A 72,089-nucleotide genomic window follows, 5' to 3' on the forward strand; every position below is an offset into this window, starting at 1 on the left:
ACAATATTTTTGCTTTAATATTTTCTTCTTCTTCTATCATCCAGATGGCTGTTGTTGTCTTGTTAAGCTGCTCCTACACCCCTGGATAAAGCTGACTCTTTCGCCTGCCAGGGCACACTGTTAACTCATCAGATCTCTTTCCCCAGGGCTGCTCTCCAGACTTGCATCCCCCCATTTGTACATATAACCAGGATTACCACATCCCAGGGGGAGAATCCAGCACCTGTGCTTGTTAAATGATGCTGATGGGACTTCCAACTCAGAAGCACGGCAAGGTGCTGTGATCCCATAGTGATACGATTGGTGCAAGATTGTATAATGATCTCGAAACAAGAATTTTCATTGCTCTTGTGTTTTTGTTTTCTGAATATGCAATCCCTTGGATTATTTGTTGCCCAGGTACACTAGTGTAAAGTCCCTAATCAATCCAACTGAATCCCATTCTGAAGAGAAAAAGAAGCCCAGAAACAAGCCTTCCCTTTTCCACAAGGTGGAAATTGCCTAGATGGCATATAGTCTGTGTCTCTGCATTCCTCCCCTCACATCGTAAGAGAGGAAAGCTTTTAGCCAACTCAGGTGTAACACCTCATGAGAAAGAAGATGAGTCACAGCAACTACATGCCCCATCTCAGAAAACCAGCGTAGCAGTCAGAAAGGGAGAAGAGGTTTGCAAGCTACTTTATAAACCTACGTTCATGACATCCATTTTTTGTTTGTCTTGGGCAACTCTTACAGTGAAATGTTACCACAGAAAAGTTGAAGCTACCTGTACCCAGGCAGCCACAATGCTGGTGGTGCTACTGTAGGGGCAAAATAGCGTAGCCTCTCCTCCACACTAAACTTCTGTAATACACAGAAAACAGGTAAGCAGCAGGGCTACAGTAACCCCAATAGCAACAGTTTTGCTGACCTCCATGAAACATACCAGAGATACAGGCTAGAAATTAATTAAAAATTTACACTACTGAAAGTGGTTATAGAGGAGAAAGCTGAAGTAGGTATAATGCAAATGAAGTATTTTCATGGTTGTGCCTGTGATAGTAGCACCACAGATTTCAGCAGGGGAAGCATAAGAAGCCTAAATAAATATGTTTACTATATACCCTGTAAATAACACTTCAGGAAATATCCACAGTGAGAATTAATCGATTTTTTATTGAGGCAATACAGTTTTTTCATAAGAACCATATAAAAGTATTTAAATAATATCCCACACTTAGGGTTGTTTTAAATATAACTTTCTAGTAAATAATGCACTATTAAATTATGCTGATATTGGTATTTTCTATATATGTGCAGAACTTTTGGCTGTGAAAGTATAGTACATAGGGCAAGTACCGAAGTTACTGACTCTGTGGTTCTAAAACTAGTGGTAAGAGGGGTGTGATCGCTTGTGCTTGTTTTTAAGTCATTTTGTATGACGTGTATGAAATTTATTAGGAAAAAAATGAAGAATATATTTTCCAGTGCATCTCTGCATAACTAACCTGTGGCTTTTACGTATGCTGGCAAGGAGCTGGCAAAGTTGGCTTTAAGAGGAGAACGAAATGAAGCAATGCCCAGTGCTACCCAGAAGATGCCAAGATGCAGGGAGAACACAGGAAGAACAGCTCATGAAAGCTTCTTTTTCTGGGTGGTGGAGTCACAGCTGAATTCAGATTGGATGAGGTCTCTGGTTCCAAACCCCGTGCACAGCCAGGCCCCTCTCCAAGTTACAGCCAAAATACTACAATTACATACTCTTCTGAGAGGAGCAGACAGATATGAATGGGAAAGTCATCCACCTTTTGATTCAAAGCACAAGGAACAAGACATCCTCCTACAGATACAGCTACTGCCACTTTGCAGAAGCACTGCTCCGAAAGACTTCAAATGCAATGTGTTTCTTATTGAGCCAGGCCACCTGCATGCATCAAACAAAGAAGCAGTGAAAAGTGCATCTTCACAAGCACTGAACTAGGCAAAAACTAAGCGTTGCCAGGTTAGTAGGTTTCCATTTTAGTGCTGGAAAGAGAAGTCGTGCCATGGTAATCCTACATATGCATTGATCATCCCAAATCAGCATTCAGACCTCTTAAATCCCTGAATTTGGCTCTAAAGGGAGCACTGCTGCTCCACAGTAGCATCCTCCTGTGGCACAGTCTGTCAGAAGGCAGCTCCCTCAGCACCAGCTGTCCATTTCAGAAGGGTGCACGGCACCTGGCCTTTGGATGGAAGTCGGGTACTACTGTGGTGTGATGGGGCTGAGAGGGAAGGAGGGGAACGAGGTGGAGGTGCTCAGTACTTCTGAACACACAGTCTTGCACAAGAGCTGGAATGCTAAGTTTGACCATGGACGCCCGCATCACTCACCCGCCGGCACCGTGGCACAGGTGCACACAGTACCCTGGTAGTGTGAATGGGGGAATGTGCTTAAAGAGGAAAGGGAAGAAAGACAATAACCATTATCAATGTGTGGTTAGAGCCAGAGTATTATAAGCGTATTACTGTTCATTGAACCAGTCACAGAAGTCAAACAAATATCTTCTGATTCAGCTCATTTCTCTGCCTTTCTTGCAGCCAGCATTTCTTCTTCAGCCATGCAATTAAGGCCACCCATTCCTTCTAGTAAAAGACACTTGATTAAATGCTTCGAGTAAAGCTCAGCTTTAGCAAAGGCAGGTGAGAACTGTAAGCCTTTTTTTAATACCAGGAAAATCTTACTGGTTATGATTGATTTTTCCAACTGCAATTCCATCATTTTGGCTCTCTCATTCACCCTTTTCTGTTGTTTTTGGGTTTTGGTGTGGAGTTGTCTTCTCTTCAGATTCTCGTCAGTGAAAAGTACCACACAGTTTGGCTATATGCTGTGAGCTCTTTGGCATCAAATGGAACTGAAAGTGATCCCCATGATACAGAAATAACTCATTATAGTGTCAAAAGTTAGAAGCTGTGCCCACTTGAGGCATTCCCACAGCTCCTGCTGAGTGTTAGGGGTGTGCGTGTGTGGTGAGGGTCTCTGAGAGCCTGGTTTTCATGGGCGAAAGTGCTCAGCGTTCTCGGGAACTTTAAATTCAGGTATGGGTGCTCAGCACTTCTGAAAACCCAGTCCTGCATGAGGTAGATTTTGAAACCCAGGATAATTTTCAGAACTCATCATCTATGAGTTTTGCTATTAGAGTCATCTGAAAAATCAAGACAAAACCATACAAATTTATAAGGAAATAGAGCATAAGCTTTATATATTTATGCTTTTTCTTTGCACAGAGCCCTTCCTACTCAACAATACTATGACATCACTCAGCTGAGGAAAAAAGTGATGTGTGTGTATGAACGATGAACTGTATGTTTAAATTGTCTGTTAACCAATTTGTGAATTTAGTGAATATATCAGCAAAGTGAATATTCATTACACTCTGGTGATATGAAGTGTAGATACAATACGAAGTCAAAGGGCCATGTTCTGTTAAAAGGATTAGCTAGTAAGAAAGGACAGCAAACACACTTGGAAAGGAAATTCAGAATACAGCATTGTGCCACTTCAGTTTATGTATCTCTTCAACAAGCGTTTCTGAGTTTGCTTCACAGGTTGCCTATATTTATTACTAGTATTTGGGTATTACTAGTAATATCCAAAAATATTAGCCTTTCTACTAGTTAGAATCCAGATCAAACTGAAGTAATATGACACCATGAGTATTTCAGTCCATTTTTCTCATATATATTTATATACATCTGTATTTTTGGAGAAGGCTTGCTTGTCTAGGGCTATTTTCCTCATTGCTGCTGTTCAAGAGGTACTAGGCTGAATTTGGATGAGCTGGAGTTTTGCAATCCAACATTTTGCCACTTGATGGCACCAGCAAAACACCTAAATTTGATCAAACTACTGAGATTTTAGATTAAGGTAGTTTAAAGTGTAGATGTAAATTCTTCAAAGGTAGAAAATTAATAACCTCACATATTAGCACTGATAAGTATATTAGAAACCTGAGAATAATTCTGTGATGATTTCACAATCACTTTTATACAGCTGTGAGGTGCATTCCTCGTGACAAGTTGCTCACCGGAATGGATCATCCAGGTACACAGGCTGGGGCAGAGATCACAACACCTTTCTGGGGATTTTCTTCCTTAAGAGGAAGAAACCAGGGACTGCTGTGACTCCATGTCCTATGGAGCTATATAAGGAGGAAGGAGGTTTTTCACAGGAGTAGATCGAACTCTGTCCCCATACATACTGAAAAGTACATAACCTTGGACTCTATTTGATCAACAGCACACTGAGTACTTTCTCCATTATTATGCACTCACATCTTGACTTGAAATATGCTGGGTCTCTAAAAATATTTTCTGCTTTGTCCTAGTTTTTGCATTTTCTTTTCCTATAATATTCTATATTCTTGGTCTTCACAAAACCTTTAAGTTGAAGGAAAGAATCTATCCTTCAAAACAAAAAGCAAAACACACAAAAAAAGAAGTCTTCCACATTCATAGTCCAAGATCTTTCAGAGCAAATATTCTTCCTGCCAAAAGGGGCTATTAAACAGTGACAGCCACATGGAAACTTTCCTGAAAAATATCCTCTGAGTGGTGCTCTGCAGACCTACCTGGGAGCTATTAACACTCAGTTTATTTACCTTATAGCCTGTGAGGACTCCTTTGAGCTATTACTATCTTTTGTGGGAAATTAATTACCAGGTATTTGCAATAACTCTGTACACTTTCATGGACCAACTATGCCTTTGCCTTAAGGATGAACACTATCTATCCTTGTGCAGTTTTGCACTAGATCCAATCACTGGATTTGTGCAGATGTGCTTTTCTAAGCTCATTAGCAGTGAGTCACATACATACGCCAGTTAAACGTACTGGAGAAAAGTAGTTGCCTCCTCTCTTCTAAATGTGTAATGAGTCCTCAAGTTCACATCAAACAAGACTGCAAAAATCAGGAAAGGCCTTGAAAAACACCCTTCAGCCACTGCCAAGAACCCTAGTTATACACACAGACATCAGGTTGAGCATTGGCAGCTGTCCATCCACTGACAAGCCACACCAATGAGGTTGTCAGTGGGTTCAGTGACAGCATAGAATTAATGAAAACTGTGGTGGCCTTTTTTTTTCTTCCCCTGTGGGTTTTAACATGTTTTCACTGTTTATCATGCCACACAGAACTTACATTGCTCTGTCTGTCCCCCAGCTACTTGACCTGTGGTGGTTCCCAGACCTGCACATCCCGGACCAAGCAGGTTTTAAGGTTAGGCAAGATTGCCTCCCTTTGCAAGAATAAAAGGCTGCAGAGAAAGTCACTTTACACACATGAAACAATTTATTCTCCAGTCATAATTCCCTTTCTGTTAAAATTGGTAAGAGTGATACGTCTTATTCTCTGAATATTTTACTGAGTGTGGGGGAAATTAACAGGGAAGAGCAGCAAAATGATCTCTGGCCTGATCCGTCAAAGAGGGTGAAGGTCATGAGGCTCCCCATGCTGCATCACTTTCAGGTCAAAACCACACCTGAGAGAAGAAACAGATCTTAAGAGGTTCCTAGCATGTGTCGCAGAGTAGAAAAATAATGCTAAGTGGGAGATCCTCATGAAGGTCACACAGGTTCCAATGTGTCTTTTATTGCTATTATTGAACAAGTGTGTCTCTCCACCTAATCCTCTGCCTACATCAGGAGAGGAGCTGCAGAGTTACTCCAGGGAAGTCAATGTCTCCATAAGGATACTCCCTCTCATGTGAAGCTTCATTTATGACTATTTTATCAAAAAATGTTTGAAGAGTGCCCACAGTGCACTCATTGCTAGGGAAATGGGATGCTGTCCATCTGGACCACTTCCTGGATTGGTTCTGGGCGTTTCCAAATGAGGAGCATAAATCCCTCCAGCATGAGTCTGACTTCTTTTCAAGTGAGAGATAGACTCCACATCCTGTGTGGACTAAAAATAAAGGGGCAGATAATATAATACCAGCAACTGTTTCTTGTGTGATACTGCAAGACCCCAGCAAAAGTCTGTTGAAAGCATCTCAGTGCCAAATTTTGAAACACTGCTGGATCCTTCTTTCCAGACAAATACACAAGATTTTGGAGCTCCAGGTGAACCACTTAGATTAGCCTAGTAATACTGTCCTTCAGGCATTTTTTTTTCTTTTTCATTATACCACAAAGAACCATTAAGCAAATTAGTTATTTTTTTAATCTTAGATATTTTTCTGGCTTAGTGCAATTGCCAAGAGACTCTTAGCTGGGCTCAGTGACGAAATTCTTGCCCTTTAAAATTAGTATTTCTTTTGCTGTTTAAACAAAAATATTTGAAGCATAAAATAAGTTTTCAAGGTAAAAATATAAATAATTTATCAGCATGGAAAGAATGAGTATTTTCTCTGCAAGTGTAAACAGGATATGATTTTTGTTTTGCATTAATGACAAAAGGATTCATTTTTACTAGTACCACATATCATTGTTAATTAATATAGAATTTATTACATAAAAGTGTAAAAGCTAGATTTTTTCCTCACTCCTTTTAAAAAGACAGTCTGCACATCACATATTCCTGATGTTTTTGCAGTCTTTGGCACCTGGCAACACAAAACATTCCTCATGTAATAAGTGGTATCAGTAAGAATTTTGTCTGCACTGCTTACACATTGATTAGTCCCTAATGTATATTGATTGCACTGATTCAGATAAAAGTGTGAGAGATGCAAATGAATGTGGGTCACTTCAGGTAAGTTATTACATTCCTTCCCTAATATAGGCTTTGCAAAACACCAGGCAATATGGCTAAGTATGTTTCCACTTTATCTTATCTTTCCTTAATGAAATAAAAGGGCAAGTTGTTCCTCTTACAGCCATAATTGCACAGTGCAGGTTCCTTGGCAATAAGCAACAGTAACACTATGAGGCAAAAATATCTCTCTTGAATGAAGCATGTAATGATTAGTTTTAGCAGATTAGCAGTGTTTGCCCAGCACACCCACTTTCCTAACAAATATCGATCTTGCTGACTTGCCTATGGGCTAATCTGTTTTCTTGGCTGTGTTGTTCATGACCTCTTTACCTAACGTGAATTAAAGCGTTTGGGAGCACCTACAAAGCACAGCTTCTCTCTCATAAAGCAGATTTATGAGAGAGAAGTCTCAGAAAAGCCCAGCTTGGTAAGATGTCTCATTATGTCATGATGCACAACTTCAGGAACAGAATTAATTTGGCTCCTGTATAAGGTTGGGACTTTGCTTTACACAGCAGTTGGGCGAAGGTCTTTGCTCCCAGTAAGCTTCTGTATGCAGTTGTGGTAAAGTTTAGAAGAATTCAGATAGGTTGGTAGTCTCTCTTACTGCAATAAACCACTGCTTCAGTTTTCCTCAGATTTCATTATTCCCCTGATTTTAAAAGTTTTTAGTTATTTTGTCCTTAACAACTGAAAGCTGAAAAGAATAGCCACAGGAACGTGGGCACTTCATGAAATCCTAGTTTTCAGTATCCCATAAAAATCTCTCGTTTAACTTTATCCTCCTTCCTTCCAGAAATAAATGAGGCAAATTTTGATTACACAAGCAAAAACTCAGTTACTATTAATTGGAGCTGTGCAAGAAGCAAGTCCACGTTCTCCTTCCCTTAAGTCCCATAAAAGTAAATGAGAATCAGTATGACTGATTATGTATAAAAGCTGCAAGGGCAGCATCACTGGGAATTCTTTTCAGGGTGCAAGCAAAAGAGGATTAAAGAATTAAGATATCACCCTTCTGATTCTCATATATCTCCCAGTTCTTGCAAAGTGTCATATTTAATCTAAAACTCAGTGAAATGTGAAATAAGGAAATTTTCTTTCTTTTTTTTCTTCTTCCTAACAACTCAAATCAATGCAAGACCACTGTGACTGCCATTTCCCCCCTCTCAGCCCTACCCTGCACACATTTCTAGGTACATCGTGTTCCCAAACTTCAGACCGAGACACTGAGGATCGAGACACTGGGATCAGTCATCAGCCTTCTCATACCAATATTTCTAGCAAGGCTTTTGACATGGTTGTTCTGAGGAAGACCAGAGGTAAGACAGTGCTCTGCTGGTTTACCATTTATTCTTGAAACTTACTTAGAAACACCACTGAAGCCGTGACTCTTTTCTTAGTGAAGTTTAACAGAGCCAGAATCTGAATACATCAGTGGTCAAGGTGAGCACCTTGGTTTAAATTAGATCTATATATGCTGATAGTTGCAGTCTCCATGGAGAGTATCTCAGCACTGAGAATGATGAATAAATGCAACTCATGTGACTACCTTGTAGCCTCAGAAGCCAAGAGAGCTATTAACATAGCTGCTATTCCCCACAAAAGCAACATGGATCATTTAGTGCATCTGATATCTTCTGTCAGACAAATAATTCTTCACAGTCCAAAGCAGGGAAACAAAAATGAAAATTAAAAAAAAAGCATCAGTGGGATCAAAAACTAGCACTTTTGGGGCCAAAGTTATGCCTGCTATACCTTTGCTGAGGACAACAGAAATAGCCCTGGAGTAAGAGTTGAATGTTTTTAAACATTTTGTCACTACATAGATGGTAGAACAAGATTCAGGGAGAAAAAACAACTCTTCTTATCCCTTACAAAGACTGAGATGAAGCCCTGGACTTCATTATTTACAGAACACTATGTAAGCCATCATGAGGTGTTTGTTTTTAACCTCAGCAGCATTTTACCCTGAGAATGTTTTACATAACATATTGGAAGGAAAGGGCATGAAATTTTTGTTCTTAATCTGCTTTTTCCTGTAGGCATTCTACTACAATTGACAGGTACTTTGTTTTGGAAGACTTTAAAGATCACCTGCATGAACTGATGAAGAGTCCTTGGCAGTTAATGACCACACATGGTTATGGGGAATTTAGGACAGAAGAAAGCCAGCACCCCTATGTGCCATGGTACTGCTTGTCAGGAAGGGTTTGGCAATAACTGGGTGAAACAGAAAAAGCATATGCTAGCATGCAGAAGAAGCTTTTCAGGAGAGTAGAAGCTGATAATGTTAAGTTGAAGGTCAATTTGCATGACATAGCTGCCATTCCCAGTCATCAGCACAGTGCTGTACAGCTACATATGTAACTGGGTGCATGAGCTGTTTTTAGTGGAGTATTTGTCCATCCAAAACCAAAATGTTTTCACAGAATATGTAATGCTAGGACTAGTAATTTTTAATCAGTTTTCATTGATCATTGGTCAATTTAAGAAACACTAATCGTGTGGAGGTGGACTTACAAAGCCTATTTTTGCACAACAGGAGCGTCATCAGAGACCAAGACCTATTTCCAGCAAAGCTTAGCAGGTTCAGAATTACTAGCTAAGGGGACAGCTACCACTGGCACTTGGAAAATACTTTAACTTCATTTGCTATTCCCTCCATATGTTTTTACTTCCTCTGAGATGTGGACACTCCAGTTCTCAGTGACTGAAGGAAAAATCTCTGGTTAAGTGCCAATAACCCAGATCACACTCAGGTGACTTTTACTACTAGAAGGTTGTGTTTAAAAGTTTTGTGCCTTGTCCACATCTCACCTTTACAAAACTCATTGTAGCTATTATGTAATTAATGCTGGCAGCATCGTTGTAAGTTAAATAAGGAAACAGAGGTAGACAGACTCTGTAGAGTCTTTCCAGAAAGACTCTGGAGAGAAAAAGTAGTGAGAGAAATAGGGTTGGAAACTAACTGTACTGCATTGGATTTTTACAAGACATCTACAAGCACTCAGTTATTCCTGATGGTGACATTATGAGTTCAGAGCCAGCTTCACAATTCATCAAGCTTTATTGTTTGCTGTTGCTGTTTGTAAAAATCACGCACAGAAAATGCAACAAGAATCTTCCCTGCTGGGGTGTGAACTAGTTCAGAGCTCCTGTAATTGGCCATGGAAAGATGGCCTTCTGCAAAGGCAGGGTTTTTTTCTGGTATAAGATCCAGCCCTCAGCTGCTTGTTACCACCTCTTAGCCTAAGACAACTAGTCTTGCAGATCTAGTGGTGCAGATGATCACACTGAGTGCTCCCAAAAAGACTTCATCACACATCATTTGGTTAACTTATGCTGATTACAAAGCTGATCCGATCTAATTCTGCTGATTTTGTACCAAAAGAGTGAAGAGGATTTCTGTTTGCACATCCATCAGGACAATTTCCAAAGGTAAAAGAGACATTAGCAGCAGCTCACAGAAGAACCTTTTCTATCAGCAGAGCTGTCTTTATAGTGAACATTCGTCTACAGCTTAAAATGCAGATTCATCTGTCATTCTGAGCAATGGTGTTTCATTAGAATATATTAAATATTTCCCCTGTACGTAATATGTTCAGGCATGAAGCTGCCAGTATTCTCTCTGACTCCCTGAAGAAGGCTGTGCACTGGCAAGGACACACACGTACTTCCAAGTATGTAGCTCACACAGAAAAGAGCAAAAGGCCTTTTTTTTTTTTTAAATTAACTTTCCCTGCATCTCTTTCATGGAAGACATTTTTACACAGAGAGCTCCTGTACTGTTCCAAACACTTGCAGGTCATGAATTAGGCATCCGTAGCTCTGGAGACAAGAAGAAGCAATAATAGCTTCTGACCACATATTTGGGAGAGTAGAGGGTGGGGATGGGGGGCTGTGCTTCATTCAGGAGCACAGATTGTGCTCTGCAGACCTCCAAAAAATGGATTTGGGCAACAGTAGGTATTTGCTCCTCCTTACATCTCCACAAGTCCTGCCAACATACTGACAGGCTGGTGTCTATTTCCCTGTCTTCAAGAAAATAGATGTCCTCTTTGTGGATGTTCTTTGACTCCAACTGTGCCTTGCCCAGTGTAACGATGGAGACTGGGCTGGTCCATAAAACAGAAGAGTGAATTTGTTTATGAATGATCACATTTTTACTATTCTTCAGCTTGGCTAAACACTAGATCTCTTCCCAAAGGGATATAGCCTGAAGTTTGATGACAGATAAAAGCTATGAATAATGTAGAACAGCAGTCAAAAAAGAAAGATACAGCTTTTGTAGACACCCTGTTTACAGATGTGGCAATGGAAGAAATAAGAGGCAGTCCATTTTAAGGCAGTCTATAATTGTGACTACAAAAGAAAGCTTACATAGCTTTCCCTGCCTACCACATGTGACTACCACGGAGAACTTGATTCAAAATTATTTTACTTGTGTTTAGCTGAATTATGTACCTGTTGAAACTTCCACTTGAGTACTAATATTTTAGCAAATACATTTTTCTACCAGATTTTACTTTTATTAGCACTTGCTAAACAGACAATTGAGGGAGAGGAGCATGATGCAACACAGGGTATTTCAAGTCTTTAAAATACTTTTTTCCATCCAGCACATATATTTGGTTTATACCTTACCTATTTCTTTTTATCCTTCAGCTTCCTAATTTTGTTGAAGAAAAGGGTCACATGTATTATTCAAATCCACCAAAGATAGTGGCCCTCAACTCCACTTTTAAACAGCTAGAATAAAATCTGTCTCCAAGAACAACCAACATGCTGTAAGGGCTCTGGAAATCACAATAGAGTCAGGACTTCACAGGTAAGCATTTGGGATAGCGGTGAGAGTCTACTAAGTGTTATCCCCTAAATTTCTCAAAGAAATTTATTTTTTGTCATTTAACAAAGGACACAAACTGTAAATTATCTGAGGTTTTTCAGGAGGGTTGTGCATTGATTCTGATTTTCCTAAGCAATAAAAATGCTTGACAATAAAATATGTCTCTGTTAAGGAAGAGGTCCTAGCCCTTATCCTGGATAGCTACCACATGAAAGCATTTTGCATATTAATTGGAGAACTAGGTGAAGACATGGAATGAGTAAATACTGCATTTACTAAGAATCTTGTGCTTCCACCACAAGTAATACTGGCAAGAGTATGTCGCTGATAATGTCGGAACGGCCAAAGCGAGACACAGATATCAGACGTAGTCCAGGTGTAAGGTGAACAGGAAGCTGTTTATTGCTCTCAAGTGTTTCTTTTATACTCTTTGTACACTATCATGCCACAACACAATTGGTCAAAAGTCTCAAGCATAAAAAACTGTAGACACTGCACACACTCTTATTGGTGACACTGCAGACACTGTCCATGCTGTGACATGCTATTGGTGACACTATACACATTGTGACTGGTGACCTTTGGTCTGGGCTGCATTACGTTTGTTCCGTCCGCCATTACAGTAAATATTTCCTAAAAGTTGTTAAAATTCCTCGTCACTAATTGCCAGGCTGCTGACAGGTTCTCTGTCAACCCCGACAAGAGTATTATCAGATTCAGCTGGCAGAATTAAACCTTCCCTTCGATAATACTTAAGCACAGGGTAAAGCTCACTCTAAAGCAGAGGTAAAAGTTCAGTATACTAAATCAGTCTTGACAGAGCTGATTGACAGAACTTCTGTAATGGATTAATGAGTTGTTCAGGGTTTGCAGACGGGGAAGTTGTGATTATCTGCTTACTTTTTACCTTATCATTTTAAGTTGGCACCAACACAAGACAGCAATTCAAAAGATCTTTTGCCTTGAGCAGTCTCCATAAACCAACTTGGCAGCTCTCACGTGAATGGCACAGCACTGCAGAGTATTGCCTAGATGTTCAGCTGGTATTAATATGGGCAACCTCACTGAACTCATCAACTTACTGTCCTTATTGCACTATGTGTATTCATAAGTGATGTATTAACACTGCAGACTATTGTTTCCTTACTCACCATACCAGTGTAAGTTCGGCAGAATTTCTATGATTTATCCTCCTCCACTTACAGGAGTGATTTGCCTTTCTTCCTTCAGGGTGCATCAGTAACATTAACAGATTCTATTTTAATGCAAATATTTACTCTAAAGAATAGAATAGTTTTATATTGAAAAACTCTGTGTTTGTTGTCTTCAACAGTTTTTATATTCTCTGTGGCCTGTAGAAAAGTGAAAAGATACTGTTTGCATTCAATGCTACTCACGCAAGTGGAGCACAACTTGGTATAGAAGCAGAGCAAATTAAGTTGAGCTGCGTTTTGCTAATTCATCATTACCTGGCTTTACATACACAGCTCTGATTGATTACAACTGACCAAGCAATTATGCAGGTAAAACAGAAGGAATAGTTTCCTGCTCTGCTGGCTTTACAGCACTTTCAGGTTCAAACAGCACAGACCTACAAGAAGCAGGGTAACTAAGTAAGGTGCCATCATTTCCTTAGTTATAGTTCAAAATGGGCCTGGATAAAAAGTCCCCAAATTGTCCTGCTTTTTTTGTGTTGCATTAAAAAAAAAAAAATCCAAGTAAGGAAATCCCTTTTGAAATAGCATTTACAAGTTTCTAATAATTGAGTCCCTGTATCTGTAATGGAAAAGCTGCCTAACTTTTTCTCTAGTGTGATGAAGAAACAAATGTTTTGCTCTATGATGCTGAACGCTTCAAAGAACACTTTCAGAAGTTTGTCTCTGGAAATTAAAATCCAAATTAGCAGCTTACATTAATTCAAAATTGAGCAGTTGTATTGCCCTCTGCCTTCCAAAAAGTGACTGGCAGAGGCCTACCCTGGGCCATGCTGATTTGTCTGGACAATATTCATCCGCTTAAAGCATACATACATTGAATATCAAATGCTAGGATTGTTCAGCACAGTTACTGCTAAAGTTCATTCAAGCAGTGGATCAAAATATGATTGAGAAAGCTAAAAAGTCACATGCTAGTCACATGCTCTCCATCCCCAGAGGTTTTTAAGATGAGACTGGATGTGGCACTTAGTGCCATGGTCTAGTACCCACGGTGGTAGTGGATCAAGGATTGGACTTGATGATCTCAGAGGGCCTTTCTGACCCATCTGATTCTATGATTCCATGATTCTGTGATCCAGTCTCATCTTGAAAAACTCCAGGGATGGCGAATCCACCACCTCCCTGGGCAGCCCATTCCAGTGTCTGACTACTCTCTCCATAAAAAATTTCTTCCTAATATCCAACCTAAAGTTCCCCTGCTAGAGCTTAACATCGTGCCCTCTTGTCCTAGCATTTCAGTCTCTAATGCTTCCTAACTTTTTTCGTCACCTGTTTGAGTGAATGGGTAAAAGACAAAATAAACATAAAGCCATGAGTATATTCCAAATGAAAGGACTTGCATTGTAACAGTTTTGAAAAGTCCTAGCATCAAGGATTTTTCAAACCCAGCCTAGAATCATTCTTTCATGTTGGCAAACAAGGATTTGAAAAAACTATGGAGATACACCTTTCTCCCAAACAATTGCAAAGGTTAATATATTAAAAAAAAAAAAAAGAAATAAAATTAAAAAAAAAGGCAAGCAGGTCTTCTGAACAATTCATAATGGTGCAAATTAGTCAGTAGTGTTTTGTGACGAGATAAGATTTATGACTCAGGTCATAACTCAAGCTCTTTCTTAAAACCGGCTCACATGACTGTGACTGCAGCACAAATCACAGACTCCCCAACGCTGGCACAATTCACTGATAACTGGCAGCAGCTCAGGCTTAGTCCACTTCCACGTGGTAAGAGGATGAAAAGAGCCCAAGGTACTCAAACACCTCATCCCTGAAGATTTCAACACAAGAAATGGGTTCTTAAGGTATTTGCCAAAGACCAAACAGCAAGTTTATCACAGAATTGAGAAAAAAAATCACACGTTCTCCTGAGTTCCAGTCTAGGTCCATAATGTAATGCCATCTTTCTTCTTTCATCTGCAGTGTACCTCCAAAGGAGAGCTAGATGGCTCTTTTGATATATTTTCTTTACTATTGGACTTCACACAGTTGGTTTATTTTTCCTTCCTTTAGGACAGGATTACATAGAATTACATTCAGAATTCTGATTGCAAATTAAGTATTGTTCCAGTGTGCCTTTTTATGAGCCTGAGCTAGTAAAAAGGCAAAGGTATTTCAGGTGTAACCACAGTGCATAACTGAAAGACTAAAATATGAGCCTTCTAGGCAAACAGTCTAATGGATGTTAATATATGTAGAAAAATATAGAGCATTGAAAATGCACCCTGAGTCATTGTAGTTTACTCCAGCAATTCAAACCACAAAGCCAGAAAAGCCCTGACTTTGTCTTCAGTGTTGCCTCTGGAAGTCCCACAACATATTCTGTCCTGCAGAGGAAGTCATACGACATGTGCGGGATTCACACACACACTACAGATGCCATATTTAGCAGAGAAGAGTAAAATTTCACTATTAGTCTGTCCTACCAGAGAACATTTCAAAAAGTAAACACTGGGCAGTTTGAACAACCCCTCTCCTGCACCTCCTGTTTTACTTACAGACCAGCTCTTACCACTGTGTCTCTCCAAATCCACACTTGGTAATGCCCAAATGGACCTAATCAGACAAGACAAATCCTTTCCACTCAAGATACTTCTTTTTACTGTGAAAACACATCTTCTAAACTATAGTCTTTTTACATCAGGTAGAACTTCTGCTTCCAGTAACAATACAGTATGCAAACCCACAAATACTCTTTGTTGTATCATGTTGGATCATGACTGCTGGCAGTCAGTCACATTGCAGACATCAGGTGTAAGGCTCAGAAAATAACAGCTCATTTTACAGACTGATTTCAGTACACTAATCTTTAGCACTGAAAACCTCACAGGTTCAATATTTTCCCCAAGAGCCTTATTTTCTTACTTCAAAAGTTTAACAAAAAACAATTTGGTTGTCTTGAATTAAGCTGCAGTTTTCAAAAACAACTTCCTGGAAAAAACCTAAAAAGACATTGCTACAATGCCCCTCCACGTGCATCAGAAGGGTTAACTATGAAGCACAACGTGCAATGCTCAGTACGAAAAAATTTAAAAGGTAAAATGCAACAGAAATTAAGAGAGCTACAGATGCTTGAAGTCTGCATTCTGTGAAGAAAGGGAGAACCTTTGAACAGATGTCAGCTGGGCATCAGTCCACATCAAGTGCTTAAAGAAGCTTAAGAATTTACACTGCTGTAATTTCTTAGAGCAGCTTAAAAGGTGCTTTCAGCTCCTTCCTCCTTTAAAAATATGAGAGACCAGGGGTTTTATCACGTGTCTTGTGATATTAAGTTACATACATCTGGCTCCTGGAATCATCTAAGACACAGAAGCCTTACTAAATCAAATTCAGTCCTTACAATCATGTAAAAAGTCTAAAAAAAGAGTGCTCTAGACACAACAAGCACTGGAAGGGAATACACTGTCTGAGCTAGGGAGTGATGATTTCTAAATGTTCTTACTTAGAATTATCTGCAAAATTCTGCCATCAGAAGAACCTTTGATGTATTTTTGATGTATTTTTACTGTCCTCACTTCTTTCTGTTTCATGTTGGCACTTCAGATGAGAACTGCTCCACAAGCAATTACGGGCGCACACTTACACCAGTTCCAGCACAGCATAAGAGCACACACAGAAAAAAAATTTTTCAAATGCCAGACAGTGGGAAATTCTCACAGTTTTAATGCCCATTGTTAAGGCAAACAGTCCACCTTTTCTGAACACTGGGCGTTATGACACTCGGCTTTTCTAAGAGCTCTTCCTCCACCTTGCCAAGCAGAGTGAGATGGCAGTCATGTCTGGAATTCATTATTTATATTCTGCTTGGAAGCCCACACTATGCGAATATCAACACGTTCTCTTTAAGCACCACCACGCTGCCCAGCCTGCTGGGCTGACGTCTGAGACACCTTCATACGTTCAGGTAGTGGTCCCTTCTGTAAGCCTCTCATCTTCCTCAGGACGGTACTATTTTGGCATCCCACAAAGCCGTGCACCTGCTTCCCCCCAGCCCCACGTGGCAGCACACTGCAGGCGCTATGGGTAGTGTCACCAAGGGGGATTTTGAGGCGAAGTACCCTCACTTTGGCTCCGTGACACGCGGGTTGGATCCCGCCCTTTGCCCGCTCCTTTCGCCCGCTCCTTTCGCAGCCGCCCGCCCCGCCTCGCGCTCCCTCAAGGAGCCCCCGCAGTGCGCGGGGACTGGGGGTAGATCCCGTGACGTCACTGACCAGGCCCCGCCCCCCGCTCCTCCGTGGCCACGTGCCCGTCCAGACCGCGCGACCCTTGCTTCGACTGGCGCTGTGCGCATGCGCTAGAGCCCGTTTCCCCCAGCCTTGCCCCCCATTCCCACGCGCGCCGTACGTCCCAGAGTGACGTGTGACGCCTTTCCGCCGGCAGTGGGGGCGGGGGCAGGAAGGAAGTCCTCAGGCCCGCCGGTCGCAACCTACCCCGCTAGCGCCCGCGGCCGTGACGTAAATTGACGGGACAGCCGTTACAACCAGTCAGAGCTCTAAGGGGCCGGCCATTGATTGGTTGTCGCGAGGGGGTCGCGGTGGGTCCCAGCGCGCACGGCATAGGTTGGCTGTGCGGCGGCGCCGGGTTACATAGGGCGGAAGTACGGCGTGTCCTGGGCGCAGACGGAGGCGGGAGGTGTCGAGCGCAGGGTCAGCTTGGGTCTGAAGGGCGCCAGCGAGGCAGCTGGGCAGGCAGGTAGCGGGCACTGGCCGGGGATAGCTGGGCTGTGTGTGGGGCGGGGAGCTTCGGCGGGAGCGCGGGGAGCGGGCGGAGGCGGGCGGCCGCCCTAGGTGGTCCTGAGCCCCATTCCACCTTCCGGGGCCGCGGCCTGAGGCGGTGGCCGAGGGCAGCGGGAAGGTCAGGGGCGGGAACCGGCGGCCTCACAGACTGGCCGGACCCTGGAGGAGAAGCCCAAGGTCAGCTCGGCGCTAGGGGGAGCCGGGGCCAAGGCGGCGGCGGGCGCCCTTGGGCGCTCCCGCCAACAGGGACTCTGGGGTCATCCGGGGTCGCGGGGACAGTCCGGTGCCCGCCGCCCTCCGGCCCTACTGGTGCGCTTTTCCCGCTAGAAAGGAAAACCTGCGAACAGTCCTGGGGTTTTACACGGGGCTGTTGGTCACCAGGAAACTTTCCTGTTCCAGGTGTACGAGCTGTATGTAGGCGTTGTGTTAAGTTTGCTCTTCACAAGCTGTCGTCGTGCCCTTCAAGCGCCGTGGGGCGATTTGTCTGAGGGAAGGCTTTTCCTGCTCTTCAAGCATGTTTAACACCTTGGTATCTTATACGTAGTTCTGTACTAATTTTCTAGCCCAGAAACTATAGCTTGTGGATACACCGTGTGCTGGAGAATTCCCAGCCCCACGGGCAACAGATGTTGGTTTTGTAAACCAGTGGGGCACTTTTAAAGTTTCTGTTCGGTCGCTGACCTTGAAATGGCAATACTGACCTCTGTGTGCTTGGTCTAGTGCTGAAAATGGGAGATATCGAGAAGGGCAAGAAGATCTTTGTCCAGAAATGTTCCCAGTGCCACACAGTTGAAAAGGGAGGGAAGCATAAGACTGGACCCAACCTGCATGGCCTGTTCGGACGCAAGACTGGACAAGCTGCAGGCTTCTCGTACACAGATGCTAATAAGAACAAAGGTAAACTTAAAGCTGCTCTTTTGAGCTAAGGAACAAAAATACTGAGTTCTCGATGATAGTTCTAGAAGTACTAAAATCTGCCAAAAATTAAAATAATAAACACAGTTATATTCTTGTTCTCGCTATTATTTCAAAGTCATTACCTATCTTCTTTTTCCTTCTCTCTAGGTATCACCTGGGGTGAGGATACTCTGATGGAGTATTTGGAAAATCCAAAAAAGTATATCCCAGGAACAAAGATGATTTTTGCGGGTATTAAGAAGAAGGCTGAGAGAGCAGACTTAATAGCATACCTCAAAGATGCCACTTCAAAGTAAAAGTTATCTGCTGCCTTATTTATTTCACAAAGGAGATGGCAATGGAAATGTCTGTGATGGTTTTTAAACTTTCTATTTTTACATGTACTGTGTCTAACCTGAAAATCTGTCTGACCCATCAGATAACCTTGCTCACGATGGGTCACTGGAGTACACATTTGTTTGGCAGCCATTAACTTAACAGAAACTATGTAATTGGTTTCATGATCATAAAAATTAAAAAAACACAAAAAAAACAAAAAGCATTTCCTGCCTCTTCATTGTTTAAAAAAATGTATATAAATAATCAAATGAGTAATTGTCAGCAGCACATAATAGCTTTGACAGCCCAGCTCCTTCAGATTAAAAAGCAGGGTGGTTTTTGGCATCTTCTGTTATATTACTTTAAAAACTTAAAAAAAACCCCACCAGCGAAACAAGAAAGACTTTAAAACGCTCAACCCCAACATAATATTTTTCTAAATTTAGTCAGTGCTAGGTGTTGCAGTATATATTAATCTGTCTAAAGCTTGCATTAAAAATGCATTTCATCTGATTTAAGTATTTGTGAAATGGCAGTTGTGCCCAGCCACTTGTCTTTTATCTGATGGAAGTATGTTACCTGATTCATCCAGACTTGACACTGCATGCACCACTCCCCTTCAGAAACATCTTCAGTTTTGAAGTGTTATTGAAGCCCTTTGTTCAGTAAATCTTCTAAAAACAGCCATTCTTAGTGTAATGAATAGAACAGAAAAACATCCTGATCTGGAAATACAAGTGCTAAAGACCAAGCTGAGAGTTATTTAATCTTCTTAATTCAGCAGGAGCGTTCACCTACAATCTTGTTACTATTTCAGATGAAGGGGTACAGGAATGAATGTGCTGGTAGACTTAAAAATGAGTGGTCTTCCTCTGTGCCTGGCTGTAGCCTGTCATTACTTCTGAAGGTTCTGTTTCACCCATTGTAAAGCATTTTTAACGTTTTAAGTGGGTTTTTTTTTTCATACTAAGCAAGTTGTTCAGAAGAATGTATTTACTGTGTACCAACAGTAAGGCATAACTTGGAGCAATCAATACTGTAAATTAAAAAAAAAAAATTAAAGTTCTTTTACTGTGTGTGTCTGGAATTAAGTGAAAAACTGTAGGTGACCAGGTTTACATCATTAGGAAACCAAATAAACAAAAACTCCATGTGAAAAAAAAGTAAATGCTACTTGAGTTGGTGGGAGAAGTACTTAAAAGCATGGCAGAGTTAGAAAGTATTTTGGACTAGAACCAGCAAAGCTTTTTTATCAATGTGCTCCTTAACAGCACTTTTGCTGTGATTCCCAAGTAAGAAGGAAGATAAATCAAGGTAGCTTGAAAGCTGTAGCTGTACTGTAGGGTGGACTGAGTTGAATTATATCAAATAAAATAGTGTGCTTAGTGCCTAAGCATCAAAGAGCTGTTATTCAAAATTAAGCATGAAAAGAACTAAGATTACTAACAATGGTCTCAGTGGTTGCTACCATATGTGTTGTGATTATTTTTTCTTTCCAAACTAACTTGCAAGCACCATTTCTTACAATTAGGGAGACAGACAATATTAACCAACAGCAACTTCTTTTACTAGAAGCTTGTTAAGAGAGAGCTTCAAATTGCAGTAGTTTATTACTGTTCCAGTTTTCAGAAGTGATGTTTATCAGCACCTTTATGGCTGTGCAGAACTTAGTTTTCTCTGTGCCAAAATCCTGATAGAGCAGTTGTAGATACAGAATGTAACCATACCCAACTCTGCAGTCTTCTAAAATGGTTATGGTGGATTGCATGGAGAGAGTTGTGACACTGTTCTGTCAGCACCTTTATGAGGTCAAAACAGACCATGATCTCTAAGTTCCTCTTCTCTACAACTTGTTTCTTCTCCAGATCAATTAGAGAAGAGTATTTTTTGGTAAGGTGCCATTTAATTCTGCACAGGCAACCATTTACAAAAAGTAAGCTACCTCTCCTCAGAAAAACTTCAGGAAGAAGCAGAGTGACCCTTTGCCCAGAGTAAGCAGGGGACACAGTTGAGCTTGGCTGTTCTATCTGTACCTCAGAGACCTTTGTACAAAGAAAAGTGCTGCTTATATGTACCACGGAAGAGGGAGAAAATGTAACTTTTAATTTTAGACTGAGCATGCATCCTTGTTTACATTTTAGGGAAAAGGCCCTTCAGACCTTTAGAATGTCATCTTTTTATGTATACAGCCCTAGGCAGCCCTATACATAAAAGATTTGTTGTAGGCAACTCGCAGCTGTTTGCCACTGGACAAACACAATACTATGGTGTTTCTAGTATCTGATAAAGAATACTGAAACAGAAGGAGGTTAGACTACCACTTCTTGAGGTAACTCTTAGTGCAAGGGCCTGGGTGGGTTCTTTGCAGGGTGGGAAGCAGATATCCAGGTCAGTTGTGTAATCAAGCTTCAGTTCTTTGATTTCTGGTTTATATTACAGAGTAGGAGGAGTGGGGTTTGCCTTTGTTTTATGAAGTACCACGTTTAGTGGTTTTCTTTCTGACAGTGGTATCAGTCTAGACACTTGGCATTTCAGTGGTTCCTTTACAGTTCCAAATTAGGGAATCAAGGCACCATTGCCAAACATTGCAACATCTCATAGAAATGATTCTTGGCTACTAGTTTATGGCTTTGGTGGGGCATGCCTTTAAAACTGATCTTGTAATATTTTCACATGTACTTATGCAAAGGAATGAAGATTGCCAATAATGAGAGGAAAAGGTAGAATCCAAAAGTACACCTTTTCACAGTATGACTTTAAGTAGGATACTTTTAAAATTATAACATCTATTAGTTATGCATTCCATTGAAATTTAGTGATACAGAAGCTATTTTGTTTATTTAGAGTCTTAATTCAAGTGTAACCACTCTACAAACAACTTAACTTGGGAAAGTTCCATTTGTTGATGCCTATCCAGTTGTAGATAATTGCTTCAGTTAAAGATGTGTTCATTTTGATAGATCTTCTCTTGTATAGGATTGTGTAATACTTTCCTTTTTTCAGTATAAAATACAGTATCAGTGATCCAAAAGAAGTGTGATACATTATGCTTCTTTTGTGGGGAAGAACAAAAATTAAACAACTAATAGATAAGAATTAGATATTCTAGTCTCTTACATATATCAAAGACCATTGAGTTGCACACATTTACCTCTGTATTAAGCCTTGTCATTTGCCTTTATCCAAAACACATCCTAAAAACTCTTCCAGGGTCAAAGCCAACAGAAGTCTCTGTTTTACTGCATACAGGATGAGTTGAACCATTTCAAATTGATGTCCTGAAAAGCAGGTTATTCTGGGAGGTGAGCAGCCCAGAGCTAGCAGTAGGAAATGTTATGCTGGGGAAGGATGTGAAATCCTGTCCCCTCCCGTGCTGCAGTGACTGAGTCAGGACTCCAGGTGATTGTCACTATCTGCTCATGATTCAGAGCTTGCATGTAAGTACTTGCATGTTTTTTTCCAGGATTGTTTTTTTGATCTGAAATACAGAAAATATGGTCGCCTTTTGAATATTAGTTTCTGGTTAGAGATCTCACAGGAGATAAGAGACATGGATGATGTTTGCTTCTGTGACATGATACAGATTCACATCCCCAAGTTTCCAGAAGGCTGAATTCACCAAACTGAACGTATGTGCTGGAAAGAAGATGCTCTATGCCTCTGTTGGAGCTGTCATTATGCAAAAGGAGAGCTAGAAAGACAATTAGCAAAGGAGGAACTAACTATAGCAAAGTGTTCAAAACACATACCTTGGAGCAGGGGAGGTATATTCTTTCCAGATTATTTATGCATGTAATTTTAAACAGTGTTGGATAAAAATAAACCTGGCGGTAGAAATCAGAAGTTATTACTCTGCTGGTTTTACATCTCATTAAAGCTGTTCAATGCAGCTTGCTTATGCAATGTGAGCCTCTGCCTTGTATCTTTCAGAATCACCCACTCTCCAGATGCATCTTCCCCTTCCTTCGTATGTTGAAGTGTACTTTTGTATATAAGGCTGTGCTTGCTGTCCCCATCTTACCACACTGCCAGATTTTGGTCATAAGCACTCAAATCAAAAGCCGTTATTGGAAACACTGAGTAGTGTTCTCACTCTTACAATAATCTGCAGAAATTCGCTGCTGATGGTCCCATTCATTCGTGAGAGTTTGATGACAATTTCTTTTTAAGATATCTGATGATTCTTAATCTATGGGACAATGCCTTTTATTGATCTTCTTTAATTCTAAATTTTTAATAGACCTAACTAAAGAAGGTAGCTTTTACCTGTACTATACCTCAGGATTGTTTGGGGGTTTTTTCGTATGAGATGCAATGTGGTGATGCGAGCATTCCCTGATGTATAATGCTTCTAGACAAGTAGGAAAGATGCATCACATACACTGAATTTTAAAAATATCATTAGTGTCACCTACGTGTCACTAGTACCCTCAAGAATCTGGTGCTCTTGCTTACCTAGGTTTCATTGCAAGAATGTGCCTATGCTGACTGTAACCAGCCTTTCCCTGAGGGCATGTCTCATATTTCTCTTTCCACTGCTGATTTGTTAATTGGCAAACAGAGAGGAAAGGAAATCAGATTTCTCCATACCTTGCCATGTTTCCTATAGGACTCCTGTCATTTTATTTCCAGTTATTCTGTCAGTTTATTTGCTATTAATCACGGAATCACAGAATCATTTAGGTTGGAAAAGACCTCCAATATCATTGATTCCAACCTTTGACCAAGCACCACCTTGTCAGCTAGACCATGGCACTAAGTGCAAACAACATCCAGTTGTTTCTTGAACACCTTCAGGGGTGGCGACTCCACCACCTCCCTAGACGTTCTGTTCCAATGCTGAACAACCCTATCCATGAAGAAGTTCTTCTTGATGTCCAACCTAAACGGCCCCTGGCACAGCTTGAGGCTATATCCTATCCTCCTGTCACTAGAGAGAAGAGACTGACCCCCACTTGGCCACAACCTCCTTTCGAGTAGTTGTAGAGAATTACAAGATCATCTCTGAGCGTCCTCCAGGCTAAACAACCCCAGTTCCCTCAGCTTTTCCTCATGGAACTTACTCTCTAGATCCTTCACCAGCTTCATTGCCCTTCTCTGGACTTGCTTCAGCGCCTCAATGTCTTTCTTGTAGTGAGGGGCCCAGAACTGGGCATGGTACCTGAGGTGTGGCCTCACCAGTGCTGGGTAAAGAGGAACAATCACTTCCTGGGCCAAATACTAGATATTAGATCTGGAGTCCTTCCAGTGGTATTTTTATAGGAAAGGTACCACATTTTCAATTCCACAGATCTTTGCCATGAAGAATTATCGTAATTATTGTGTACAAATTGTCACTGGTTGGCTACCCATCTGGTCTTTCTCTTCTTCATTTTATGTTACTATTAAAATTTATACTTCTTTTATACTGTCTGAACTGCAAACAGCTTCTTCTACTTTACTATTCAGATGTCTTTAATTTACACATCTCTTAACTCTGTAGTGGGCTTTAAAAAAGTTTCCAGTTAAAGACTTGAAAAATCCTTTTGTGTTGTTTCAATTTTTTTTATTTATTTTTTTCTTAATTCACTGAAAACGGTTCGGTTTCAACTGGGTACCCAAGAAAATGTCTTTTCTTGTGAGCCTCAGAAACATGCTTCCAAAAAGCAATGATGGACGCGTGGAGAAACGTCTTCAGCTGGCAGAATTTGATCGGTTTCTTGCTTACACCCAATGAACAGGAGAGGGAGCCAATGTACTAAAAAGCTGCAGAAGAATTGTAACCTGCACTTGAAGGTAATTTTAAACAAACCTCGGACAGTTTGAAAAACGAATTTCATTTGTACAAGAAGCGGTTTTAATGTAAGTGCTCAGCAAAAAGCACTGAAGGTGATTAGTACAGCTGAGCGGATTGGTTTTTCTGCAGTAAGTTTGGGTTATTCTGAAGTCCTAAGCCAATTCATGTTTTATATTTCATGAGGCTAGCTCGAGTTTGAAATAGCCTGTATTAAATTTCAGTCTATTCAAATGGTAAAAGATTCAGTTAGCAAAATGTTTCTTTCTGACTTCTCAAAAGAATCTTAAATCAAAGGTGACAATCTCTAATGCATATTCTGGCCTTGTTCCTACTGGGGAGCTTACTTTGATGTCATCAGTTGAAGTATTAAGCTTGAAATGGACATACAGGTTGTAATATAGTTTCTCCACTAGCAGTTAGGCAGGTACATGGTGACCTTTGTTAACAAAAATGCACTTTAAATCTGTTTCTAATACTATTTTATGGATGGTGCTTGATGACAGTCTCATTACTCTCACAACTGTGATGTTTTGTAATACTCGTGTAGCTAAATTAGCATTGTTACTATTATTTATTAATATTTGTAACCTTGAGTCAGAATTTTACTTAGCTGGAGTATTTCTCATGAGGATATCAATGGTAATTATTTAACCATCAGTATGGATTTTCTGGCACATGCCTGACCATGAAGCCTTTGCAATTCTTCAAAAGACCATGTTGCCTTTTTTTCCTATCAATTCATGGTCAATGTGTATGTTACAAGTTAAGCTTCTTTTGCAGTGCCTAACTCTACCAGGAACAGTCTGATCAGACATTAATAATTTAGCTCATATATGTGTTTGCTGTCACTCTGAATTCTCAGAAAGACAGCATCTCTCTCTGTACCAGCATTCAATGACATATCAGAAAAATCTCCCCACAGAGAGGTGCAATTGCTGTTGAAAGATTCTTCCACATCAGAAAATCTATCAAAAACATAGGGTAGTCTTCTACAAATGAACAGGGTCATAAGATATAAATCAAGATGACACAAGTGAAGCAAAGAAAGGGGAAACAAAGTGGAAATTAAACAAAGTTAGTGCAGGATGACGTATTATATGTTCAGCAGGGACAAAGACTCACCTGTGCTTTCACCTATTGAGCTAGATATTACAGTATGAAAGGAAAGGCACTGGAAACCCAGAAGTAACAAAAACCAGACTTGTCTATCTTCAGTGGAAGGTTTAGAGGGGGTGGATGGGTGGGGTGTGCATTCAGTGAGTATATCCTTTGGTTGGATACCTTTAATTTTGCTTCAGCTAATTGAAGTCATCCAGTTGAAGCTACCTGGCTCCAGCAGTCTGCACTTTGCTTCCACTGATTTTGCTGATATATTTTCCATGTTAGCAGATCAGCCAGCTGAGAAATGGTGTGATGTTTACTCAGTGCACATATCAAATGATGTTTTGCAGGGCTGTGAGCTCTGATTCTTCAGTAATGCCAGAGCCGATTGTCACCACTGACACAACATGCTTGAGTTACACTGAAGTTCATGGCATAGCTTTAAAGTTTACTCCAACTTCAGATCTTACCTGAAAAGTACAGGTCAGTAACCTTCAGTAGACATGGTGAATATACTATAGATAAAAGGGTAACAAAAGGGGCTCTAGCACAGGAGAGAGTAGTCACGCAGTTGAGTCAGGATGAAAAGGAGCCTTTGTTTTTTAGCCGGATTGTATAAAAAGTACTGATAAGGATCTTGGCCTAAATTACATTTACATTGCCAATATATTTTGTTTTAAATTTAAGGATGCTAGTTCTCTGAGCTGCTCTGTGCCAATCTAGAATGCAACTGAAAGTCAAGTCATCGTGAAAGCCTCCAGAAGTGAAAATAAAAGGACCCAAAGCCCAATGAATCTACATCTACTGCAGTGCAATCTGTCTGGCTCTTTGCCTCTCTGGCTCTTTAACACCAGTTTTCAGTTTCTAGATAGTGCAGCCTGATGTTCTGACTGATCAGTTTTAGCCAAATTTTTGTTTTTCTCTCAGAAAATGGTTTCCAATAATCTTAAGATTTCAAGAAAACTATTCCTTTGAGAAAGCAGTTTTATTTTTCTCATACAATCAAATCAATGCTATGTATCGCCCTGGTGCTATTGCCAGGAAAGCAGGAGAAGGAAAGGTCACAGTGAAGGCTTCTCCCACTGCCTGAGTGAGCTGGGATACTCCCCTCCAAGGGCTTCACACCATGACCCAAAGACAGCACTGTCACAAGTTTTGCACCCATGACAGTTTGGTGTCTGGCAGCTGGAGTGCTTTTACTAATAGCTCTGGGAAGCCTTTCAGAGTCCCATGCTCCCTCCTAAAAAAAACAGGGTAAAAAGGGATGGACAAAGAGACAGAAACTGTTATCAATTTGTGCACTGTGATGTAGAGGTTCAGTCTGGGGGAGTTTCCTGTTTGGGGTGGTATGCCAAGAGATGTTTTTCCACCCAGATTTATCTTAAATCTTAACCTTCCCACTGCCCGTTACCATTAATATCTGCCACCCCTCAACTCCCCTCAATGCAGCTCCTTTTCCTGCATGGCTGCAGCAGTAACCTCCAGTAACCAGGTCTTGAACACGCTTGACTTCTTCAAAAAGGGGGACAACCTCCACTGATCTTCCAGGTAGGTGTAATTTTCTTTCTACTATGTTAAAATTTCCAGACATCCTTTCTTTCTCACCTTAGGGTTACAGAGTTGGGTTTTTAAAGAACAGCACAGGATCTTAGAGTCACTAAGATCAGTGATTCCTTAGCTAGTCTTCAGATTTTTCCAGGTCTTTCTTGGGCAATCCAATCACTCATTTGCTTAACTGAAAGAGCTGGGATCCTCATTTTCTGTAAGCTCTTCTAAGTTTAGGGGGATGTTGTTTTTTTTTTTCTTCTAAGTTGTTTGTTTGTTATTTGTTTGTTCATTTGTTTTGCAAGAACTAAGAGGTTTTAATTCAGAGAGTCTCTGAATGGCCCAGCCAACCCCTTCCTCATGCGAGAATATAATAACATAATCATAAGGGCTTTCCTTTTTTTTTCCATTTGTCTAACTGCTTGAAGTTCATCCTGAGGGACTTCAAATACAAGGTAATTATTGGATAAGTATTTCTTATTACTTCATCTGTGGAAGTTCACTTCATTGGTGCGCATCATATGCTCAATTTCTCTTTATCGACCTAATGTAATAAGAGAGCTTGAAACTTCACTGAAAATAATAGTAAATATCAAGTGTATGTTTTATGACAGTACTCAACATCAAAAGGTTTCAGAGGCAGATTTCTTAACTTTCAGTAGCACAGTTGCATAAGTCTAAATAAAAGCTTTATAGTAGCATGATGAGAATCTTTAACTTGGAGTTTCATATTAGAGTAAGCAAATATTAATGAAATTCTGAAATGTTTGATCCTCTGGTGACCCATCCTGCTTTCCTTTGCTGTCTACAGCTATTACAGATACATGTCTCCAGAGAATCAAATAAATGGTTGTAGTCATTGCTAAAATATTCAGCCAGAAGATGTTTGGTTTAAACTATTTTTAACGGAGTACCTGCATAAACACAATCACTTGTTCATTTTTCTTTTATTTTTCTTTAACTGAGGTCCTTCTCTCTCACACACATGGAGGGTAGCATAGGAAAAAGAGGGGCTTGTGAACTCTGCTATGTAGAGCTGTTTCCCATAGCTCTGAGACTCTGTCCTGTGACTTGTTCATGCCTACAGTTTCTTTCCAACCACAGAGGAAACCTTCTCCCTTTTCATGAAGCCACCTTTTAAAGGAAGGCCTGTTATTTTGTTACCTAAACCTATGTTTTCCAGTAAATGTAGGTGGAATCAGTCTGAGTTTGTACAGTCTTGTGGCTGTCTCTGAAACTGTTTCTTTGCAAGTTTTAAGTGGTGCAGGTATTTTATTTTACAAGTAGAAGCAAAGTTTTAACTACTCTCAGGAATGGTATGCACTTAAAACTGTAAAATTGTATGCTTCAAACTTTTTAACTGTGGACAAATATGCATTTGTTTAAAATTTGCAAGTAGGTGGATTTTTTTCTGTCTTGCCAAGCTTTGTAGGAATTACATAGCCCTACAAGCAATTTGTAAGTATTTTATAGACTTTGGTGAGTTCAGAAATGCTACAGCTTTTCTCTTATGCTTTAATGCATATATGAGACCGTGAATCTGCCGGTATGTCTAATTGCAGAAAATGCAAGTACCAGGAAGTCTACACAAGGTGTACAAAGCATGCCAGAAGTGTGAACTTCACTGTTTCTTTCCTGTCAGTTTCAGGAAGACCAAGGTCTTAAAAAATTGTAGGTGTCAACTAGAAATTAATGTGGCCACGTGTCTCACACGTCTGCCTGAAGTTTGGCTCTTACACCCAAACTTTGTTAGAAAGGGTTTACTCTCCATATTTGCCTTGTTTTTGTTTCCCTGCCACCATGACCAAAATTAAAACCTCATCTGGGGGAATTTCATGTGTATACCACTGTATTAAAGCATCTCAATAGGGGCTTGCAAGGCTGGTGCATATATACATATATATTATATATATATATAGGTAGGTTTGGGCTTTTGTTTTTCATCTTTCATTGCTTCTATGGATTTCTTTCTGGATTATTCCTCTGTAGCTTCAAAGTTTGGCTCAGAAAAGCTCAGAGGCCAATATTTATATTCCTTGTTTGAATTCCATGTTATGGAAGACATAGCAGAGGCAGCCCAGCAATTAAAAAGTGAATGTTTACTGATGTTGCCTTGAATCTCATGCAACAAGAAAAGCTAATTTAATGACTGAAGCAACAACTTTGGTTTAAAAGACATCCTATATATGGAATCCAAGATTTATGTCCTGGAAGGATCAACTCTTCATCCTTCATTTGTCCAGCATTAAATAGTCCATTGAGAAGAGCTTGTCTACAATGAATGGATGATGAACCTCACCCCATCCCCAGCCCAGTTCCTTCTGATAAATTTGTGGTGTCTCTACTCTCTTTGAATGAAGTCTTGTTTTTGGTTTTGCTCTGCTGTTTGCTCATCAGTTTCTGTCTCCAATATACATATGTATATATATATGTGTGTGTGTGTGTGTTCTATACTCTCGCTGCTTCACAGTTTATGTACAGATAACAAGAAATTAAGTCTGCAACATATAAGTTACTTCAATAATAATTGCATCGGTGCATCAGACTCAATGTGATTATTTTTTTAAGTAGTGGTCCCTAGTAATTCAGAATTTATAAATAGGATGTGGGACAAAGATATCTAGCCCAGAACAATGTTTTCAGCAATCCTGTTTTTGCAGCTCCTTTCCTACTATTCAGATGCATTTTCTTGATTCATGTCTGAAGCTCAGGAGGAAAATAATCAGCTTTTGTGGGATTTAGACATTATAGTGCTTCTCTGTTTCTAAGCACTCAAGTAATAAAGGCTTTGTGAATTATCTCCAGCATACAGTATTACTATCTTTCCAAAACTGTCATTGCAGTTGAGTTTAATGGCTACTCTACAACTTAGGAGCAACTATGAAAATCAAAAAGGATGGCACCACAATTACAGACTAAAATCCAGAAAGCTGCAGTTCTTGCTCCAAGAAAAATATTGAATGCATTAGCAGAACATGACTTCATTAACAGCAGTAAAAGTTATCATTTATGGGAAGGCAAGCTCAACTTTGGCACACATTTCAGTGAATGACAGCAACTTTTTTAATATTTCAACTAATATGCATTGACAGATAGCTTAGGGCAGCAGGTCTAAAAGCATTTAAGATTACAGCAATGTTCCTTAAAATAATATGAAGAATTGTTGCTGCACTAATTTTTTCATTTTAAAAAGACATTTTGCAGATTGTTTTGTGTATACTAATGTTCATATAAAATTAAAACCACAGACATGTCTCCTAGGTAATTATGCTCAGTACCTTTCTAAAAATACAGTCTTTTAGACTTTTTTTTCTTCACAGTAGAAAAAGAAACATATTCTAAATTTTGCTACTTTGTGACTGTTATAATTTTGTTTAGAGTTGACTCAGTTTTGGGACTGGGGGAGTTGGATTTTTTCCTTCTGCTTCTCCTCCATCCTCACGTCTATATGTGAAACCTACATAATTCTCATCAGTCCTTTCTTCAGCCCTGGCAGGATTTGTTGATAATCTCTTATTTCTATCTAGCCTTCAGTGAGTCCTCTTGTAGGCTGCTGCCACTGCTACTGCCACACTGAGGTTTAGCTCTTGTGACGTTATCCTTCTGGAAACAGCAGGATAGATTTCTTGGATTTCTGTAAGCCACCTATCTGAGTAAGAATATACCACTCTGCAGTTCAAACGCTGGTATTGTTTCCTGAGCCAGCAAACCAATATTGATAATATTTCTTAGCTGTTTTGACATTTATTTTTTTTTCTGTTCAATCTCATGATTGTTAAAAGAATAGTTGCTACAATTTTGATTTAGGACAGCATCATTCAATATTTGAGAAAATCAAGATCAATTTCAATTAAGCTTTTCAAATTATCTTTTACTTACAGAAAAAGAAAATCAAAGTGGGTAGGAATGCTATTATGTCTCTGAGGATTTCTTGTTTACAACTGTAAGTCTTGATTCTCTTCTGTTTTACAGTGATACGAATGAGGCATAAATGTTAGGCACAATGTAAATGTAGACTGATATAAAAGCAGGGGAGAAGGATGAAAGAATTTGGGCCTACAATGGGCAAAATAGAGAGTATTTAGATACAGATAGAGTGCATGATCTTCAAAGCAGAGAGGGCAAAACCAGAAGATCCGTGAATCTGAAGTGGACAGGAATCTGAACTCAAATCCTGCAGGAAAGCACAAGAGGTAGCTGATTTGATGTCCCTTCCCAGTCTTGCAACAATTACGTGTTTCCAGATATGCCTCTTTGGACAGGAAGATATACAGGTAAGACGTTTGACAGACAGAAAGAGAACATAATCATGTGATGCAGGCCTTCTCTCCAGCTCCAGGGACTGAGAAAGGAAATGAAAGGCGGATACATTGTTCCCATGTCCTAACTGGTTCTGGCTGGCTGCGGAGGCCAAACCCACCTTGCCATCCTTGAGAATACCCAGGGAGTTTCTGGAAAACAGGAGAGCCTCTCAGCAGCTGCGTTGGCTGAGGTGTTGCAGGTCCAGCAGGCCCTGCCTTTGCTGTGCCTTGGAGCAGCTGACACAGAGCAGACTTCTCTCCGAGGCAGTTAGAGAAGTCATGCAAGCCTCATTTGTTTGTCACCACATGTCAACAGGGTAAATAGCCTCTTCTGTAATGGAGCTGGGCACTCTTGCTGTCATACTAAAGGGAATGAAAAATGAAGTTTAAAGAAATTTGTGAAGAAAGGAGGAAAGTAAAAAAAGTCAAGGTAAATTCAAGCCTGTTCTTCAGCTCATTACAGTGAGAAGAGTGTGGACAAGATATCAGCAAGTCCTGGAGAGAAGGAAAAGGGCACTATGACAGTTAACAGTGGGCAGTGGAAGTGCATGGAATATTCACTTTCTTGTTCACATCTAAATTTCTACTAATGTTTTCAACAATAATGGCCATTAAACAGCAACACATATATACACGAAAGCTTGTATTGTGGAAGTGATCGCTACAGACCACCCTGTGGCACTAAAGAACTGCCTGAGCACTGCAAGGTGCTGCTCCCTCTGAGCACCTGCTAGCACTGGATGCACATAAATGTCCTCGCTGCCACTTACTGAGAGGGGCTTTGGTATCCCTGACCGAGCTGCAATGTCACCAAAGAAAGCAAAGTTTCCTCGAGTCACTGGAAAATCGATTATGTAATTTGCATTTGGCAAGTGTGTGGAGAGGAAAGAACAAATCATGAAGGTGGTTGGTGTGCTCTATATCCGGCACCTAGATGGAGAAATGCCCAGGCACTGAAACAAAAGGATTAAAATTCAGTTGCGGAAAGGGGGTAAGAGAAATGTAGAAGGGGCTGAGGAGAAGGTAAAGAGGCTGCAGGGGAGAAAGAAAGTCCCTGAGACTCCCATTCCTTGGGAAGAAGAGAACAAAAGAACTGGAGATAGTGAAGGGAAAGGAAAACTGGTGAAGTGCTCACACAAAAATTATGGAGGCAGATCTGATGAGATTTACTGGGGAGACTACTGAAGGGAGACAGTCATAGGAAAAGCAGAAGGGTTTAGGAAGGAGCAAAGAAATGCAGTTTAGATGGATCAAAAACTTTCTATGAAAAGAGTGAGAAATGAAGAAGTCTACAGAAATTTCACCCAGACATAAAATGATAATGCTGGGGAAAAAGTAAGAATAAGAGCAGGAGTAGGATGTTATTGACTGTTTTATTGAGTGTTTGGCCCATCCAGCATTCTGCCCTGTAGGTGACTGGTAGCTTGCTTCCCTCCCTAGATTCTGCTTCTTTGAATACAGTCTACACCATCTTCTTTTTTTTTCCCTTCCAAAAAGCTGCCTGGTCTTGCATTTATACAGCTGAAAGTCCATAAGAATTCAAAAGAAGTAATCTTATAGCAAAAAGCAGTATTAAAATAGCAAAGCACTGTGCCTCCACAGGCAGCAGCTGGAGAAAAGGGGTCTAATTTTCACTCTGATCAGCTCTTTGGCTGAGCACTTTCATGTGCCTGTGGTTTCATTCTGTGCAATAACCAAGAGGTAACAACTGAAAACTATGGAGAAGCTTCATATTATTGATTATGTAGCTACTTCATTAGTAAGTAGAACGTACATAACAGGACCACATATACACACACTGAAACAATTGTAAATTATTCAGTTGAAACCACACTTACTGAAATGCCCAAGCAAATCATGTTCTTTTTCATATAGTTTTGAGCATTGTATCTTATTTGTCCAGAAAGATATGAATCCTTTAATTTCTGTAATTTGTTCTCATGTAGATGTAAAAGAACACCCATGATTGCACTTTCTTTGGAGGAATTTCAGGGTGAAGAATAGCACTGATAGCACTAAATAGCTCATTGAGCTAAGCCTTCCTTGCAAACTGATAAAATAATAGTGATTCGTGGAAGCATCTTTCATTGCTGAAATTGATAGTCCTGTAATGCCATCTTCTGATTAAAGTAGTTTTGGAAATATGGAGTAGGTAAAATTACTACCCACGTTCTGTTTATTTTCCTTTTAATAATATTGACCTACACTTCAAAATTTTGATTATAAGTAAATATACAGAAAGTTTCTATTAAGTTAAAGCCTGGGAACATCTGAAGCACAGATTTAATTTCAAATGGAAATGAAGTTTTAAAGAGGTTTTTGTGCCTCACAGGCTAGGTGCATCACTGGGTTTTTGACAATAGTATTTTCATTTCTGATCAGCTCTCTCTGTTCTTGAATTTGTGCTTAGAAAAAGGCCTGGTTAAAAGGATGTTAAGCAGCCAAGTAAAAACTCCTTTAGGAAGCAGTGTTTCTGTACTCCAAAGTGGCAGCAGAAATGGGAACTTCTGCTATTCTCTGCTGCTCTAGGCTTGCTCTGTTTTTTCCCTCTAAGAGATATGTACACCTGTGCTGCTCAATGCAGCACAATGTACAGATTTTGAGGCTAATTCTTACTGAGCTAGCATTGGTAGCAAAGAGGTAAGAGCTGCATAAGCACAACACTAGGTCAGAGCCAAGTTCTTCTCCTGCTGAGAAACTAGCCTGGATGCCTCTACTCATTTAGCACTAGCTCAGGTATCAGAGCCAGGTACCACGTCCTGGCATGGACACACGGGCAGTGTTTCTGAGGGGAAGAGCACTGACTTCTTCACCAAGTGATTCACCAGTCAGAGAGCCTACCTGTTAACATTCCATGTGTGGTGTCCCCTGGCCTTCCAAAGGACATGTTCAGTCATGGGTGACACACTGAGGCCCAGAGACCTTTGCATCTTTGGCTCCTGACCAAACTCCTCCAAGAGAGGAGAGGCAGCGGCTGTCTGGGAACATCGATCTGGGTATTGATTTGTTTCTGTCTCTAGCCTGAGCACAGCAGGATCCCTGCTTTTGAAGGGAACTGGCTGTGCAGGGTCCCAAAGCAGAGCAGCATGTGTCAAGTGCCAATGGGAATGCCTAGGGAGGCTCTGTAGTCATTACAGCCGGTGTTTCACCCAGCACCAGGAACAGTGCTATTGATTTTGCTCTGTTCTCTTATCATCAAGCTGAGTCAAGACTCCATTCTTCTAAAAGCTGCATTAGAAAAATGTCAGCAGAAGATCTGCTGCCCTCCACACGCTGTTCAGGGAGCTCATGGGATTAGCTAGGCCTAATGCAGTAGGACTGTATACAGTCTTTCTGTTTGATTTCTGGAAATCTATTGTTATGCCAGGCTCTGCTTGTCCTGAGAGAGAAGGAGTATTGTGCCAAATTTTATACTGAGTGCAGTTCTATAAATCAGCTTGAATGCTTGGCTTATTAGAACCAGAGGCAAATGAGAGGCTAAATGCCAATACTGGTATTTAACTATGTATGAGGTACAATTCGAACAGTGCAAGGCCTGCGTGTTGGATGTACTGTCAGTGGACTTGGTAATAAAGCTGTTTACTGGGAAACACTCGCTTTCCTTTTGCCAAATGACAAGAAATGCTTTTTGGCATCATATGACTGTGATACTGCAAGTTTTGCAGTGCAGAAGTAAACTTGAAAATCTAATTTAACACTGAGCAATAACTTGCTGATCACAGGCTGTAACATTTATCTTAAGCTAAATCACTTTCCTCTAGACAACAGTAATTGATGTTTAGACATAGGTATAAAGGACAGTCTGAAAAAAGCATAATGTCTTCATTTCTGTGTCTCATAAACCCGTTGTCAAGAATATATGTAACTCTGCTTAACATTCACCATGTCCTCTGCAGGACTTACTGTAAGTGTTCCAGATATTTGCTGCTTAAAGAATGATCAGAAAGATGAGACAAAAATGGTTGTGATTTATTCTTGAAGATGTTTGTTGCAAGATTATGACCCAGATCCAGCCCTCCTTAGGGCGCTTTTGTGCTGCACCCTGGGCAGAGTGCCCTTGAAAAGAGCAGAGCTGCAGTTGTGTTTGGGACTACACTCTAAGGTGTATTAAGCAGCAAAGCTCAAATTCTGCTTGCTCTGTGAACTGTTTTTTTTAAAAATCAGAAAAAACTAAAGGCAAAAAAAGAAAAAAGAAAAAAAAATAAAATAAAAGTACTTAGTCTGTAAAGAATACACTGTCTAAAACCTGTGTTGAAATCATGTTTGGTAAACAGTGCATTTAACAAGATATCAAAGCGATTACTCCAATAAATCTGAAATCAGACCTTATTGTTGAAAAAAAAATAAAGGAGGCAATTAGCCATTCTAGTTATGTTTGCACTTTGGTACTGATGCTAGAAGTGCCAAGTAGTCACTCAAAGTCCAGCTTTACAAACATGACCCTACTTTTTACCTTTTGCTGAAGTGTTCTGTTACATAACAGGGCTATCATTTCCTTTTTTCCTGAGAGACAGGTTTTTGTCATCCTAGTTCTACTAAGAAAAAGAAGGACTCAGGGGAAACACCATATTCTCCACTGGCTTTAGTTCATACCCAAAACTTATTGTTCTTCCACCAGTCTGTCCCTTCTGCATTCTACTTCCTCCCATCCCATTTTCATTTGTCTTCTTCACCCTTCTCCCTCTCCTTGAGCAGGTAAGACTTCACACCTCCATGACAGCTGGATTAGAAAGCTGTGTCTTAAAGAGGCTGAATGCTAATGCCAGCTGACCAGATTTCAGAGGCTGTGGATTTAACCTAGCTGCAAGGGTGCAAGGAGTGCTACAGCAACACAAGCCTCATCTGTATCTCCTGCATTTTCATTCTGCTGTGTCTGCTTTATTTTGTTTATGCAGAAATGCAGCTAATTTCTCAATGACTCCCAAGGGAAGGACCATGTTGTCAATTCCTCTTTTCTAGAGACTGTTTCCAGACATGCTTCAGCCTCTGGGATGATAAATGCAGCAATAAGGATTTCTGTCTCACTGGTACTAGACCAGAAAAATTCATCTTGATACAGAGAAAATAAAGTTTTCTTTGCTTTTGTGTGTCTTACACACAGAGACATATACATGTCTAGCTTCATGCCTAGTGTTTCTCATCCTTCTGGGCCTGGTTGTCACACCAGCAGGCTATAGCATGATGGAAGGAAGTTTCCATTACTGTATGATTACACTGATCCAGTGACATCCTACGTCATGGAAGAGAGCCAAGATCCAGAGCATCCCTTACAATCTGGTATTTGTGGCTCAGAAGCCCCACTGTGCATTGGGAATATCAGCAGATGTTGTATTCCCCTATCTGTAGTGAACCTGTTCTTCAGTATTCGGCCTGAATTGTCTCACTGTCTGTCTTAGGACTGAGCAGACAGTGGTGGTTGAACTCAGCACTCCAATCTGTGTTTAAATATTTACTGTCATTCAGAGACACAATTATGTTAGAACCACTCCTTTACCTGACCTGTTTCATGACCAATATTTGCCCAGCACTTCCCACCCAAGTATCTTTCACTTAGAAGCCATTATGTAGGAATAGTAGAGCACTGATAGGACTCTTTTGCACGTCTATTAGAGGAGGCCAGCACAGCTGATCTGCAGAGCCTGGAGCCTAATTCTTCAACAGGAGTCAAGATGAGATGGAAATGTCTTCCCACACTTCAGCTCATGCAGAAGTCAGAATGGAGAAAACCTTTGCTGTGACTGATAGCAGAAGTAGACTATAAATGATCCCAAACTGCAAGTAAGTGCATGTTACAAGGTTAGGTAAGCATGTCAAAAGATTCAAAGCCTGATGCAATCTGTATGGTTTCTATCAGTCTCAGAGTTTTGGCTTTCCTCATTAGAAAATAAATGCTTTTGTGTCTTCCTCAATGGAAGATTTTAAAACAAGAGTAAAACAGGTGTGCAAGTGTCAAGAATAATCCACATATTCTCCCTGCTGCCAGTGTCCTTGGGAGCTGAGACTGGATTGAGATTTTCCTCCTTTAATTATGTCAATTTTAATTTGTTGGCTGTTCATAAGAAGCCACTAGCCTGGAACAGCTGCTGGGGCTGTGTAAAATTAACCTGAGCCATGTCCAGGCTCTAGCAGACGGGTGCTGCTCTGCACAAGCTGACGCATTTGGTGCTGACATCCCATCTTGAAGCTGAGTGCAGAAGGCTGAAAGCTGGATATGCCCTGGAGATCAGTATGTCCTGCCTTCCTCTGGGTTTATCTTCTTAGGCCTTGCAGAGATGGATTTGTAGGGGGAAATCAGGAGGAGTGTAATTCTCCTCATCTGTAAGTACCACAGTGTGTTTCGCATCACGAGATGGGGAAGTGCCCATGGCAGGGACTGCTTTCTCCCCTGAGCTATGGACTAACCCTGAGCTATGAAATACCTTTGGAAAATCCTAACAACCTCCTACTCCCTCCTTTCCACCCTCAAGGATGTGACACAATCCTTTGAACTAAGGCAAATCTGCCCTGGATGGAAATTTTTACCACAGCTAAAACACAGGGTGATTCCTATGCAGTAAATGTGGTTTACCCTGGGATCAGTAGCTTGTGTGCTCTTGGTCTAGGGTGGCTACATCTAGGCTTTGGCCTAGAAATTTTTATCTCAGGACAAGTCAAGTTAGTGATTTTGCTCTGATTTTACCTGTTCTCTGAATGATATTATTCAGTCTCCAGTGTTCCCAATACAGTGCTTGGCTGCAATTTGCCCAAGACTAGTTCTGTCCTGTCAATCTGAGTGTTTGTATTTGAAAGTAATGCTGTGTTTCATGGGGAAAATCAGCAACATTATGGTGAGTCAAGGAGAAGTATGAAGTCAGTTGGCATAACTTACAAAGGGAGAAACTGGCATGTTAAAGATTTCATCCTACAAAATGCCTTTAAATCAATTCAGAACACTCTTTCATCAAGGACTAAATCCCCAAGGATCAAGGACCACTTTAGTCACATTAAGACCACTTTAATCCTACATGAGGACAACCATTTAGGGCTTTAATGCACAGTGATTTTCCATGGTCAGGTAAATTGGCTTAACTTACCGAGTATCTCTTTGCTTACAGACTCAAAATTTCTTTTGTTTTGCTTTTTTGCACTGTCCTGCAGGAAAGGACTGCTGCTTCACACCTGCCACCCCAATCCTCTTTTGTTCCCTAAGTCACTGACTCATCGCTTCTGTCAACTCTTGACTCTCATTGCAAAGTTTTGTATGCTGTAAGCTATATAAAGAAATTAATTTCATTCAAATGTATTAGCAAGCAGCCTGGAGGGGATTTTATTTGGTTGGGTTTTTTTCTGTACAGTGCCAGAAACCAATTTCCCCAAATCTTCAAGATTTCTGAAACACCTGACTCACACTCCTGAGTTGTCAGGACTACTTCATGGTTGTGTTTTACTCCTTCATTCACTGTTTTCTTTATTTAAAGCTTATAATTTTTCCAAAATCATTTTGATTATGCTACAATTCACATATTTCACATAGAAATAGTAAGTCCATCTACTCTCTCACTGTAATTAGACAGTAATGTAACACATTTGAAAATAAACAAACCAGGCGTGAGGTGGTTTTATGGAACAATACAGAACAAGTGGGTGGACAGGAATGTAGAAATAAAGCCAAGATTCTGAGTGGTAAAAATTGGCTCATCTCCATTAGCTTGCTAGAGCTACAATAGCTTGAACTCTTGCATTTGGCAATGAGCAATAAAATTATAAAAATACATAGTATTAGGAAAAACACGTCCTTTTAAGCTGTTCTTTCAGAGAATTTCTGCTGGCAGCAGCACAGCTTCAGAAACAAATGATCTAAAGTTAGATTTCTGTAGTTGCACTCTTGGCTATAACTTGCATGGAGTTACAGCAGAGGAACTGTGCAGAATAGGAAGTGTCTCTGTGATAGCTAAAGTGACTACTAATATACAGGAGTCAAATTCAGAGATTTCTCCATATTGTAGTGAACTGAATGTCCAAGAAATACAATGATTTTATGGTTTGTAATTTTATGCCACTGAGCAATGGAGAGTAACAAACATTGAAAAATTTCTGCAATTTTTTCCCCCTTCTTGCTAGCATAGCTTCTTCTTTTCTGGAGTACTGTTAAAAAAAAAAACAGACAAAATACCTTTAGAAAAAAATCAGGATACAGGTTCCAAATTCAAGATGGTGTTGGAAGTTGTATTCCCATCCTGCAGATCATCCCTAACTTCCCTAGCTTCTGTTTATAGTTTCTCACAGTCAAATTTCTGATCTGTTGGGATCCCCTTGGCATCTTGCAGGAGATCATAGTCAGTGCTCAAAAAAGAATGAGGCACCTAAAATCCGCTTCAGCCAACATTTTATGACCACTAAGAGGAGAAAATCAGATCTTTGTAGCCTGGCTTCTGGCGAAGAATCTATGGATAGAAATGTGTCTTGAAACAAGACCTTATCTACTTGTTTGTTGCTGTTTAAGGAAGTCAGGTCATTAAATCTGGTCATTCCTATCAATCTTTACTTGGGATTTTTGCTTGTCTTTTCTATTTTTCTTTAAGCCAAAAGATCTTATGACACCTTTGTAAGATCTCATCATAGCTGTGCTCTAGTTATTAGTTAGAAGTCTGATAAAATGTGGCCTTACGACTCTCCAAATGTAGTCTTCCGCTCTCATTATTTGCTGCTTCTGGCTGAGAGCATCTCTTCAAATGGCTTAACATAGCACATAAATATCATGAATTTGCAAAATATGGAGCATCAAAGAAGACAATTGCATCATACCCTGCCCTCCCTTATTCCTCAGGCTAATATAAAATATGCTTTTGTTATTGAACTGGAAAACAAGTTGTTGTTTTCCTTAAAATTTAGGTTATGGTAAAAGGCTAAAGTCCCACACACTTACACAGGGAATATTATATATATGAATCAAGTTCACTGCATTTTCCTCCTCCCTGATGCTAACTGTAGGGCTAGTGATCTCTACCGGCAATGAGGTATGTGCCATTTCATGCTGGGCTTGAGACCAACACAGGATTTTCACAGTTTTTGGCTGAGTTTCACATCTACTGTACTCTTATCCTGAAATTAGCAAAAGTATTTGTGTGGAGCTCAACCAAGCTGTTAGATTGTTTTGTGTAGCTGTCTCAGGTTCCCTACAATGAATGATCCAACACTCACCTGTATTGCCAGCAATCACACCAAGGTAGACCTCAGGAGTACTGGAAGACCAGAATTTGCTCAGAATTGTTAATGCTGATACAGTTGTGTGTGGCCTTTTAGACAACGTCTGGAGCTCTGGGGAGGCTGAGTAGAGAGAAGTCAGATGTAAGAGTCTGAGAACTTGCACAGAGCCTCCCCCCTCAGACATCATGGGCCTTCTGGGCTGCAGCCAGGGAGAGCTGCCAGGGCCTGCCATCATCACTTATCTGCAGATAGAAGGACATGAGTAATGCTTTGGATGTCACCCCATACCTCCCCCGCTGCAGAGTGGTGGTGCTGCTGCAGCAGAGCCACAATCAACCCCTGGAATCCAGGGTGGCAGCAGGAAAGCTGTCTCACTCACATTTTATATCACAGACAAACCTCTGGGCATAAGTGACACTTTGGTCTTGACTAAAAAGGAATACAGAGCTCAATCTGAGTTTTCTTCCCTAGATTTTTGGTAGTTTTTCTGTTACTTGGAGTGCCATGCACCTCAGTCCTTCACCAGGTTCTCACTTCTGTAAGTTCTCACTGTCCGGTGAATAAGGATGCTAAGTGTGCACACTCTTCTTAGTGGGTTGCTTTTCTTAGAAACAGGAAGAAAGAGGAGGTTGGTTTGTATTTTTCGATGTCACATCTTAAGGAAATAAAGTCTTTGTCAAAGAGTTTTGAACATGCTGGCCAGTTTCAGCAAAAGGGATGGCTGAACAGAGATCTGGAAGACATGAAGGTCTGACAGGTGACTGGATGGGAGCAGGAAAGAGGGAGTAGCAAGGGGAACTCAGCTGAGGTTTCTTTCTGACAGCAGCTGGTTAACCAGTGACCGTGCCTGTAGCTCTTCATACCCTGTGCTCACTTGTGCTCAGCAGAAAGCCCAAAGGCTATAAACAAGACACTTAAGTAGCTCTTCGGATGTTACATGAACAGATCAAGAGACTGTAAGTGGAGCTGGAGTTGAGGAGAATTTAGGAGAGACAAAGACTGGTGATGGCAATGCTGCAAGAAACATAGGTGAAGTTGGATTACATATATTGGTTAGGGCTCAGGACACATAATATGGATTTGTAACTTGTCAGGCTTATTTTGCTTTACTGCTAATGGAATAAGTAATTTCCCTCTTTAGTCCCAATTGCCATAGCTTTGGTTTTGTATCAGCTCCCTCATCAACCATGACTAGAAATGCAGACACCAGCTCCCACAGCAGCTTGAAATTTTAGCATGACAAAAATAGTGTTTCCTAGCTAGGGAACAGTTCCCCAGTAACTGCAGTAAGCAAACAGAAGAGCCACAGTTCTGAACCGTGTGTGCACTTGTGTCAACAGTGGTTCTCTCTCTTTCAGTGCAGCGATCTGTACAAATTAGAGGCAGAATTCACTACAGAGCCAGCTCATGTAAGCAGAGCTTACCCAAAGTGTAGTGTTTAGCACCTTCACCTACTCTCGGCGTTCTGATGTGTTTAGTGTGGGTGTTCTGCAAACATGAATAGGACTTATCAAGCTGTGACCTTGACAGAGCTGGTGTTTTGCAAGAAACCAGATTCTGCTGTACAGTGCTTGTGTAAAAGTCACTAGCAGTCCACAACAGAGTACTTTGCCACTTCCTCAGTGACTGGAGGTTTTTTCACTAGGCAGCATGCCTAGCTCAGAGTCAGTCCCAAACAAAGACTAAGTCTAGATCTGTTACATACTTCCAGCAATAGCATTTGCAGTAGATCTGATCGCTATTCCCTCTGTCAAGGTAACTGTCACCCTTTTGCAGTTGAGTGTTAAGTTCTTATATGACTTGAGTTTTACTGAAGTCCTAAAGCAAAAGGCAACAGCAAAAAGATTTCTGTGAGCCTCCAAGAAAGTGGGGGGATACAACAAAGTGAAAAGACTTGGGATAATTACCCCCAGATTTCCAGGATCCATGTTATTCATCATGTATGCGATCTGATGAAAAGCCTTGTGGAACTTCACAGGACCTGTAAAAGGAAGTGTTGTGCCTTGTCAGGGAACAAATGGCCGCTGGAAAGCCTGGTTGCAGAGAGCAAACCAGAAGTTTTGCATGATATTTGTTTTACCAGGATGAAAGATGCTGCAACTATATTCTTTGTAGATAGACAGTTGGCACAGGTCTGCAAAAATGGTGCAAAACATAAAAAGCCCACAAGTTTACTCTGCAGAAAATAAGAAGGCCATCATTTTTTATTGTCCTAGTCTAGCATTGTGAAGATCTAGCAGTAAAAAGTGTAATGGAAATGACATGCCAAAGTAGTGACACCCTTTTTTTTCTTCCAAGAGTTCTATCACAGTCATTGTCCTCGCTAGTTTGTCTTACTGCCCTCACTAGTAAGTTTCAGAAACACTCTGAGAAGATAATTGTTTGCAGCTTTTATGATTACATCACTGGAATGCTGTCAGAAGAAAATGCCTGCCCTGAGCTACCACAAGATATTGAGCTGCCAAAGCAAGTGGTTCTGTCTAATCAAGGAACTAGAGGCCTCTGACTTTTCTCAGCTCTGCTTACAAGACAGTTGAAAAGAGTGAAAAAATGTTACATCCACATGGACAGCTTAACATGCTCATCTGACCTTCAAAAAGAGTTGTCAAGAGTTTATTGTGGAGACAGAGGAGAAAGGAGAAGCAGATTGCTAATACAAAACTAGTGCTTATAATCTAGATGAGCTTAAAACACAGTGAGATGTCATTGCAAATCTCCAGTGGTTCACTTCACACCACGAAAAGGACTTGGGCTTAGTCACTCAAAAACATGTCACTGTTAGTTGTGGGCAATTTCTTTGAAAAGTTAGTATTACTATGACTCAGCCAGGCACCAGTCAGTTCTATTGCATTGTAAATATGTTGTATTCCTGATAAATTGATTTTAATTACACACATTTACAGACTTCTTAGTATTGATGAGTTTCCATATTAAGGTTTTTTTATTACATCTGGAAAAGGCCTTTTCCATGCACACATTTTTAGAACACCAGCAATTTTTTAATCGGGCCAGTGTTTACCTTTTATATCCCATTACTCTGTTTTGGGTGTCTACTTTCAAGGCTAAAAGTGTCAGTGTTCCTTTCCACTGGGCGGTGTGCTTTAGAGTGCTTTTGTATCAGCTGAGAAATCTTTGGAGGAAAATGGTAATTATATGACAATGTTCTTTTTATCTCTTATATTACAACACCAAAGAAATGTATAAAATTCACATGATCCAACATCATCTCTAGCCCAGGAAATTCAGACTGCTTTAAATAAGTAGCAGTGGCATGGATGAGACAGAACAAATGACAGTGCACCATGGATCTGGGAACTGGGGTTTACTTAACAACTAACAAGATTAGAACTGTTACCCTTCTTAATTGTTTCATGCACTCTCTCATTCTTGCCACCACCCGGTGTTATGTCTCAACTTCTCTTCACAGCAGGAACATCACTGTTCATCCAGGAAGGCCATCCCCTAGCATTCAGCAACATACAGCCCTCAGGACTCTAGGATCTTCCTCCACTTTCAGGACCTTTCCTCTAGCCAAGATCTCCACCTTTCTTTTTCCAGGCCACCTTCTTTTTACTGAGACCACTTCTTTTTGGGAACCCTTCATTTTGTCACCAGCTCTTCTTTCCAAAATTCAAGGACCCCATTTTCCCTAGTTTCAACAGTCTGAAGCGCATGCATATGATCAGCCTTGTAATTGGTGGCTCTGGGTCATGTCTCTTCATTAATTGAAGGATTCAGGACGTGCTGCTTTTGTTTAGTCCAGGTGTTACCAAAATTCACTACCAGCCTGTACAAGTTGCAGTTAGTAAGCAGGAGGCTTCTAGGCTGAGCTTGACAGTTCAGGAGTTCAGCTTCAGACATTCTCCCCCCATACACATGCACACAACTATCTGTCCCCTGTAACTTTCACAATTCAAGCCATTTTTTACCTGGGGCAGGCAGGTGTTAGGATAAGCTAGACAAGACAATAACAAAGTTAATAAAAACAGTGGTAAAACTTGACATCAGCACCTGCAAATAGTAGATAACTCTGCAGTACAGGGCTGTCCAAACTAGCATAAGCTCAACCCAGTGAGTCCTAGAGAGCATCCACCCACGAGCACGGGTATACTGCTTCCAGATTCAACCTGGCTCAAAGAAGCCCATGTGGAAATCTCCACACTGAGAGCAGAGTTACTATGCCACCTAGTTAATTCTCCACCAGCTAGCTAGGAGGAGACTGTCATTATTTTGGTTTTGGATGGATTAATATAAACTAAAGCTCACTTGCCTGTTTCATACAAACTAAAAAAAGACAAGAATGACTGAATCTGGTGGCCAGGATGAAATTATTTTACCAGAAGCCTGCTCAATACTTGCAGTGCTTCAACCCAGATTTTATTAGAGATTCTTTTGCCTTTTTCATCTTTTGTATTTCTAGGAGCTGATTTCCATTTACAAAGTTATTTCAGCTGGATCGCATATCTCGGCTTCATTTAAAATGGCTGAGATTATTTAATTCTATTCACTGTGAAAAGAGGCTCCAGAGTGTTGGGCATTCACAACGGAAAACTATTTTTAGTCTGTTTTCATATGGAAGCAATGACTGCTCACTCAGGTTGTTTGTTCACCCATCTATCAATTTAGTTCTACTAACTATGAACTTCAGACTGATTTCAGGCATATTTGGCAAATTCGCAAAGTTCCTGCAAATTATGTAAAAAACCTGTGGTTTGGTAGAAAAAAATCATATTATTTCCTTTGTGATGCAGGAAAAGGAGGAAATACTCAGCCATTGGTCTTTTGGGAGAGAACGGGCTGACCTGTTAGCCTGTGCTACTAATGGACCAGCTGCAGAGCTTGAATTCAGCTAGAACACATCTGGCCTCTTCCCTGCCTGGTAATTAGAGGATCTGCAGTGAGGTGAGAATATTGTAGGAGAGCTGAGGGACATGTAGGTAAACTGGGAAAGATGAGGGGAAACCCATGGTTATTGAGTGGAGCTTTGTAGGAAAAATACGTAGGGAAACAAATATGTAGGAGATCAAACTTCATTAGTTCTGCTACCGATGTAATACTGTCTTCTCTTTCCCTTTGAAGTTTCTTACTCTGAGTTGTTTTTTGCCATTTATATTCAGAAATCTCACCCGAATGACTCAGATCTTTTCAGCTGGCAGTTTGAAGATGTCTGTCACTGCCATTCAGCCTACATTTGCTGAATAGAAAGAGTCACCTTTCCAGGCATCTCCTCCCTGACTTGCTTGGGCTCACAGAAGCCCGAGCAGCACACTGCATTCTTCCCCCAATACATTCTGTTACTTTCCTTCCTTTTATTCTTTTTCAGAGTGGATACTGAATATACAACTCACATTGCCACTGGAGACCTTTTATGATGACAGTGATGATTTGTGAAAGTGTCATCTGGTTATGTCTGGATCATTTTCTTTTAAGTGGGAGATTTCAAGAATTGAAAGCATAGAGATTTTTAGAAAAAAAAAAGATGCTTTTCAAATTCAAGCTATTCTCAATCTCAAATATATACCGAAGTGATAGGATGGCTGCCTGAGGAGGTGAGAGGAGGAAATAAAGGAAAAATAGTAGACAGAGTGTTTGGGTCTGAACTTAAGGTACATGGGAGTCTGGTGAAGGAACAAAAGAAAAAAAGAGGTAGATGAAATGAGGGAGTAGAAATGAAAAAAGCCACACAAGAAAGCAACGTGGGATGTCTTTGAAAAACGCTTTCGAGGGCTCAGATGCAACCTGTTGTTAACTGACAAAGTGAAGACAAGAAGAACACTGTATGGTATCACATTGTTTTGTTTATTACCTTTCATTTTCTTCTTACAAATGCTAATACTTTACTCACTTCTTGACAACTACTGAACACTCAGCAGATGTCCTGGTTAAGCTGACAACATGCACTTGCATCTTGAGCACCACAAATTGATTTGACAGCTAAACTGGACAATTTAAACAAAAATTGGTTACAATCAAGACTACAGTCTATATTCTCCTTGTCAAAATAAACCATGAAAAACACTGGTTTATTTGACACAAATATTCCATTCAGCCTCAGAGAAATACTTTGTTTAGAATAAAAGCAGAGCAAAATATAGTCTAACCCTCCAACTTTACTGTTCCTGCTTCTTCAGTGAGTAAGCATGAAGTGGGACCCCTAACGTCCTGTCTAAAGCATTTTCTGGGATAGCTGGAAGGAATCAAATTTTTTGGGGGGATGCAACTAATCAAATGCACTAGATAGGTAAAGTCATTAAAGCATTGCATCTTCCTGGGAATAGTTTAATCACGGCCAAAGTCAAGGATTCGTTCTTTTCCTTTTTTTTCTCCAAGCAAATGAAAGCCCTCAATCCACACCCTCTGGCATAGCTTCTGCTGTGGTAGCCCTGTGGCATTCCCCCATGAGATACAGACTTCCCTCATGGGAAGGAAGGCGAACTGGTTCTCACACATCTTCTCCAAGTGCTCCAGTTACTACTTCACTTTTTTGAATCTGGCCCTAATCATATTTGCAAACAGCCTCGAGATGACAGCAACCACAGTGGTAGTTTTACTGGCGTTTTTCTAATGGTCTTCTTGCCAGTTGTGCTTAGACCTGTCCTTGGATGTTGCAGTTCAGTCAGAGCCCACTGCACACAAGTGTGCCACAGCCTACATTTCTTTCAACAAGCCTTATCTTGAATTTTGTCTATTGGTGTCCTGATTTCAGCTGGGGTAGTATTAATTTTTCTCCTAGTAGCTATAGGTGCAGTGCTATATTTTGTATTAAGTATGAGAATAACGTTGATAACACCCTGATGTTTAGTTGTTGCTAAGTAGTACTCTAAACCAAGGACTTTAGATTTTCCATGCTCTGCCAGTGAGGAGGTGCACAACAAGCTGGGAGGAAGCAGCACAGCCAGGAAAGCTGATTCGAACTGGCCAAAGAGATATTCCACACCACAGAACATCATGCTGAGTATATGAACTGGGGGGGAATTGGCTGGGAAGAGTGACCACCACTCAGGGATGGGATGGGCATCATTTATGCTTGGTGAGCAACTGTATTGTGAGTCACTAGGGGTTTTTTTGTCCTTGAGTTTTATTTCTCTCTCTCTTTTTGTTACCTTCCTTTTCATTACTATTATTAGTAGTAGTATCAGTATCATACTTGACTTTATTCCAATTATGAAACTGTTATTAGCTCAAACCATTGCATTTACCCTTTTCCAGTTCTGCTCCATGCCCCCCTGGGGAGGGGGAGTGTGTGAGTGGCAGCATGGTACTTAGTTGCTGCTGGGGTTAAACCATGGCAGTTGATACTTCATTTACAATTATATTGCTTCCAGACATTTACAGTAGCTTTATTAGATCCATCTGGTATTCTTCATAATCCTCCCAAACTGTGCCAAACCCAAATAATCTGTATCACAAGCAAATATTACTACCAGACCATTCATCCTTCCAGACTCTGAATAATATACAGAACAGTGGCTCCAATCAGGGTCCTTGGGGCATCGTGCTATTAACCTTTTTCCATTTTAAGAGGCAGTAATTTATTCTAGCTCTTCATAGTCTCTCTCTCAGCTAGTTTTTAACTCATGATATGACTTTACCTTTCACTTCTGATTCTGAAGTTCCTTTACAGCCTCTTTGAAAAAGACTTCATTGACAGCATTTCAAGGCTCTAAATCAACATCATCTCTCATCCTTCCTTAGCCAATATTTTAATATTGAAAGAACATTTACATCTTGGAAAATAAATGGTTTTCCCACCATTATTAACTGACTTCATTTTGGCTTATCAAAGCCAGTGCATGGGAGGCATATTTGCTTGTTTTTCTCCCCCTATGGTTATGACCATCTGCTTCCAGCCTACAATAGTCCTTCAGCTGCCTCAGAAATACACCATTAATTCTTTACCTTATACTAAGCTAAAAATCTATAACCTGGATGATTCCTAAAATCAACATGAGTTCCACTTTAAAGAGTGAATATTGCGTTTTTTCATTTTTTCCTTGCAAAGAAATGTTTGCCATAACACATTGCCTTAGCTCTCTAAGGTCAAATAAACAACCCATTTAATTCAAGAGCCATTTTTCATTTTGTGGGATGGATTTTTCAAATTCAGCTGCTTCTTATTTTAGTTCTCACTAGACATTCTTATATCACTTGCTTCCAGCTATGTTTAATTTCACCTTTTCAAAGATGTCTCTGGGACATGTCTGTCGCCCTTATTACTTGAAAAAACAAGGATAACCCTGAATTCCCCACAGGTAGTTATTTCCTGTCATTCCATTATACTAATAACTGTGACAATCATAGAATTTGTAGGTTGGAGAAGACCTTTAAGATCAACCATTAATCCAGCTCTGCCAGGTCTACCTACAAACTGTGTCCCGAAGTGCAACGTCTACATGTTTTTTAAATACCTCCAACGATGGCGATTCCACCACTTCCCTGGGCAGCCTGTTTCAATGCCTCACCACCCTTTTGGTAGACAAATTTTTCCCAGTATCCAATCTAAATCTTCCCTGGGAGAACTTGAGGTTGTTTCTTCTCATTATATACTATGTTACTTGGGAGAAGAGACTGACACTCACCTGGCTACAGCCTCCTTTCAGGCACTTGTAGAGAGTGATAAGGTCACACCTGAGCCTCCTGCAAGCTAAACACCCTCGGCTTCCTCAGTGTAGTGGGTTGACCCTGGCCAGATGCCAGGTACCCACTAAAGCCTCTCCCTCTGCAGCTGGACAGAGGAGAGGAAAAAAACCAGCTTCATGAGTTGAGATAACAGCTGGGAGAGGTCAGTGACTGATTACCTTCACAGGCAAAACAGACTCAAAGTGGGGATAGTACTTAAATTTATTACTAACAGGATAAGAGCCAAAGAACAAGAACTAAAACAGTCTTAAAACCACCTTCCCTCCACCCCTCCTTCCTTCCATGTTCTCCCTCCTCCCCCCCAGTGGTGCAGGGAGATGGGGAATGGGGGGTTGCAGTCAGCTCTTGTTTCTGCCTCTGCTCAGGGAGAGGAGTCCTTCCCCCTGCTCCCATGGGGCTCCTCCCACAAGAGACAGTCCTTGGTGGACCTCTCCAGCGTGAGTCCATCCCTCAGGCAGCAGTTCTTCCCAAACTGCTGTCCTGTGGGTCACTCCTCCATGGGGTGCAGTCCTTCACGAATGAGCTGTACTGACCTGGGTCCCCCACAGGGGCCACAAGTCCTACCTGGGATAAACCTGCTCCAGTGTGGGCTTCCCTCTCCACAGGCCGCAGGTCTCCAGCAGGACCCCGCTCCATTCTGGGCCTCCCACAGGGTCACAGCCTCCTTCATGCATCCACCTGCTCCAGCATGGGCTCCTCCATGGGCTGCAGGTGGGTCTCTGCACCCCGATGGTCCCCCATGGGCTGCAGGGGCACAGCTGCCCCACCATGGTCTGCACCACGGGCTGCAGGGCCTCAGCTCTGGCACCTGGAGCACCTCCTGTCCCTCCTTCTGCACTGACCTTGGTGTGTGCATTGTTGTTCCCATGTTCTCACTCTGCTCTTCCCTGGCTGGAATTCTTTCTATGCAACAACCTTCTGTTCTCAAATGTGTTATCACAGAGGTGTTACTATCACTCCAAATTGGCTCGGCCTTGGCCAGTGGCAGGAAGTCTGTCCTGGAGCCGGCTGGCATTGGCTCCACCGGACAGGGGAAGCTTCTAGCAGCTTCTAACAAAAGCCACCCCGGGTAGCTGCCCCCCCACCCCCACCCCACTACCAAAACCCAGCCACAGAAACCCACTACACGCAGCCACTCCTAATCTGACTTATGCTCCAGACCCTTCACTAGTTTCATTGCCCTTCTCTCCAGCGCCTCAATGCCTTTGTTATCATGAGGGGCCCAAAACTGAACACAGGATTCAAATTGCAGCCTCCTCAGTGCCAAGTACAGAGGAACAATCACTGCCCTCATCCTGCTGGCCACGCTATTTCTGATACAAGCCAGGATGCTGTTGGCCTTTATGGTCACCTGGGCACACTCCTGGCTCATGTTCAGCTGCTGTCAACCAGCACTTCCAAGTCTTTTTCCACTCTTTCCCAAGCCTGTGGCGCTGTTGCGACCCAGGTGGAAGATTTGGCATTCAACCTGTTGCATCTCATACAAGTGGCCTTGGCCCATCAATGCAGCCTGTCCAGATTCCTCTACAGAGCCTTCCTACCCTCCAGCAGATCAACACTCCCACCCAACTTGGTATCGTCTGCAAACTGACTGAGAGTGCACTTGATCTCCCTGTCCAGTCATTGATAAAGATATTAAACAGAACTGGCCCCAGTACTGAGCCCTGAGGGATAATGAATGTATATAAGCAGCTCCGTGTCTCTGCCAAATATTTTCCTTCTTCAGTTGTGAATGGAGTACTTTCTGTTTTTAAAGATTATAAAATGCATTTGTTCAATCTTGGTTTCTTCAAGTGTGTATAGACCAATGATCTCAACATTTTTGGTATAATATTTGCTGAACTATTCAACAGGTTTGTTTTTATTTGTTTGATTTTTTTTTTATTTCATTTAAAAATAGCAGCTTATTAAAATAAAAATCTTAACAGCTGGGAAATCCCTGTCTATTTGTATTCAAAAGGAGATTTTAGAAGTGGCTGGCTTTAAAACCTTGTGTGGATATCCCTTTCCTACACCTCTTCCAGATGCAGAAAAGTGGAAAGGCAGCTGCACATTTCTGTCATGGTTGAGGGCACTGTTAATTGAATTTCTGCTAAGTGACTACTTGCCTAATCAGCAACTGACTGGATTTGAGGTGATCATGATGAACTGGCTATACCTGGCTTGCAGGTGAGTAAACTTCCTTTCATGTCTTTTGCTATTGACCTCTATATTTGTGCTTTACCCAACATGGGCTGTATGGGAAGTTCGCTTTTCCTCTACTTTACTTTATCAGCCAGTCATGTCAAACTGTAGCACTAATGCCATAAATACTATTGTTTTTCTCTTTCTCAGCAATCACCTTTGACTTCAATTAAAAGCTCTCATTGTTTTATCATTTTCAAAACTTCCTTAACCACAGAGATCCATTCCTGAGGAGTAAACCCTTAGAAAAACAGCATGGATGAAAGGATACATTGAGTAATAGACTGGGTGGCCAATCTTGCCTCAATTATCATGAAGAAATAGTGGGGGATGGAGAAGGTTGTCTTCCCACAGCTGCCTGGATTCTCATTAATATCTTGAAAGGCAAAGGCAAATCACAGCCACTCAACATTTTGATCCATTAGGTGAGGCATCTGACACACAACTCATTGAACTTAAAGAATGAGTTTTCCATTGATTTCAACAGCTCTAGATGTGGTCTGATGCTGCTGCCTGGAACAGTAATGCTTCTTCAAATAAAGCAGAAGATTTCATTTCTTGGCTGTCCCTTCTGCCTGGAACCACTGCTGGCCTCTGGCAAAAAAAAAAAAAAAAAAAAAAAAATCTGTCTGGACTTACTGACTGGTTTGTGTGGAGCCAGGGTTCTGATGTCTGGGAAGACGTATTATTCTGTCAAATAAGGTCTGCTGGCAGCCCTGAAAATGTGAAGTAAGCTTACTAGTATGCATCTGAACCATTTTAAAATTCAGGCCATGACAGTAATGGCTGCAATACAGAAAGAAGAGAGGCTACTACTGTACATCAGCAGAACTAACCTATCTTAGTTTTTTCCCCAGGTAACGGCAACTCAGCAGTTGGAAACCTCCTGTTGCAAAATTAGTAGTTAATTCACCACAGCAACAGGCGTGCTTTATACTGTCCTCTGGTGAAACTCTTAGCTCAGTACAGGCACCTAATGGCTATGGCAGTGGATGGATCTGCTACATTAACCTGTTACTGAAGTGCAGGTCTGGGGGTGTGTGCTGGTTTTGGCTAGAGTAGAGTTAATTTTCTTCACAGTAGCTAGACTGAGGCTGTCTTTTGGATTTGAACAGTGTCAGTTATATAGAAATGTTTTTGTTATTGCTGAGCAGTGCTTACACAGAGCCAAGGTTTTCTCTGCCTTTCATACTGTAACACAAGCAAGAAGGCTGGGAATGCTTGGCAAGTTGGAAGAAAGCACAGATGGAACAGGTGACTCCAACTGACCAAAAGGGATATTCCATACAATATGACATCATGCTCAGTATAAAAAGGAGGTGGAAGGAGAAAGAAGGGGACATTTGGAGTTTATGTTCCCAAGTAACCGTTACATGTGATGGGGCCCTGCTCTCCTGAGTTGGATGAACACCTGCCTGCCCATGGGAAGCAGTGATTTAATTCCTTGTTTTGCTTTGCTTGCATGCACAGCTTTTGTTTTTCCTGTTAAGCTGTCTTTATCTCAACCTCCAAGTTTTCTTTTCCCCCTGCAATTCTCTCCCCTGTCCCACTGGTGAGGGAGTGAGCGAGAGGCTGTGAGGTACTTGGTTTCCGGATGTAGTTAAACCACAACAGGTTGTGTAGAATCAATAGGCACAAACTGGATGTAACTGTGCTCAGTCTGAGAACTAGGAGACTGTCTGATCACTGGAGCAGGGAGGCTCTGGAACAGCTCTTTGGTTGGAGGCCAGAAGTGTAACTTTCAAGTGAGTATGAGGAGAGTTGACTCTCTGCTCTTTCATTCTGACACCAGTCAGGAAAAACTGTTCACTAGCAAGTTTAATGTTTGCAGCTGTACATGCACACATTGTCAGGGTCATGCTCATTACTGCTATTATTGACACTTGCTGAGTATCACATGCACTCAAATGAAGTACTAACAACCTTAAGGTTCACACAATGGAAAACTTTGTTCATGCTGGCAGGAAATATACTTTGTAGGTCTAATTTACGAGGTTTGAACAATATAATTTATTTTTACTTTGAAGTTAAGTGCAAAGGCATCTATCTCATGGCCTTCCAGATATAAATTCAGTGTCTTATTCTTACTTTTTGTTCATGGTCCCAAAAGAATGAAGTAATTTGACATCAGCAGTTTTTTTGCATTACTGTTTCCATGTTTTTACCTGTTGTGTGTATTCAAAGGAAAAGAATAGGAAAGCTAGTCCTAATAAGAGAAACTGGGATCCTATTCTTACTGCAGAAAACATGACAGTAATCAAAGATTAAAGAGTCTGTGTTCAGATCCTCTGAGAAAAGGACAGCAGAGCCCAACCTCTGGATTTGAAGTGCTCCAGGCTGTGTGCAATAGTTAAGGAAAAAGAATAACACAGGAGGTATGCCTGGGCCTCACCCAGAGCCCAATGAAGTAAGCAGAAACTTTGGTTGCTTTAAGTCTTGATAGATAAGTCTTCCATCTGCATCTAGCTCAGACTCCAGAAAGCCAAAGGACCCTTGGGTGTGGAGTATCTCCACTAATTCTTTGTGCTCCACAGGAGGTTTCTGTCTCTCCTACTCCAGATAGAACCCCTCGCTAGCAATTGCAAGAACCAGGCCTGCATCAGTAGGGAGGGGTAATCTGGCCCACAGTGCACTGAATTACACTGTTGCCTAATAGCTGTATTGCTCTCTGCCAGCTGAATGGCATCTGGATGCCAGATTCTGCAGAGACCTGTATCACATATCTGTAAACATGCTTTCTGAATACAGTAAACCTCCATGTACTCTGATACTTTCTGCCTTAAGTAACATGGAAAAAATAGGACTAATTTTTTTTTTCCATCTGACTGCATTTTAGACAAATACTAAAATCCCAAAACACTTGGACAAATGAGTAATAGTCACCAATGAGGGGGAGGAGGATAAATGTTATAAAACAGCATCTGGTATGTATGAAACCAGCACAAGACTGAGAAATCCAGAATATTCAATTGCCAGTTTGCTAGCTTTTCTTCTTAAAGGAAGGTGCTACTATTAAAAAAAAAATTAAAAATCAGAATTACTTCCTCTTGGAAACCTTGGGGTTGCCTCTCATTTCCAAGGCAGTATTAAAGTTACTGCTTGGAAAAATATCCTCATCTGTGTGAAGAATAAGAAACTCAGTGATTCTTAATTCTCTGTTTTTCTAGAGGTCTGGATGTTAGGTTGGGTCATTCCCCACACAGTGACCACTTAACATTCAGAAGTTGGCCCTCAAATGCAGTAAGCCTGGGAGCCAGACGGAATACAACTGGGACCTCCCAGTTTCCCTGGAGCTAAGTAAAATAGACAAATAAAACTCAAATCAAAAGCAAGGAAAGTACTTCTAGCAGCAGTGAGTAATATTACTGTTTGTAATTTAGTGATTTCCAAGTCCACATATCCTACTGTGGCAAATAATGCACAAGCGCAGGCACACACAAAAGACAGGGTTCTGCAGAGACTGCATTTTTGGCTTTTGGGTCTTTTTTAAGCCATATATGTTGCATGCCTTCTGTATTTCTCTGGTGTGCACTGGCACCTTCTGGGATGCATCAGCAGTGCTGTGGAAAGAGGCTGTAAAGCTGTGTTATGTTATCATGTCGTTACATGTCATGTCATGTTGCGTGTATCATGTTACGCAGCAGGTATACACTATGTATGGTCATGGCAGACACAATAAATCTGTGCATCTTTTTAATGTTTGCTGTCCAGTTCCTTGTATTCCAGCTTTGTAAATTTTGGGCTAGAGCAAACTTCTTTTGACTATTTGGTACATGGACCCTCTCGCTGAGTGCCAGGCTGGTGGATATTCATTCCTTTTCAGTTTTTCACCTTTCCATTTTCTGATCACACATCTGCTTTGCCAGCATGGAAAGACAAAGACGTGAGCATTGCAGCTCTCTACTCTCACCTGAATAAGTAAATGACAATCAGTTTAGCAGCTTGTAAGGGGAAGAAAAGTAAACAGTGCTGTGACAGCAGGTCTGCTTTCGCCCACAGCTACAGAGCTCTGACCACCACACAAATTGAAGGGCACAGTCAAGACTGCTTGAAGTATTGAACAATTAATGAATTTTGCAACAGATATAATATGTTTTTACCTCAGAGGTATCCAGAAGGGCTCCAAAGGGAATTTAACATGGATAATTCTAGTTGGGAAGCCAGACAGGCCACGGAAGAAAACCCAGTAACTATGGTAATGTGAAAAGAGCCTGGGGAGATAGGCAACATTTAGAAGTACCAGCAAGAAAGATACAGGAAAAGTAGTGCCAGTAGCTTCCATAAGACCAGCCAGTAAGTGCAACAGGACAACAGCAATGTTTGTCAAGGCACTGTCAGAGGGATAGAGGCTTCTCAGCACTGACTGAGAATAAAATCAAAGGTACTGGCATAAGGACAGAAATTACATGATGGGGATGCCTGATAGCAAGAGAAAATGTACCAAAGACAGATTTATTTTTTTGTACAAAGATGTTTCTGAATTTCAAGACAGATAACTCCTGCACCAGACTGAAGATATATATGCATAGTCATCAGAAGAGAAAGACAGATGAATCCAATAACTTTGCAATGTGCAGAAGTCTCCTGCAGCTCACACCTTCTCAGCCACAAGGATACTGATAAATATATCCATCTGCTGTAAATGTAGAAGCTCTTCACAAGTCTTATTTGTCAGTTGTTCAGCTCAGACCACAGGACATTACCTGTGTCTCATAACAAGCCTTTCTCTTTGTGGTCCATATACAAGGTAGGGAAGCTTGCTTACTCACGAGACTAAGATTGCTTAAACATGAAACATCATTGCATGTCTTTGAGTTCAATAGAGTTGCAGTAATTATTTTCACCTAATAATTAAAGGACAAAAAAATCAAGCTGGAAATCAAAAGACAATCCCTTTCATTGCACCACTGGAAACATTATTTTGAACTATCTTTACAGAACCACAGGAAAGAGCAAGCTAAAAGGACACATGTATTAGTAGAGTTTTAATTCAGACCATATAATTTAATTCTGAATTATAATAGATCAAAGGGAAACTGAAATAAAAAAAATACCTGTTGGATTATGTAGAATGGAGTTCCTCTTCTTAATAGCTCTGAAAAGATTACAGTGTCATGAGGCTCCATCAATCAGAAGAGAAAACCCAAAGAACAAGGACAAATCAAAGGTTAAGTGCATGGTGCTGAGGAACACTCTAGCCACCTTCCTTTTACAATTATAAACCGGATGAGTTTGTGTTGGTGGATCTATTTAGAAGGAAAAACAGCAGTCTATATTCACACAGAGACTTTCTGCCCATGCATTTCCCCTGATGTTTACAACCACCTTGCATTTTGCCATCTCAGTTAATGAACTGTCACTATTTCTCTGTGTGTATTCTTAAAAGGCTTGTTATTAATTTATTTTTAAACTTCTCTTTAGCCCAGGAAAAGAGAGCACTACAATATTCATTGTTTCTATTCAACAGCAGGGAAGAAAAAAGGAAAGGAAACAAAGCCCTAGATCCATAGAAAGATCAAACTCCTTTCTGCTGTAACTCCAGTGAAATAATTTAATATAGCCCAGAGATGTGCTTAGTCCATGTTTTTTACACAAGAACAGTAAAGGTCCTAAATATTTCAGGAACCTCAAACAGGGATTGCCTAGGGATTGTCTCTTTGGCAGGACTCAAGATGGAGATTTTGGTCTCAAAGAGAATTTTATTTTTACATTGTTTTTTTCCTTTCTGTTGCAGAGCTTTGAGACTGTACATCCTCAGGGAGACATCCAGTTACTTTTAAATCAAGAGGTGGTCTAAGTTTGGTTTCAGTGGAAGCTGGAACAGGCCGCACATGCATAGGAAACATGCTGTTATCTAACAGCATGCTGTTATATCATGTGATCACTAGAAAGGTGTATCATCAACATATTCCAGATGTCTAATTTTTCCTTAACCGATTTGCTGCTGCAGGCTATTTGGGGCCCTTAGTTCAACAATTGTGCTCTTTAAAATGACAGTGAGTGCTAATTTTGTCCTAAAACCTGGATTTATAAAAGCAAACTTTTATAAAACCTGAAACCTAAGGAATTGCCATATACTATTGTTAAATTGCAGTTGTTTGCATGCTGATATATACCCTCCAGGAATGCCTGAATTCCCATACAGCAGCAACTTGGAGCTACGTTAAACAATATAATGAAAACTAAAACTGCTTCTGTAGCTTTTCATTGACTTCCATGCTTGATGCTGACCAAGAAGTCATTGCTTGAGTTTTCATTGTGTAGGCAGCACCTCCTTAAGCTATCATCAGGCTGTATGGCGTCAGTCAGCAGCAGAGACAACAGATGCCCTCACCACTGCAGTATCATTGTAGGCCAGCTCTGAAAGCAGCTTTCACGGTGTTGGGTCACTCTGGTGCCTATGGTTTGGGAAGCCTCCACCGAACAGTGTTCTTAATAAAAGTGATACTCTGTGGTGTCTCTCACGCCCTTACAAGGTTTCACTCAAAGTGCAAGGTACTACTCTACTCCTGGGTTATGCTACTACAAGTTCTCATCTGTTAATACCCTCTCTACCTTTTTGGAATGTCACTCGAGCTTGCTTTTCCAAATGCTTTTGCTGGTTTTTAATGCTGTATGAATAGTATACATGAAGAAAAGGGTTTCTCTTTCTCTCCAGCTGAGAAAAGCATTGAGTTCTGAATGGAATCAAAAAGCAGCTGATCAGTTTTGGGCACATGAGGCTGAGTAAGGAAACCGGGGGTTCTTCCCGCCCCCCTCCCTTTCTCCTAAGTGTGGATTAAATCGCACTTTGTAAATAAAAACGGCGTGAATGGTGCGCTAGGTCACATCCCGTCTACATCCTCGCAAGCAGTAACAATTTCTGAAAGATTTAGCACAGATATTCAGAGTTCGTGGAAGCCGTCCAGCGCACTTCTAACGGCCTGTATCTAATTTGTCATTCAAGTTGTTTCTTTTTAAATAAGGCGCAGAGGAACACGCTAATTTTAGGATGCCGGTGCTGGGCGGGGGGAGTGGGGGAAGGCGGGGAGGGGTGGTTCTCTCCCGCAGGAGGAGCTCTATCCGAGGCGGGGGCAAGGACAGGCGCGGGAAGCGCTACCAGTGAGCGGAAGTGATGGCCCTGGCTGCCGCGGGGTGACGCGAGCCCCGACAGCCTCTCTGCCGGCACCGCTCGACTTCGCCTCTAACGCGGTGGTAAGCGCTCCCTCGGACGAGGCGGCTCAGGGAGCCATCGCCCTCGTTCGAGTCTCCGCAGGCAGCTGCGGGAATTAGTTCCGCGCCCGCCCTGGCTGCCGTGCCGCGCGCCTGCCCGGCTGCTTAGGCGGACTCGCGGGCTCAGCTCCGGCTTAGCCGGGACTCCTGTCCGGTCCTCGGGGACGCTCCCCACCTGTCCGCAGGGCGCTGCCCTGACGTCATGGAAACACCCTTGTCACTTCGCCGCGCCCCGGCCGGGAAGGCGGCGGGAGCGCGGCTCTGCGGGCGGCGGGGGCGGGGGCAGCGCCGGCGGTCCTCCCGTTGGCCGGCGGGGCCGTCAGTCGAGCGCGGCGGTACCCGGCGCCGGTCTAGCTCGTGGCAGCTTCCCGGCAGTCGGAGCGAGCACTCCCGCCCGACCGGCGCAGGTGGGGGCCCTTATCGGTGCGCTGTCGCTGCCTTTCAGGCTCCGTGCTCCCTCCTCGCTCCTGCCTGGGGGCGGCGCTGCCCGGGGGCCATGGGGGGGCGCTCGCGGCGGGCGTAGGTAGGACTAGGTGGTGTCGCGAGGACGGGCGGTGGTGGGATGGGGTCGCACCCCCGGGCGGCTGGGGGGGGGCGGTGGCGGCTGGCACTCTGCTGAAGGGCCGGGGCGAGCCGGGGCTGGGCGGGCGGCGGCGGCGAACTGGGCACGCGAGAGAGTGGACGTTTTCGCGCAGGAAAGCCACCTTTCTCGCCCGGCTGGCAGCGAGGGCGCCAGGGCTGACGTGCCGGGGCTGCGCCGGTGCAAGCGCCTTCTCACGCCTGCCCCGCTGAGCCCCTCTCCAGCCACCTCCTGTGGCCCTCGTGGTCCCCGGCCGCGCTGTCACAGCCCCACGCGGCTGTTCTGGAGCGGCAGCCAACTTAGACACCTTTCCCTGCTCCGGGAGGGTGCCGCTGACGGGGTTATTTGGCTCCTGGTGCGCTCCGTGTGGCACCGAGGTGGAGCGCATTCCGGGCGGGCTGTGACACACCGGGCTGGCGCTGCCCGGGGAGCGGTGGCCTGTTCCGGCGTGGGCTGGGACAGGTTCTCCTCGCCGCTGCGGGCTCTGGGGAATCGCCCGGCAGCCGGCTGGCTGTGAAATGGAACTTCAGAATTCTTGGAGGTGTTTGCAAAGCCGTCGCTCTCCTCTAATTCTATGTTTCTCTGTGCGCTCGTAAAATAAAATAATAATAAAAAAAGAAAAAGCCACCATTATTATTATTTTTATTTCTCCCCTGCATCTTAAAGAAAATAGGTTAATTAAATCCGTCTTCGGTTTCCAGGTTGATTTAATTTCCATTTGAGGACCAATTAAGCAATATGAGCTTTTAAATACGCCATTACTTGAAAACTGTTTGGTGTACACCTCAGTGACAGTGAAGTACTCTTCACTGAGACTTTTATTTTTACTAGGAGGATATCTGGAATGGCTAGTCTGGAACGGCATTTAATAAATGTAAGGTAATTTGTCTGCTTTACAGTTTTGTCCTAGGTCTCTAATGATGGCAACAGTGTTCTTCTTTCTGTTTTCTTGAGAAAGGACACAGGGAGTAGTTGCTTCATCCCTTGACTTTCATCGATTAATTATAGAGTTCACAATGTTTCACTCATAGAGTTCAGAGCATTTTACTCTACTTAATTTCAACAGAGCTTTGTAAGCCTAGTTTGGTTATTTAAAGCATGTGTTTTCATTAACAGTTTCTGTAAAGCCATGGGTAACAAGAGTTTTCATTTTCATGAGCTTTTATTTTATTGTTGAAAATATTTTAAAAAAGGTATCTTTAAATAATACTCCCTCACCTGTATTCGCAATAGATTAAGCTAACATACTTTTCCACTGTGGCTCTTAGACCATTTTCAAAACAGTGGCATTCACAAGTCTTTACTATCTTTACTCTTATATTGCCTTCCCCATACATTGCTTTAGGCTGATTTATGCCCTCTCTTTTATCATTTTGTGTAGTATCTTGGTTTGCATGCAGGAAAGGTGGGAGAGGACTTTTAGGTATTGGAGATGTTCTCTGTGTGTGCACTGGACAATTGTGGTTGTGCTGAAATTCCTAGGGTGTTCACTCAGGACAGGAAATGATGGTGGGACTCAGCTGGAGTCTGCTTGTTGCAACACTGTCTGGCTAGCTCATTCACTGTTGCAAATGTAAGTATTCTGTATTTTATACAGAACCTTATTTGTTTTTTTTTAAGTAGACATGGGCACACAGTCATAAAGAATTGGGTCTTGTTCAAACCACATCTGTTATAAACAGATGCGTGTCAGCCTAATGGCTATTCCTTCATTTGTTGCATTCTCTAGGTCTTGTTACACACTGTGGAGGAAGTAGAGTCAAACAGGGAATTTCCTGTATCTTATGGTTTCTAACTCTAAAACTGAGTTTTCAGTTGCTACAAATGGTTCTCTTAGCTACAAAATGAGAAAAGCCTTTCTATTGAAAAGTTAATTCATACACTAAGTGCTAATATGTTTTAGATTTAAACTGGATATGCTGTAAGGTGCATTTCAAAACCATGCAGTGATGAAGGAGGCAGCAGAATGAGTATGTGACTGTGCAGTCATAGGGTACTTTTATAGGTCAGAAGCAGTGTAGTATCTGTATCAGCATATTTGGATCTTATTGAATTCAATCTTACTTTACTTCAGTTAAGATTTGACTTGCCAAAGTTGCAAAGTTTTGCTGCTAAAGGGCTGAGGGGTAGATACTGTGATACACTGCAACTAATGTAGCCAAAGAGACTTCCAGGAGAATCTAATTGCTTTTTCCAGTATCAAATATCAGATAATAGGATGCAGATATTGTGACATCTGACAAACAACTATACAGATAGGGACTAATGTGTTACCAAATTTACTTTGCTCTGCTTTTTGAGTTGCTGGATTTATGTGTCTGTCTTCTGCATTAATGGTTATGGTAAAGTGTTATACTTTATGGGACGCTGTTTTTAGGCTCCTGCAGCTATCACTTTTAAGTCATTGAATATTGTGGTTTGAAATACATGTTTCATTGCTTCAGTTTTTCATTTATCTGAAGGACAAGGAGGTTTTGTGTATGTAACATTGTCCTTTTGTGGGTATTTGTCCTTATTCTGCTAACATAAAATATATCTCTGTGTTATCTAATTACCTTAGAGCCAAGTTTTCTGTCTGCCTTCAAGGTTGAGTGATGTGGGTGTTGATGCTAATGAATATGACAGTGTGCATAAAGTCGAAGACATAATAGCTAAGAAAAGCACAGCTGTGGGTCTGACCCTGGGAGGCACGATATCTGTAACTCCTTCTCCTTTCTGTTCTAGCTCGTTGTTCATGCAAAGTTCTTGAAGATGCTTGTGACTTTCACATGGTGCATATGTTCAGAAATAGATTCTATTATATATAAAGTTATGGCATGAGTGAATACAGCGTTGGAGTTGTAGTTTTGGAGCTCTGTCATCATGAAACTCATGGCCTGTTGTTGCAAGTTACCTGGGTTAAGGACTGCCCCAGCCAGGGCAGAAAACAAAAAACACGAACAAATTCTTTCTGGTTTTCTGTATTCAGCTGTCCCAACTGAGATAATTGTTAAATGATCAGAGCTGTTGGTACTGTTGGATTTTTTTGTTTGGTTTGCGGCATTGTTTTGTTTTGTTTTTCTAAAATACAAATTCAATGGCAATTCTGGTACCTGCCTTCTTAGTAAAAGCAGTGAGGACTCTAAGAATGCTGGCTGAAACCGAGAAATGTATTTGGCCATTGCAGCTCAGCCCATGCTGTCCTGCCTGTCTGCTGTGCCAGAAGAGCACTGACTCAGTGCAAGCTCCTTAGGGTAGAAGTCACGTGTCAGTGTGTAGCACTGAGCACAGCAGGGCTTAATCCTATTTCGGTGTCTGGGTGCTCCGTGATGCTAACCACAAAAGTAAAGAAATATAGTTGAGCTGCTTTCAATGAGGCAAGTGCTGAGCAGTTTTTGCAATGCTTGTTTGCTATTTGCTAATGATTCCCAGCGTTTGGATGAAGGCTATTCTAGACATGCCTCTTGAATTGTTTTCTGTGGAAAATACGTACTGATAAGCAAAACTTGACAGGAATCCCTGTTATGTGCAACAGGAGGGAGGAATAAGAGAGAGAACTGACTTTCATTTACCTCTAAGCCCCAAGCTGAAGTAGTGCATTGAGAATTGCTATGTGCATTTAGGTCTTAGACATATCTCTAAACTAAATAATTGTATATCTGGCTGTAAGACAGCCTAACATAAAGATAGGGGCTGCCTAATAGCGTTTGGTAAGTCACAGAAGGAAGGCTGCAATTATGATGCTTTATGTGCTTCTGTGCATTGCTTTTCAATTTCATAAGTTCAGTCTGAATTTGAAAATTCTTCCTTTGAAGTCATTGAACAACATATTAGGCAAGCTCTGCATTCCTTGTCCAACCATGAGGAGTGTATATATCTATGTTTCTAGATTTCTCACTTTCAAGTCCAGTTGTTAAATTACAAGTACTTGAACTGAACATTTCCTCTTTAGCCTTTAAGTTGTGGGGTTTTGATGCCTGAGTCATATTTCAGTTGGCAAACACAGCTGCTGCCATGTCAACATATAATTATTCCCTTCTGAACATTTTCTTTGGCACTTATGTTAACACGAGTGTGCAAACAAATCTTTCTTTCCTCTGCCTTCCACTGTAATGTAGGGATTGACAATTAAAGAGATTTTTCTTTTGATTCATCTTTCCATAACAGTAACTTTTTAAGTGATAGCTTCAGATTCTGCCTGCATGTTGGTTGAATTGAAACCTAAAAACCATGATACTATGTGGTGCTACAGTTGTCATGCAGCATCTGTATTTAGTTGCTGCTCTTAGAATGAAGACAGTAACAATACAGAATAGTGAAGGTGAGAAACCCATCCTCGTTTGTAACAGTGTTTCTAACTATTCTGTGTTTACTGTGGTGATATCTGTTGAATTTCAGCAATGATTTTTTTATTATTAATTATTATTAATAATAATAATAAAGTAATGGGCTTTCTGGCCACTTGGTGTATCCTCTGATAAATGTTTTCTGGATAGAAGTCTGAAATGTTCCCTCACTGAATGCATTCATACTCTTCCCTCATTTTAATTGCACTCAATTCCGTTATTACTGCTTGTGATGATACTGCAAAGATTCTGTTATCACAAGTGTAATCTCTTATCTGTTCTACCAGTTGCTTAGGTCATTTTTAGGTCACTAATGTGACACCACTTTTTCTCATGATTTTGGTGGGTTTTCTTAGTAGCAGCATCCACAGTTTTACTCTTCTGACTTAAGTCTGTTCCACTTTCATCTAGGTGCCAGTGAAAATGAATGAAGCTCCTGTTCCTAATGGTTCTGATACATACAGCTGTGTGGGTGTACTCCATTTGCCTCACATGTATACTTTTCTCTGCCCAGAGAGTAGATGAAATCACTGAAGAGACAATTTCTGAACAGCTTGTCAATCAGCAAAAGAACCATGTGTGCAGGAGACTTTATCCTTCTCAGTGCACAAGCCCATCTGTGTCACTATTTATTCTACTTGTTACAGAAGATTAAGTCTTGCCCTTCAAGTTTTCATGGGAGCAGAGTAGGATATAGGTCTCTGGTACTTTCTTCCATCTTGCCAGCCACATATGTTAAAAACATTCTGTTGCAATGTCTCCCTCTTCTCCAAGATAATTGCTTTGTCAGTGTGCCTAGAAAAATAGCCTTGAGGAGGAATAGAGTTACTTCATACTCCTAGTTGCTGAAGTGAAATGTACAATTCTTATTTTTACAGAACTTTTTCTGTCCTATCTTCAGTGAAAACATATGACTTTGAAACCAGTCTTGGTAAGTTTTATTGTCAAAAGGCTTCTGGTGCTGTCTCAGGCTGCAAGGCAGAACCGTGGCGTCTCCCTTGAATACGATGTGGAACACATGTTGCTCATGCTGGCATCTGAGACTACATTGGCTTGCTAGAATTGTATTGCTAGAAAAAAAAAAGCTTGTTTAATAGTCTTATAAAATATTGTATTCTGAAGGAGTGTGAATGATTCTATCTTTTTTTTGTGTCTTTTGCTTGTGACAAATACGAGTGCAGGGATCCCCTAGCTTTGACAGCATAAACTGTGAATTTAAGTGCAATTATTAATGAGGGGGAGGAGGAAGTTTCACTATGAACATGATGCTGTCTTGTATACCTTAAAAAAAGAAACAGCAAGTGTCAATCTTCTGTGGTACTGCTTGAATGATTTAAAATAACAATGTGTAAATCATCAGTAGCAACTGTCATCCTGAAGATGTGCAAGTGATTACTGTCTGCCTACTTGGGAGCAGATGAAGCTAACTCCAGAGGATGTGGGCTGCTGAGTCTCTACAAGTTTGTTAAGATGCCTGTGGTTAGGAGTTTGTGGTGGCTTTCTGAAGTTTACTCCCTGATACTTTGCTGCTCACCAAAGGAAGGCAGGCTGGTACTTGCTGTGTGATGGTACTTCTCACAGTTTGGTAGCTGTGTGGGGTTTTCCCCCAATTGGATGTATCTGCATTTGTGCAGCTTAGAGGCACATGAGCTCTCACTTCTTGGGAACTATGCATCAATTTAGGTAGCAGATGTTTTAAGAACTTGGTAGCCCATTTTTTTAGCAATGATTTTGCCAAGTCAAAAGAAGCAGGCCACCTAGCATGCATCAGGCTGTTTGGAGCTGGCATAATTGCTAAAAGATTGCAGGTGTTTGCTTTTTAAATAAGCAATATTGGGATAAAGAAACAAAAAAAATAAGGAAAAGGTGTTAAGACTATGCCTGAGGAGCAGACTTCTCCCTAACTTTTTTTTTGCTAGTAAGAGTGATTATTAAGGCTCTATGGTCTACCCTGGAAACTTCTCAGAACTCCATCTTACTTGCTGTTACTGTCAAATAGGGTTAGCTGAATCACTTGGAACAGCCATGTTTAGTTTCCTTAAAAGATAACATTCTGATAATGGTTTTGTCACTTGTTAAGATATGTGACAGGACCAGAGGCAATGGGCATTGAAACACAGGAGTTTCCCTCTGAACATCATGAAGTATTTTCATCAAGGTGATTGAGCAATGGCACAGGTTGCCCAGAGATGTTTTGGAGTCTCCCTCGCTTGGAGATATTCAAAAGCTGTTGGGACATCATCCTGGGTAACCTGTTCCAGCTGACCCTGCTTGAGCAGGGGGTGAGGGGGGTGGACCAGATGTCCTCAAAAGATCCCTTCCAACTTCAACCATTCTGTGATAACTTTACTAGTATATTTTGATCTTAGTATAGTGCAGCTCTGCTCGTCAAACTCTTAGATCTATAAATTATCTTTTAAAAACCCAGTCAGAGTTGGATTTTTTCTGGGCTTGCCTGGGCCTTACCTAAGCCAATAAGCAACCTTGTGGTTTGGATAGAGGTCATCTTTCTTACAGCAGGGTGTTGTACAACATTACTGTAGTAGGCTTCCTAAGGAGGATTGCTGGTGTCTGTCTGAGAGAATTTGACTTTTAGAAAGAGGAGAACTAGAACTAATGAGGTTTTCTAATTTGCTGATGCTGAAGTCAAATAACAACAATATGTATATGAAGAAAGGAGAATCTAGGCTAGATCTAATCCTGTTATTGAACTCTAGTAGCAACCATGTTAGGAAAGAAGACTTAATATTTCCTGTTTGTTTGTTGAATATGCAAGGATTTAGGAGTTTGTCATAACTTAGCAAGAAAGATACTGGGTTTTTAACATGTGAATTCAGTAGCTGTGCCCTTACTGGTATCAGCAAATACTATTTACTGAATAAAATGATGGGCAACAAAGATGTATCATGAACCCTCATTTGCCTACAACTGTAATATCTGTACCACTTCTAGGCTGAGGAGGCAGCCAACTGGGTTTAGGGGAATGTTTTACTATGTTATTCTTAACTTTCCGTCCCAAAATACAGATCCAGAAGAAAGGAAATCCAAAATTTGTGTGCCAAAAATGTTGAGTCAAAGTATTATAATTGATTCTTGTTTTCCTTAACTGAATGATACTGATATTTTTTACTGGGTGACATAACTAGGAAGTAACAATTCATAGCCCTTACACTACTGCCACAGCTGCTGAATTCAGGAAGTATAAAAACCATTCATTCTTTCCTGTTTTTTTGTTTGGTTTTTTTTAAGTGATATCACTGAGTTCATTTGCAGATTTCTTACTGTCTTTCAAATCTACCTATTTCAATTGCAAGACATTAAAACCAGAAGCACTTAAAACTATGATAAGTTTATAAAACTAAGGCTAACTTATTTAATATCTCCCAGTGCTTAGAGAAAACCAAATTGTTGAGGAAGGAGAACTTGCTGAGGTAGGGAACTGCAGTTGTGGATAAAATAAGTTGTTGCCTTTTAGTTGATATCCAGTTTGTTTTGTTGAAACAAGCTTTTTAACATCCTATTTCTTAGAATAAGTATACAAATGCACTGCTGAAATCATGTTTTTTCATTCACTGAATAAATATGGAACTTCATTTCAGATTCGGACATAAGAGGTTATAATTTTCCACAGGATGGCTGAATCACAGTCTACTCTCCACACACACACATGCACAGAATTTAACAGCTTATTTTCCTATGTACAGTACTATTTTGTACTTTACTTCTTGAAGTTCAGCAGGATCAACACTTCTACTTGAAAATCAACAGCAGAACCATTGTCAGGATATCACTTTGGTCAACGAGACTTACTGGCTGTTTACTTGTTTTTACTTTTTTTCCCTTTTTCTTCTTTTAATGTCAGGCTTTGATAAAATGGCATATTTGATAAGGGTGACTTGTAAATTTTTTTCCTTTATTGCAGGAACACAGAAGTATACAAGGTCATTTTCTTCTGCCATGTCATGTGCATGCAGTTGTTGGTGTACTGAAGATCCCTTACAGGTGATGTTACATTTTGAAGGACCAAATTTCAAGTAATGGGACTTGAATAAAAATACCATTGGGTATTTTTAAATGCATACAAAGTAATTGTTTTCATCAGAAAGGTTTAATAATTTGCTTTTAGTCCTAGTTCATTAGTTTGATAAGCTGAGCAAGGAAAATGCAACTTTCCATTTATTTCTGGTTGTATTGTCTGCCATCTCTGTTTTTAAACAAGTAGTTTCCTTAATTTCATAGTAATACAGTGGTATAACAGTGGCTGTATCTCAGTGACATGAATTGACTGAGTGTTCTCACTTGGGAAAGGGCTTGCGGGACTCGTTTAGGGTAGTAACCACTTCCTACTTGAAAAGGCTTAGGAAATCTTGGTTTCTGAGGCATGACTCAGCATTTGAAAACATCCATGTTTTTCTAACTGGGGATGCCACTTCTGTCTTGACATTTCAGACATGACAGTTCACACTGAACTACAAAACGTTCCTTGTCAAGTGAGCTTGCATTATTTACTTTAATATGACTAGAATGCATGGTTAGCATAAGCACACCCTCTGTTCAGTGCCAGATGAGAATTGTTTGCTTATAGCTTTCTCAAATTAAACTCTTAAATAGTAGTTCAGTCTCCAGAGCTGTTCTACAAAAGAATCATCTTTGATTGCTGTTCTAAACTAAAAAAAAAAAGAAAAAGTTCGTCTCTTGACTATTAAAGAGATGTAATGCCTTTCTCACTGTAGACTCTCTTCTAGTACTCACATCTTGCAGAACTAGAATTCTTGAGTGTTTATCATTCTTAATATCATTGCTCAACAGTCTACAGGTGCATTGCTACTTGATCCACCTTGTGATGGGTTACTTAAGAAGAGAGGTGGTGTAGGCTGTGCGTCTGTTGTGCATTAATTTATTGACAAAATCATATCTTCTATATTAGCCTAGCATAATGCACTTACAGCTGAGAGGAAGGGTAGTGTTTGGGGTAAGGGAACTAGGGATGAAGGGCAGGAAAACAGATTTTTTTTTTTCTTACGTATTAGTGTACGTAACTTTAATTCTCACTTCTTATTTTGACTGACCAAATTGCTTTTTTATTTCCTTGTGCATTTCTTTGGCCCTTGAAAGTCATGAGGGTGTTTTGAGTAAATACAGCCAAGTCATCTTATGAAACTCTTTTACCCAGTCTGTTAATGCCACTAAAACATTTGCATGCAAAAATGCTTTGTGAAATGTAGGAGGAGTGCAAACAAAAATTACAAGGCATAGATGGGGTAGATTTGTGCTGGGATTGACTTTGAGGAAGGGAATTATTCTGATCTCCTGCTTCCTCCTTGCACTGATATTCTGAAGCACTTGTTTCTCTGTGTCTGAGTCCCAGAACTCTTGAGAACTGCAGTTGTTGTCTTTGGAAAGGCCAGGACATGCAAAGTATTGACATCAAGTCAAGAAGAAAATATCCACAAGTTTCATTTTCAGAACTGACATAGTGGAAGCTACCTATGTCTAGTTGCCTAAACATAGATTCTAAAAAGTAGTTTCCTTGATCTGCCACTTTAAAAAATTATATTCCTTAAAAAAACCCCACAAAAACACTCTAAAACTTTGTTCACAGAAGAAATACTTAAAAGTGAGTAAAGCTGAAGTAATTTCTCTTTATTAGTGGAACCTTAAGAGTATTAAGACAAGGTCAGTTTTGCAGCCCAGATTAAATCAGCGATAATAACTTTGGCAAGTGGTATATAAAGACTTCCGTGCTGAAAGTGGCTGTACTGACATATCACAGGACTGGAGGAGAATTCCTGGTTACTCAGGTTCAGTATTTGTAGTGGTCAATGCATTTGTATATTCCCTTTTTTAAAGTGACCAAGCATCATTTTAAACTTTGTCCCACTAACAAATTATTTCAAAGCTTCCCTGTTTGGACTAAAACTTTATTCCAGTATTCTGCCTAAATGTACCTACAACCAGTTAGTACGCCCGAATAAAGCTGGTATTTTTTCTTGGTATTTATAAAAGCATCTGCATTTCATCTAAACCTTTGTAAAGCAGTAACTTTTTGTTCTGTTCATATGAGTGAGACTCTCTCCCCCAGTCAGTTTAGGAGTCTCGCATTTAGACTGGAAGAGATGCAGGGAATCTTGTAATGTGGGTGACTAGGTATGCTCATTTCAGGACAATATTCTGCTATCAATCTTCCTTGCATAAACTTACACTGATCTCATGTGTGTCTTAGGTGCTCTTCTTTGTTTTCTGACCAGATTAGGTGCTGGCAGTGCCTTACACAGTGACTTTTTTTTGATGCTTCCCTGTACAGATCTGTAGGAAATGCCTTAGTTTATGTCAAGGATAGCTTTTTTTTCCTCTTTTCTTAACTTCATCAGTTTGGTCATGAGTTGATTAGACATTCACTCCGTGCATGTGAATACCTTGCTTTCCTTGTTCACTTCCAATTGTCACAGCAGTCTTACTCCTGGGGTCCTGACCTTGCCTTCAGGGCTGATGAACTGCATTTCCTGTCACTGCTTCTGTTCATATGGTTCCTCTCACCTGGTGTTCTAGTTGTTTAATGCATCAGAGGTGCCTGTATACTTTTTGTCAGCAGCAACTTTTACTAGACATCTCAATTCCCTTGCCACTAGTAGGACTGTTAAATAAAACTAGCCCCAAGGTAATTCCTGGCAACCTCTTCTGGTGATCCCTGTCCAGCCTGATAATTGTTTTTATTGTCTTCTGTGGCCAGTTGATCACTTTGCAGTTCTTCTACCAAAAAGGACCATTACTAGGTTTTTTTAATGCAGCTGTTGTCAGGTCCAGATAAGATCTAAGATTTCTTGTCTGTTTTTATTTTTTTTTTTTTTGTAAAAAATAACTCTTACTATTGACTATGTGTTAATGATTGTAGTAGGGCTGATTTCTTTCTATTTTTTCCCCCTCATCTTTAGCTCTAAAGACAGATATTCTGTTTGCTCTCCTGTCGTCATAGAGTACCTCCCACTGGTTTTTTGGTCTGCTTTAGAAGTATAGACTAGAGTTTTTAAATTTTTCTATTGACTAGAGGTGAAGTAGGCATAATAACTTGAGAGTGCATGGAAGTTTTATTTGCAACTCTATATGCAATTTAATCTGCCTTTTCTTGCAGAAATCTGTAGTGGTTTCATGTGGTTTTCTCCATATGTGCTCAAGAAGCTGTTCCCTGTGATTCTGTGCTGGTTTTGATGGTTTCCAGGTCTGTTTCATAGAAGACATCCTGTCTTTCTTTCTTTACTAAGAAATTTTCACTTCCAGGTTACTACTTCACATAGTTTCTTTGAAGTGTTGAAGAACTCTTTTTTTTTAATATCTTTTAAATCAAATTTTTTGAAAGCTATAACTTTATTCCTGTACTTTGACATACAAGATGCAACTTCTTGAATCAAATTCTTCCCTGCCTTTTGGGGAGGTGTGGGGAAGCTATTTACCTCGTTGGGCCTATTTCATCTTTCAAGTTGTCTACTGCATGCAGCATCCCATGAGGCATTTCCAGATTTGTTTCTGCACATCTAATGAAGCAGCAGCTCAGCATTTTCAATTTAGACAGCCTGAACTCCTCAATCTACCTGACTACTTAAACTTCGCTTGAATCAGAAGCTAATCTTCCGTAATGCCCAACTCACTGTGATGTTTTTTGTTCTAATAAAATAAAGCCTGTAGCAAGGCTGGTTTCTTTGAATCTGCTGCAGACTCTGAGCAACATTGTGCTTTTTTGGTGTTGTTTGGGTTTTTTGGTTGGTTGTTTTTTTTGTTTGTTTTTGTTTTTGTTTTGTTTGTTTGTTTTTTGTTTGTTTTTTTTTTTTTTTACTTAGTCAGCTTCTATTAGTTCTTTTGCAGTGATGTGGGGGGGGAGTTTTGTGGGGATTTTTGGTGATTTTTTGTTTGTTTGTTTTGTGGTTTGGTTTTTTTATTTCTTTTAGATCTATCACAATTATGTACTATCCCAACTTCTACTGGCTTGAATAGTGTGTGAACTTGTCTGAATAGTGTGTGCATTTCAATATATGTTTTAGTCATTCAGATGCTGTTGTCCCTGTGATATTTAATCTTGTATTTAATTCAAGTTCATTAGTTTTGCAGTGGAGGCTTCTTTTTTTTTTTTTTTTTTGTATGTACACAAATACTTTAGAATGTTTTATCTGGTCATGCCTGTTTATCAGGGCAGACTACTCGTCTGACTGAACCCTCTTCTCATCTGTGTTAATACTTTCAGCCCTTTATCAAACGATCAGAGATAAGAGTCCTTCTTGGTCACATTCTCTTTTCCTTTGCTTGTGCAGCAAGGTTAGATGTGAAGATTGCATGGGTGCCCAACAACTTCTCATTTTCATCTGTAAATCCCTTTCTGGGTGTGTCACCTTGTCCTTGGTCAATGTCCTTGTCTCATAATTGAGAGTCCTTGAGCAGGAGAGGCCTGCTGAGTGACTGAATGCTGTAGTCTTTCACCCATCCTTCTCTCTCCTCATTATTTT

The 72,089-nt window shown here is 40.9% G+C and overlaps 1 protein-coding gene across 2 annotated transcripts; it reads left to right on the plus strand.

Moving 5' to 3' along the window:
* Positions 1-17,365: 17,365 nt before the first annotated feature.
* On the plus strand, positions 17,366-20,140 carry LOC103754555 (cytochrome c). 2 transcript variants are annotated; one of them, XM_018075633.2, is made up of 3 exons: positions 17,366-17,467; positions 18,232-18,408; positions 18,577-20,140. In XM_018075633.2, the coding sequence occupies exons 2-3, from the start codon at positions 18,240-18,242 to the stop codon at positions 18,723-18,725; spliced, it is 318 nt and encodes a 105-aa protein (XP_017931122.1). In that variant the 5' UTR covers positions 17,366-17,467; positions 18,232-18,239; the 3' UTR covers positions 18,726-20,140. The 2 variants fall into 2 exon arrangements, with proteins under 2 accessions (XP_017931122.1, XP_017931123.1); XM_018075634.2 differs by having other exon boundaries at positions 17,443-17,463.
* The last annotated feature ends 51,949 nt before the right edge of the window (positions 20,141-72,089 follow it).

This window comes from Manacus vitellinus, unplaced genomic scaffold (genome assembly GCF_001715985.3).
Source record: "Manacus vitellinus isolate BGI_N305 unplaced genomic scaffold, ASM171598v3 scaffold_3_pilon, whole genome shotgun sequence".
In the NCBI taxonomy this organism is placed as follows: Eukaryota; Metazoa; Chordata; class Aves; order Passeriformes; family Pipridae; genus Manacus; species Manacus vitellinus.

What these genes read in the sequence shown, in the direction of transcription:
- LOC103754555 (XM_018075633.2), top strand. Translation starts at nt 18,240, where the DNA reads ATGGGAGATATCGAGAAGGGCAAGAAGATCTTTGTCCAGAAATGTTCC. An exon ending in AGATGCTAATAAGAACAAAG is followed by an intron (nt 18,409 to 18,576) that starts GTAAACTTAAAG and finishes CCTTCTCTCTAG; the next exon opens with GTATCACCTGGGGTGAGGAT.